The 72,089-nt window shown below is 34.6% G+C and overlaps 1 protein-coding gene and 1 long non-coding RNA gene across 3 annotated transcripts; both read right to left on the bottom strand.

Moving 5' to 3' along the window:
- Window positions 1-2,137: 2,137 nt before the first annotated feature.
- On the bottom strand, window positions 2,138-46,144 carry LOC138706252 (U-scoloptoxin(16)-Er12a-like). Of its 2 annotated transcripts, XM_069835324.1 has the most exons (13): window positions 45,419-46,144; window positions 45,235-45,331; window positions 40,073-40,211; window positions 32,182-38,095; window positions 31,995-32,091; window positions 29,969-30,098; window positions 19,056-25,117; window positions 18,871-18,967; window positions 17,652-17,778; window positions 10,916-14,638; window positions 9,299-9,382; window positions 7,654-7,789; window positions 2,138-2,414 (listed from the first exon to the last, which is right to left on the bottom strand). In XM_069835324.1, the coding sequence occupies exons 2-4, from the start codon at window positions 45,317-45,319 to the stop codon at window positions 37,984-37,986; spliced, it is 336 nt and encodes a 111-aa protein (XP_069691425.1). In that variant the 5' UTR covers window positions 45,320-45,331; window positions 45,419-46,144; the 3' UTR covers window positions 2,138-2,414; window positions 7,654-7,789; window positions 9,299-9,382; window positions 10,916-14,638; window positions 17,652-17,778; window positions 18,871-18,967; window positions 19,056-25,117; window positions 29,969-30,098; window positions 31,995-32,091; window positions 32,182-37,983. The 2 variants fall into 2 exon arrangements, with proteins under 2 accessions (XP_069691425.1, XP_069691426.1); XM_069835325.1 differs by lacking the exons at window positions 40,073-40,211; window positions 45,235-45,331; window positions 45,419-46,144 and having other exon boundaries at window positions 32,182-32,566.
- A 9,415-nt stretch (window positions 46,145-55,559) lies between these two features.
- On the bottom strand, window positions 55,560-64,175 carry LOC138706255 (uncharacterized). Its single transcript, XR_011333934.1, has 4 exons — window positions 63,627-64,175; window positions 63,444-63,540; window positions 60,060-60,198; window positions 55,560-55,954 (listed from the first exon to the last, which is right to left on the bottom strand). It is a non-coding gene; the product is annotated as an uncharacterized lncRNA (long non-coding RNA).
- Window positions 64,176-72,089: the final 7,914 nt, after the last annotated feature.

Genomic DNA, 72,089 nt, shown 5'->3' on the forward strand with positions numbered 1-72,089 from the left:
TTTGAATTTTTCCACCTCTTCAAAGGATAAATTTCCAAATTTTATATTTCCATTTTGTACAATATTCTCGTCACGAGACATAATCATATACTTTGACTTTTCGGGATTTACTTCCAAACCTATCTCTTTACTTGCTTCAAGTAAAATTCCCGTATTTTCCCTAATCGTTTGTGGATTTTCTCCGAACATATTCACGTCATCCGCATAGATAAGCAACTGATGTAACCCATTCAATTCCAAACCCTCTGTATTATCCTGAACTTTCCTAATGGATCGAACAGAAAAAAATATATTGCAATCGTCTAAGAGAATTCTCTCTAGATAGACAGGCGTCATGCGCAGAATCAGTTTTTGTTAACAGGGATTCTGTAAACTTGCATATCTGCGAAAATCTCTAACTCGATCTTGTTTCCTGCAGCACAATACTTCTATTCATATTTCGAATAATTTCGGAAGGTAAGAAATCTCATATTCTCGAGCCACGATTGTTGCTGTAGGCACAGCACATGAAATTTCAACTTTTTTCTTTTTTAGCTTTACATTTATCTTCGCATACATTATACGAACATCTAAGGCGTTCCTTGGAATAACAACTTAACGTACGTTAAGTCGTTTTTCCATCTCTAGCATATACATATGGACTCCTTAATAACACATTTCTCTCATGTTAAAATATAAATTCCCTTCAACAAACATAGCGCCATCTAGAAACATTTGAATGTCGTTCTGTGCAATGCTGTTATACCAGACCTAAAAATAGCGCTGACCTTCTATGCCCAAGGTTGCGGGTTCGATCCCGGACCAGGTCGATGGCATTTAAGTGTGCATAAATGCGACAGCCTCATGTCAGTAGATTTACTGGCATGTAAAAGAACTCCTGCGGGACAAAATTCCGGCACATCCGGCGACGCTGATATAACCTCTGCAGTTGCGAGCGTCGTTAAATAAAACATAACATTTTTTTTTAACCAGACCTAAAATGTTTGATACGATACTCTATATCTCAAATGCAAGATTTTGTAGTTAAGTTCCAGACAACGCCTCAATTGGTATTAAGCACTAAAATTAACTCAAGCGGAAGATGGATGTGGTTACAAATCGAAATCGAAACCTCAGTGATGCCATATGAGGAAATGCAAAATGTTTCAACCGGCAATCCCGCAAATCCGGTAGAGTTTAAAGATGTCCGACGCGATGTAGGATGCGGTTGTGGTAATCTGTTGCTAACAAAATGCATAATGATGTTTAAAAATGAGCACCATAGAAATTTAAGTACGGTACAACAGATTTTAACAGCACTGCCTTTTACTAAACATTTGTAATTATTTTTTTATTGAAGAATGTATTTATTATGTACAAATTCCTGTTATTATGGCTAATGATAAGATTCACTAGCGATCGAGTTGGCTCAGACTGTAACATTTGAGACTTGCATTCGGAAGGTCCCGGGTTCAAGCCCCGTGGCTGTGACGGAGGTTTTCATGGTTCCTCTGTCACAAATGCAAATCCTGGATTGGAAATTTACATACGCCCGGTAACATGATTCACCACCGTCTTAATCACCATTATCATAAACATTACAACAAACTCTAAAAGTCGCCCTGGTTGGCAAGTTGGTATAGCGCTGGCCTTCTATGCCCAAGGTTGCGGGTTCGATCCCGGGCTAGGTCGATGGCATTTAAGTGCGCTTAAATGTGACAGGCTCATGTCAGTAGATTTACTGGCATGTAAAAGAACTCCTGCGGGACAAAATTCCGGCACATCCGGCGACGCTGATATAACCTCTGCAGTTGCGAGCGTCGTTAAATAAAACATAACATAACATTCAAACTCTAAATCGATTGCATGAACACAAGCAGCTATAATACACGACAATAGAAAAAAACTCAACAGGATATTGATATACCCAAAGATCCTACACAAGCGATGTGACTATAGATGTTGAAGCGTGTTTTAACGCATGAATGAATAAATCAATAGATAAATAAATAAATAAATAAATAAATAGACATACAGACAGACACATAAATAAATAAATAAATAAATAAATAATAAGGAATATATTTACATTACGAAGAAAAACAATCAAAGGAAATTTCGAAGACGGGAAATTTTTTAGCACAAATGAAACAAAAGATCACATAATAATTTTTATTTTAACTGGCATTATCAAAAAATGAATCCAAAAAAGTTAAATATCCTGTAAATGCACAACTTCCAATGCAGACATTTGAAAGTGTGAGAATAGTTCTATAACATAATCTAGGAAGACGGGTCCATCGTAATGGCAAGATCCTGGAGAAACGCCATTGATCCACTAGGCGGCAGGACAGATTCTTATTGGGCAGCAGCTGGGATAAGCTCCAGGGTTTCTCTTCAGGTAGCAAGGAGGTATAGCGCTCAAAGTGGCACAGCTGTAAATAGTATAGTTCATTTGAGAATTTTAAGCCATTTTAATTACTTACTGTACTATATATCACAATTATATAATTTATGTATACAATAAGATAGCAAGATACAGAGTTGTTACCGGTTTGGTTTACCGATGTACCGGCGCGCGGGTCCTCGGCGAGGACTGCGGTTGCGGCAGCCAGAATTAGTATCGTAACAGCGCAATTAAACTACACAAGTTGTGTTCTACAATTCACTCGCTAACGTGGATGACCTTCTTTTAGAGCATGGATTAGGGCAGACACGGGCATGGTAGGGGAAGTAGGGAGGGCACACAGAGAGTGGGAAGCTTGAAAACAGGTTTGATGGAAAGAAAGAGAGCATCAGACTGCAAGCAGTGGTGGGTCATAATTTTTTAAAAATCGTTTCTTATTATTATCATAAGGAATGAAAATAGTTTCCGTGTCTTTTTAAATACCTTGATGAGTGCCCCATTATGGATATGAGACTATGAAAAAGCATTTTTAACCATACCTATGACTGGTGTAGCTTAGCAGTCACAGAGAGTCCTAAGTCTCTGAAAACGCGAAGGAAAATGCTGTAGTGCCAACTTAACTTGTGTTTTCCTCCGCGCGCAGTTGACTTGACTCAAAAATTGACCAACGCGAACAGTTGATCTATTTCGAAAAGTGACAGCGCGCGCAGTGGACCACTTCAGAGCAGGTAGATAAATTAATTATATTTCTTAGCTGCTGTCATTCAATATACAATAAAGAGAACGTACTGTCTGCGCGCCAGCTCTTAAACTGTGGCAGGAATGCAGCGTGGAAGCGATAAGCGGGTGATGACGTAAGACTGTACTATACTAGACTAAATATATATAACGCGGCAGGAATGCGGCGCGGCGTGAAACCGATAAGCGAGAAAGTTAATGTTTGTACTACGGAGGGAACATTCATGCACACTCCTTAGCTGGCCTGGCTGAGTCATATGCCCCCTTTCCCCACTTCCTCATACCTCACGCTTTAAGAGCTGGCGCGCACACAGTAAGACTTCTCGACAACAATTTCTGCATTAAATAAATTATTACTCAGTTGCTTTTATGAAATTAACTTGTTAATTGTGATAATGTACACAGTATTAGTATTACGAAAGCAAATTAACATTTGCTCTAAATTATTAAGGCGATTCTTGGGATGAAATTTGATGTCATAAGTGACATAGCCGAATTCAAGTTTGTGTTGCTTATGTTTGATCTTACAGAAGATCTCGTGATGTACATGTGTGACAAGAATTTTTCCTAACATCAAAAGTATGCGTATGTGGGTATTTATCTTTCCGCAACTTTCTGAATAAATCCATTCCTCTAAAACCAATACTTAGTCCTGATGTGCATGTTATGTTTAAGTTCAATAACTTCCATTTGTAACTCGAGACGAATCTCAATATTGCCTACTCCAAAATAAACTACAATAAACAACTTTTATTTTCTGATTGAGGTTCTAGCTGATATGCACATCTATTATCAGGCAGTACATCACACTTGACGGCATGTGTCAGAGGAAGAACAAATTGTTTGTATGCGTCTCAAATCTGACTAGTGTAATATGTAGCTAGTCGGCAATGTAAGCAATAGAGGGGAAAAAGAACTGGCCATCCAACTACATTATCTCCTAGCCTAGTTGTCTCATAGGTGATACTTTCTTGTACTCTGTTCCATACCATTTGAAGCACAAATTAAGCTTTAATTTAATTTTATTCTCAGTGCGGCCCGAAACATGTGCATTTAATCAGAAAATTTACTGGAAAATGTTTTGTGCAAATAAATAAGATAGATAGATAGATAGATAGATAGATAGATAGATAGATAGATAGATAGATAGATAGATAGATAGATAGATAGATAGATAGATAGATAGATGAATAAACGAACAAACGAACGAACAAACAAACAAACGAACGAACGAACAAATGAATGTATGAATGAATGAATGAATGAATGAATGAATAAATAAATAAATAAATAAATAAATAAATAAATAAATAAATAAATAAATAAATAAATAAGTGAATAAGTGAGTCAGTGAGTGAATGCGTGAATGAGTGAATGAATGAATGAATAAATAAATAAATAAATAAATAAATAAATAAATAAATAAATAAATAAATAAATAAATAAATAAATAAATAAATAAATAAATCTTGAAGCAGTAACCATGACGACAAGACTGTCTGTGTATGATCGTACCCGAATGGCTATCTGCTCGAATGGAGGTATTGGAGTCCCCAATTATGGTGCAGTGATAGTGGAGAATGGTGAAGGGAAGAAATGCGAAGTTGGATTACAAAACCATTAATATTTATGAGGGCAGTACAGAACTTTCAGCCACATCTGAAAAAATGTGCATCAAATGCTGGTGCTTCTGTTGAATTTTAAGTAATCCTAAGGAGTGTATTATTGTTTCATTCTAATTTGATCCGATCACGTAATATCATTTATGTGTAATAAATGGATGAAAAATTTGATATAAATATTGGTCGCCCTGTATGCTATAGAGCCCTTCTGGAATCATGAAACTATATTAATTAATCTTAATATTAAGAAAAGATAGTTCAAAATAGTGGAAGGCACGGAATATCATGAAGTGTTAGCGAGCCAAGAATAGACGAAATGCACAACAGGGTACATCGCTACTTGACCAGTATTCCACATAAAATGTACTAATTATACAACCACTGCCACAATTGAAGGGCTCCCTGCAAAAAGGGGGTGGTTCCACTTTTTGGAGCCATCTCCTTTTTGGTCAAATTCATGTTTTGCTTGTTTCATACGCTAAAAAAATGTCCGATCTTTGAGTGCAAGAACGGTTTGATTCCGAGCATTTGGTAGTAAGTTACAGTGGAATTGGAGATGAGCTCCCACTCGTTTCGTTGCAAAAAGGAGGTAGCTCCAGAAGCTATAAACATGGTGAACCGAAAGAAGTGTCATTAATTTTAGGGGGTTATTCTTTGAGATATTTCAAACAAAAAAGTTTAATAACATTTTGCTCGTTTTTACTTACTTTTCGAGATAAAAATTGTTTCATATGAAATATTTCATAGTGTCTTCTGGAAAAGCTATGGATTTAATTCCCTAACTGTACAGTCAATTTATGAGAGCAGTGTATTATGATAATATATGATTGAAAGAATTTTAGTTTTGTCCTTTAAATGTGTAGAAATTTGATACTATTTTTGTTTGAAATATTTCTAAAGGTATCCCTCTTAAATTAATGACATTACTTACGGTTTACTCACTCTCGCTCTCTCCCTGTATGTGTGTGTGTGTTATGTCTTATGTTGTAGTTTATGATATTCGCACAATATGTGTGTGTTCAGTACAAAATGTGGCCAATCAGGGGCGGCTCGTCCATAAGAGCTGCGGAGCTGCAGCACTCCCTGCTTTGACAGGAAAATAATAATAATAATAATATTTGTTTTAATTTGTAGAAGAATTGTTACAGCTTTTATTGGTAAATTGCTTTATATTTCATCTGGCCGGGAACATGTACTATTATCTTATGCATAATCTTTTTGCGCGTCGACTGTATTGGAATTGACACTGCATTCAAAGTCGTCCTGGGATCTGCAGAGTGGGCAGCTCATAGAGAGTGTGTCTTGCATGGTCAGGGGGTAGAGAAGTGAAGGGAAGCAGAGGGAAACTGCCGCTGTTTAAAACCCATATTTTGCTGCAGTGGCTTGCAGAGCCAGGCCATAAGGAAAGGTCTTTCCTCCACTCCCACATCGCTATTGTAATACTACGTCAAATGGATTCTCTATTCCCTTGAAACTTAATGACAACATTTTTATTTTCTCTTCACGTACTTATTGTTGTAGAATCTTATCGAGTTAATATAACGAAATTAATATTCTCTTTTGCCTTATTATTACGTATATATCCAACCTCCAGTAGAACCTAATATTTGCCTTAACTCAAAATGATTGCACGAGTAGAATCCTTTTGATATAGCACATAAAATACGAAAGAGACTTCTTTTCCAGTTTTAGAACATTGTTGACCATCATTATATCTGAGTGTTGCTTTGGTGTGACGTCTTAGTACCGTAACTTAACCAGTGCAAATGTGCAAGCATGAGTGTGTGTGAATTACAGAATATTAATTTTATTTTTCTCAACTTTCCCTCGCGGAGAAGATTGATGTAATGAAGTGAAATTACAGGGTCGTCCGTTACCCAACTTAAATCTTACTCAAGCTTCATCCAGCCGAAATAGTGCATATATGTAAGGAAGTATAACAATGAAATTTACGCTAAGCATTTGTGGTTACGTGAATGTGAACGAAAAAAAATCTGTATTTTGTTTTCCTTGCCTCCTCTTCGCTGGTGATACTGCATAGACTAGGAATGGTGTGACAGATTTAGGACATTTTCCCCTAAAAATTAAAAAGCACGAATCTTCGCAATCTCACCTGAAAAATGTTGTTTCATTGGCTATGTTAGGAAAAACTAATATTGCTGCGCAACTAAGTGAAATGAACAGAACAAACATTCTCAAGCGTAATCAAGAAATGAAAAAAATCGTGAAATTATTTTTAAAAATATTGATTGTATCAAATTTTGTGGCCAATATGAACTTCCCCTTAGGGGACATGATGAAAAAACGATTCGAAGAACTCTGGTGTATTTCGTGAGTAATCTAAACGAGTCTCTCAAAAATAATTTGGAACATACCACTGGAACATTCTAAAACAATTCAGGATGAACTGGTAGATTGCATGTTGAGTGTCTGCCGATTTGAAATTCAGACTGAAATCGATTATATTAGTTTTTTTTTAGCGATTATGGCAAATGATGCCACAGACATCTCCCAACTAAGTCATGAAGTTTTGATTTTTCGATATGTAGTGCATTTATTTTTGTCCTATATTTATTAGTAATGATATCAAGAAGTGAAATTTGTATGTACCAAAATCTACTGCAGCTCCCCAATCCACAAGTTCACGAGCCGCCACTGTGGCCAATTACACCAACTTTTATTGTAAAAAGGGAGAAGTTCCATTATTTGTTTATATTTCATTCCCCTAAATTGCTGATTGTAGTAAATAAGTGAGTGATAAAATGTAACTCCTAGGTAGGCTATCTATGACACATACTAAAAAGGAAAGAAGCCCTGTTAAAATTTGAATTTTTGTAATGTTTCTGTTGTTTTCTAAAACTTAATCTGATTTTGTGTCCGTGTAATTATTCAGTGTAGCAGCCTTACTAATTCCTTGTAAGACGGCCGGTGCCATATCTGCTCCTGTCACAGGAATACTTTTCGCACAGGTTATTGTTGTACCACACGGAGCCGACCCCATACTCTCTTGAGCTGTTTGGATCCTTACATTTGGGAGTACTTGCTGAAAAGAAAATAATCAAGATTTTCAGTCAAATATAATCAATAATTTAAACTGCTATATCCTTGGTCCATGCATTTTGTTTACAAATATTAACTTTTGGAAACAGCGCTCCCCATCCCCTAGCTAAAACATCAGTGAATGGGATAGTACAACTCTAGTTAATGTATGTAAACAAAACGCACGGACTAAGGATGCCTATCCTGATACAGCTACTTTATCCGAACCGTACTGATAACCGATTTCCTTACGGAAGCAGTTAATTTGTGAGTGTGGTGCTAGTTTGACACATATACTGCTGTGTACGTGGTTTATTATGTAATATCGTGAGAATTATATAAAATTTAAAACAAAGAATATTCATTTACGATGATTATGTAAAAAAGTATAGGCCTACTCAAAATTCCTCCAAGAGGAAATTTTGGTGTAATTGTACCGGGATACACGTTTCACCATCGCGAACAATTTTTAAGTTAGTGAAAAAAATGTGATCACACAGTATGTCTATTCCTTGTGAGGTTCATTTGTAGCCAATCCTTAAGGGACACTAGGACTGAATTTTTGGCCAAAATGGTAAAAATAAAATAATATTTTTTTTTTTAACATTAATAATTACCTTATACATTTGCTTAAGATTCTGACCTATATTTAGCCCCCGCCTACTACTTTTAAAGGTCTGGCCACAATTTAAAAATCCCACACCAACTAAAAATTGCGTTTTCTCAAAACTAAGTTTTTGGTTACTAATAAAGTTCCTAGCGGCTTCCAGTTGCTCTGATTTACATGAAACTTTGTAAGAATACTCAGCATAATGCAATACACAAAGCTGTGCATGGAATCAGCTCTTCACTGAAAACTTTTGATGATGTGAACTTTTAATTTCTAAAAATTAAAGAAAATTATCAAACAAAAATTATGATTTATAAGAAAACTTCTTTCTCACGAACCAATTCTCAAATTTACAAATGCATCCGCAGTTTTCTTTATCATGTAAGTCCTTCACAAAAGATTTTTAAAAGCAAAAACAATTCTGAAGCCGTCAGGGATGTTTTGAATTTACGCATAATTTAATATGCCTATCATTAAAATACGTGGAAATTAATATCTAAGGAACTAATTAATGAAACTTAATGAAATTTGGTACTGTTATTCGATGATATAACACTCTGGAGTCAACATGTATGGTAAATGTGACAAGTCTGGAATGAAAGCTGCCAAATAAATATTATTAATTATTATAATATAATAACTAAAGCAATTATTTAAATAATCCAAAATCATAAAGATATAAATTACACAAGAATAAAACACATTAGATAGTCAATACATATATGTAACGGAATGCGTCAAGAATAAAAAAATAAACTGACATTAAAACTAAGAAAGAAAAGTAATAAGTTAAATAGCATTACACCTCATAGTAAATCTTTTGTTACTATTTTAGTATGTAATGCCTGATATACAAAATGAGAACGAGAAAGAGAACAAGTCGGTAGCATTGATGATATTTACCAGCGGAATTTAATTCAGCCTGCAGCAGAATTATAGCAACTACGAGAAAACCAACAAATATCTTCATTATGACTGCGGGATGTTCTGAAAATAGAGACAAACATTGAGATGGGGACAAAAATAAAAGGAATGGAATAAAGATGGAAACAAAAAAGAAGTACGAACAATGAAGAAAACAAACAAATAAATAAAGAAGGAAGAAACAAGGAAAGGAGGAAAGAAATGGGGGAATATTGATGAAAAGACAGAAAGATTTTACAAAAGAGAATGAAAAAATGAAAACAGGAAGGAACGAGAAAGATTAATCAATGGAAAAAGTGAAAAAGAGTAAGTTAGATAGGAACCAGAGATTAAAGAGAGATAGAAAAAGAAAGGAGGAAAAAAATAAATAATCAAAGGAGAACGACAAAAGGAAAATGAAAAGCGAAGCAAAGAGACAATGAAGAATGTTCAATACAAGGAAATTAAAAGAAATGGAAAACATTAAAGAGATATTAGAAAAGAAGGAGAAAACAGGATGAGAGAAAGTAATGACGGAAGAATAGATAAGAGAGATATTTGTAATGATTTTAGGAAAACAATGAAAAAGGAAATAAGAATATATCGCAAAATGAAAATAAATAAATAAATAATGAATGAATAAATAAATAAGTAATGAATAAATAAATAATGAATAAATAAATAAATAAATAAATAATAAGGTAATTAAAGGTGTGAAAATGAAGAACTTGGTTTAAGGAAAGGACAGTAGGCCTACAAGAAAATTTATATAAAGAAGAAGAAGAAGAAGAAGAAAGAGCTTAAAAAAGAATATATTGAAAAATAGCTAACCACATATACAGTATTAAAATTAATAAAATATAAACAAAACAAAATGAAGATAAAAGATAGAATGACATACACAAATAAATAAAATTAAAGACGGTAATAAAACATTTCGTACGAATATTGCAATTCTCCTGTATCACAATCAAGTCAATAATATTTAGGCCTTCCTTAGTTGGGAAACAAACAAATAAAAATAAGTTATTGGTCTACTTAATTGAAATTATGAATATCATGTTAGAGCCTATAGAATTTTCACTACAAATAGTCTTTTGACTTTATATACACACACGTAAAAACAAATTCACTCCAACATAATGAATTAAAAATGAATAAATGAATGAATGGATGTACGTAGATACGTATGGATGTGTGTGTATGTATATGTACTCGCTCGCGTGTTATGTATGTATGTATGTATCTATGTATGTATGTATGTATGTATGTATGTATGTATGTATGTGTGTGTATGTATGTATGTATGTATGTATGTGTGTATGTATGTATGTATGTATGTATGTGTGTGTGTATGTATGTATGTGTTATAAAATCAAATAAAAAGTAATGACTTGTTTAGTGAAATGAATATTGGATTTGATAATACTAATATAATACGCAGATATATTGGGATTTTAGTATTTGAGAGTTGAATGAACAAGGTTAATTTTATTACTCATGTGGACACTACAATTAAGATCGAGAGGGAAGGCTTTGTAATTGACAAAGAAATTTAATATAACTTAGTTTCTATCTTTGAAACCAGCAGACTACAGAGTTCTTTACAATACGCACCTCGAAAGTCAGTTCTTCGACGAGACAGATGACGTCTCAAAACCGTTCACAGTCGTGAAATATTGATCCATTGCCCAGAGGGTTCTATATATGCCACCATTTTTTGTGGTTTTCTTCTAAAACCAGTTCCTGTGTTGCTTGAAATATGTGTGTGGTGGTAGCAGTTCGTTTCCTGTTTGTTTAATACACAAAAATTGGTGTGGTTATATGTGAACGGATGTATGTTTGGTCCAGACTGTAATAATACTAAATGTAATTACTTCACTTCTAATTCACTGAAATTCATTTATTATTTGCATTGGAGTCCATCAACATTTCTGATAGACACGATTTGCCAGTAAGAAATTCCAGGGAGAACAGAATATTATAAAGAAGAAAGGAAGAAACGCTACGAGCATATGCGCCGGCTTCTTTGAAATATTTGAGGGGAGGGGAGAAGATCTGTGTACAAAAGTCCGAGAAAACTTTAATGGCTGTTTCTAAAATATGTTGCAGTTTTGTACGATTGATTGATTTAAAGTTGATGGATTATTACACATCACTGATAAACAGTCAATGATATTTCTTTTTGTAGTTTGTTTTGGTAAATGGTCATTTACAAGTTACACGATATAACAGTATTGTATGGTAAAATAGAGCATAGGGGGGATAGAACGATTTCCTTGGGAGGGGGACACAATAGGACTATAAAATAAGCTAATTCATAGATAGTTACATATTCTTATTGTAAACATGCAAATGCATACTTCTCTTTACGAAAGATGGGCTCGAAGGTTTGCGGTGCAGCCTGATGCTTACCAGTCCTGTTCTGTGAATGAATTTTGTCACCGAACGGTCGCGCTCTTTTACAAATATAGCACACTGTACCATGAATTTGACATAGGCTGTGGTAATGACGACAGTGGCATTTCAATAAATGATGGCGAAATGATGCCGAAGTCCAACGGCGTAAGTTACCCAAAAATTCTTCTTCAATTAGCTGAGGAGAAAGCACAGAACCTGTCCCATCAGAGATTTGAACCCTGGCTTGCTCATTTCACAGACGGAAATGATAATCATTACTCCACAGCAGAGGACAATACATAACATAATGAAAAAATAAACAGTCATTGTGTCCTCTGATATCTATCCATTGCTTAGCTAAGTAGCCTACAGCAACATGTCAGTTATATCAAATATAGGTACATAATATTATCGATATTTGTTAATAAGATCCTAAGATCCTTGTGTTAACAGAGAACTGAGACAACACTTATTCTTTAGGATGGTTCTTATTTGTCCACTGCGCCATTTGTTGCAGGTTGAATGCTATTGCTATTTTTCCTCATTTCAGTGACCATTTTTTGAAGTGTAGAATTATGTTGAACTTTGAAACTAAAACAACAAATGTCTCAGGACTCAGAACAAAATGGAAGTAAACTTATAATGCATAGTTATTTAGCCAACGCCTTAGATACCATTCTTCACTATTCATGGTCTCCTACCTCATAACCTATCTAGACTAGACAGCAGTTCGGAAGGCGGTCGGCTGCTATAAGCGCCGTAGCATTTCTGGTATGTGACGTCACAAGCTTGTACAGCAGAACCAATCGGAATCAGTCTGTAACAAGTACTTCCCGAGTTCGTTTGTTCACGTGTGAGTGTTTCAATACATTCAATAAGTAAAACTAACATTTACTATGTGCGTGAGATAAATAAATGGAAGAAGAGACTGTGAAAAAGACAAGTATTGCACAGGCAGGCGCGAAAAATAGTGTTTAATGTGTATAATTATTTTAAAAACGTTGACGAGCAGAACACTGCCGGCCATCTTGATGCTGGCTGCAACGTTGCCAACGTGCAAGAAACGACTGTAGAAGCATGTGTTGTGGGATTGAGAAACGTGCAAAGAATATTGTTAATGAAGGAAAGAGTTTTTATTTGGTGTCATGCTTACAGTAATCAACGGCTAAGATCATTATTGTCTTTTGATAATTTAAATTCTCTGCTGCGCTATTTGTATTGCACGTGCTCGTGAAGTACCATGTGGCAATGTTGTACGCTGCCTTGCTCTCTCTATCTGTCTCTCTCGACGCAAACGCTAGCAGACTACCGCCTTCCGAATTGCCGTCGACTCTAGTACGCGTATTGATTCTAAAATCCATGCCATGACATCTGATTATATGAGGACTTATTTTCAACATTTTTATAAAACAGAATTTTTTTATGGTCATGGATAAAATTACATGGTAGTTGTGAGTGTGATCTTTATTGCGCTCATGTAAATTAAGCACTCGACTAACGCCTCGTGCTTAAATTTTTCCACTCGAGCAATATAGATACACCTACCTCACAAGTTGGTCTACCATAAATAACTACTAACCACGCTAAATTATAAATACTCCACTTAACTTCCTAACAACTAGCAAAACGATCACCATAGCTTACTACACATCCGAAGGCCGTGAAACCTCTCTGTTTTCATACGAATGTAATAATATTTCGTCTTCAACATCAGAAGTTCGCCATTGCGAGAGAACGAATCAACAATTTTATTCTTTTACAAAATGTATGAAACACATGCGAAATTAGCGTTTTAAGCACTCGCCGTGTTGTTCACCTCTCTTTCGCGTCGTGCTTAAAAAGCTATCATTTCGCAACTTGTTGCACAAATAGCTATTATAAATTAAGTGTATAATACAGTTTCCTAATTTACTCCATGATCTTTTGTTTTAACACGCTAGGTAGTGCATCAGAAGTTCATTAATTTAAGTCTCGTTGTCAACGATGGATTCTTAAGGGCCAAGGAAACTTCTTATGATGGCTGTCTGTGGAAAGATACGAATAGTAGAGGTCTCGTGTTCTAGATTTACCTACTTTATACTTGTTTTTTAATAAATCGCGTACAGTTGTAACTCCAACATCGTATTCTTATGCTAAATGAACCACACTTTCTTTTTCCAAACCACTCGGTTCCGTGCACTTTTTTCGTAGCACAAAAAGTTTTCTTTTGGCACCTGTGCAAGACATTTTGCATAGAAGTTATACAGTACGGCAATCGGTTAATAAGATGACGGATAGTCGGTGTTCTACTGTAGTCTGTTTCGGTGGACAATACGCAGAAAATTAAGCGAAAAATGATAAATATTATTTTTCATTTTAGATGCCATCGACCGGGGTTACTTTACACAAGGGGGCAACTTTACACATTTCTAGAAAAAATGGTTTAGATTGGAGCACATTAGAGACAATGTGTAGCAACTCCATGGAACTGATTCTATGTGACAACAGCACATGTATGTAGTAGTCTGAATTGTGTATCCTTATTAAGGGGATCGTGTAAGCAGAAATTCTTGAAATGTGTAAAGTTACCGCCTTGTGTAAAGTAACCCCAGTCGACGGTGCTTAATAATAATAATAATAATAATAATAATAATAATAGTAATAATAATAATAATAATAATAATAATAATAATAATAGTTTGCATTTATAATTTATTACTGATGACGTGTCATGTTTTATTGATTCATATTTGCATGATTTTTGTATACATTTTATAGTTTCTTCTAAGTATAAAATGAAATTTGAAAACTATTTAGGACTCGCTGAACCGTTTCTGTGAAACGCTGACCTAGGTGTTCTTGCAGAAGACTCTCGGGCAGCAAGCAGGATATGGAGCTCCACGTTTACCGGGCTTCACATAGCAGTCCTTCCTTTCCTCTGGTACGTAGACTAAGGGGCAACTAAAATATATTGCAACCATTAGTAGAAGAGTTCATGATAACAATAACGGTTGTAATGATATGTTCATAATAATAATGATAATAATAATAATAATAATTATTATTATTATTATTATTATTATTACAACGCTAATAATAACACATGATCATAAAAAGATAATAGAATGCTATGAATGCAGGCAAACATGTAAATGATCGACATCCACAACTAACGCTATACCGAAAAATATGGTTTAGAACTTTCAGACAACATAGTAGGAGTTTTTGGACTTTTGCAAAGCGTTGAAGATGCAGAAACATCCAAAGGTTTTGAGCCATGTTTAAGCTGCCATTAGGGAAGATAAAGAAAGCGCCACATATCTGTTGAGTCCATTATCAAGAGTTATTCAATCTTGAGAATAATAAGTTATGGTGGAGCCGATGTCCACTACTGTGGAATAACGGTTAGCACGTCTGACCGTGAAACGAGCGGGCCCGGGTTCAAATCCTGGTTGAGGTTTTTTCCGATGTTTTCTCCTCAACAAATGGAAGCAGAATTGCTGGGTAACTTTCGACGTTGTATCTCGGATTCATTTCGCCATCATAAATACATTTCGCCACTTTCATCATCAACTCCGTGGGCTCTCCACTGGGCTCATAGTAACTGGAGATTGTGGTGAGGCCTACATGGAAAGGTAAAAGGATCATGTGGACAATGTAGACTGTAGGGGAGTTCGGTGGCGGCGCACAAGGGTATCTGTAGAGCGGGGAGCCTTAGGGTAGCGGTCATCAGCACAGTGCACCCTCGGGCTAGCGTCTGTTACCCGCGGATAAGACATTGCACTAGCGTGAATCCGTGGTTGCTGGAGGTATGCTTTCTGCCTCTCCCTTCTGCACGACGGAGCATATTACGATACACTCGTTACCCTTTACCCATTTCAGCGAGTGTTGACGACCACTGCCTTAGGGCATGTACACAATTCCATCTTGGGTAGTACAATGGGCCGACCTGAGCGGGCGTTTCTGCTTCTATGACGTAATCAAAACATTCAAAAGTCTCATACTAAGTTACGTCCAAGAGGTCTAAAATATCAGTTCAGGATTTCCAAGTACACATTACATCGTCAGAGAATAGCTAATCGATTACTTACTTACAAATGGCTTTTAAGGAACCCGGAAGTTCATTGCCGCCCTCACATAAGCCCGCCATAGATCCCTATCCTGAGCAAGATTAATCCAGTCTCTGTCAACATATCCCACCTTCCTCAAATCAATTTTAATATTATCCTCCCATCTACGTCTCGGCCTCCCCAAAGGTCATTTTCCCTCCGACCTCCCAACTAACACTCTATATGCATTTCTGGATTCGCCCATACGTACTACATGCCCTGCCCATCTCAAACTTCTGGATTTAATGTTCCTAATTATGTCAGGTGAAGAATACAATGCGTGCAGTTCTGTGTTGTGTAACTTTCTCCATTCTCCTGTAACTTCATCCCTCTTAGCGCCAAATAGTTTCCTAAGCACCTTATTCTCAAACACCCTTAACCTATGTTCCTCTCTCAAAGTGAGAGTCCAAGTTTCACAACTATAAAGAACAATCGGTAATATAACTGTTTTATAATATCTAACTTTCAGATTTTTTGACAGCAAACTGGATGATAAAAGCTTCTCAACCGAATAATAACAGGCATTTCCCATATTTATTCTATGTTTAATTTCCTCCCGGTTATCATTTATATTTGTTACCAGGTATTTTAATTTTTCCACCTCTTCAAAAGATAAATTTCCATTTTTTATATTTCCATTTCGTACAATATTCTGGTCACGAGACATAATCATATACTTTGACTTTTCGGGATTTACTTCCAAACCTATCTCTTTACTTGCTTCAAGTAAAATTCCCCTGTTTTCCCTAATCGTTTTTGGATTTTCTCCTAACATATTCATGTCATCCGCATAGACAAGCAGCTGATGTAACCCGTTCAATTCCAAACCCTCTCTGTTATCCTGGACTTTCCTAATGGCATACTCTAGAGCAAAGTTAAAAAGTAAAGGTGATAGTGCATCTACTTGCTTCAGCCCACAGTGAATTGGAAACGCATCTGACAGAAATTGACCTATATAGACTTTGCTGTACGTTTCACTGAGACCCATTTTAATTAATCGAACTAGTTTCTTGGGAATACCAAATTCAATAAGAATATCATATAAAACTTCTCTCTTAACCGAGTCATATGCCTTTTTGAAATCTATGAATAACTGATGCACTGTACCCTTATACTCCCATTTTTTCTGCATTATCTGATCAATAGTTCATCTATTACGCCTAAAACCACACTGATGATCCCCAGTAATTTCATCTACATAATTATGGAGTTAATATTCTCAGAAGAATATTGGACAAAATTTTGTATGACGTCAACAAAAGTGATATTCCTCGAAAATTACTACAGTTAGTCTTGTCCCCCTTCTTAAAGATAGGTACGATTATGGACTCCTTCCATTGTTCTGGTACAATTTCCTTTTCCCAAATAGCAAGTAAGTTAATCGATTACGCACCAGAAAATAAGTTCAATTTAGTCATCACAGAATAACTTCCATTATCGTTGAACAGTAATTGGCAACTTTCACTCAATATACTACAAGACATACTGGGCCTTCGCCTGTGGTGCTGTAATTTTCAATAAATTGAATTCTGGAACATAAATGTAAATACAACTTCGAGAGTTGTAGAACATTTTTCAAAAAATCTCACTGCTCTACATCATGTGGTTTCAAAGTCAGTTATGATTGATTGTAATGGTTACAGGGCTTTGGGAACACATTTTATAATGCGCTCAGAAGGTATGAAAAAGAAGAAATAATTTCTTTGCCGACAACGCTGCGGAGGTAATGTAAGGTAGGCAAATACACATTTGTACCAGACTTCAAGAAAGGAGCAGCACAAGTTCAGACTTCTGTTTTGTGGATTGTTGACTACTGAGTGTGAACATTACAGAAGTGGAAATTAAATTTAAAAAGGTCTGCTTACGCTAGGGCTCTGACGATTGTTCCTTCATTGGTCTTTTCACATGTGGATCTAAGACATGAGGTGCTACCCCCATTCCATCTGTCCCCGACTTTGTGGGCATCACAGTTGCCACATTCTTCAGTACAAGCTGGAACACAGGTATAAACAAAATAGCTACCGGTATCAATGCAAAGAGCTGCAACTCATTGGACAACAAAAACACCGTAACAGTACTTCAGCGTAAATCAATTAAGAATGTGTGTGTTTATCTGAAGAAGATAGGGATACACGTACATGCCATGCAATGTATTATGGGATCGCACAATAAATGATTTAATTTGTGTAAACTAATATTTTTTGAAGGACAGTTCAAGGAAAAAAGTGACAAGGGATTTATGTTGCTAAATATTATGTTTTACTTAATATACCTTTGTGATTGAAACGTCGCAGTTTTATGTTGTCCTTTTCTGACTTTTTAAAATATAAATGCCTAATTTACAAAATATATATTTTTTGCCTTTATTTGATTATTTATCTATTATTTATTAATTTATTATTAAAAATTGCCTATAGGTATATTTTAATTTATTTCTATAACCGCTGCAATGAAAGGACTTCACCGAATGTATATTATTGCCTTTCAGTCAGTTCATATTCTCTTTGCAACAATGAGTGCTGCAGTGCAAAAATGTATAACCGTAAGCATTTAATTATCGCTTGTGTTTATTTGACAAGGCAACAATGAGTGCGGGTCTAATGTTATTTTTAACGGTTATTTTTCTTTCAGTTTTCATTGCAACTTTGTTGTAGCTAGCTAAATATTTCATATCACAACATATCAGTATAACCAAACGCAAAAATGCACTTTCCAAGGCTACTGGGAAGAAGATTTCTTTGTTCCAACAGTAATTGCAACATAAAGTCGAAAATATCAATTTGCATTCGACTTTCGTAAAGCTTTTCTTGCTGCCGAAATTCCTTTGTGGAAAGTGCAAGGTTGTGGGTCTAGTACAAGGTTTTTGTAATTGCCTTTTATTGCGTCTTTTAGCTATTTATAATGCCTTTTTGCCTGCCTGTTTTAGCTATTTGTGATGCTGTTTTGCCTGCCTATTTTAATGATTCATAATGCCTAAACTTCCGGTCTCTGATAATTTCTCTCTCCTTGTAGTTAAGTATATAGGCTACGTTTCACGTCAAGAAGACTAGGAGGAGGAATATCTTATGTTTGATATTAACTTACGCAAACTGGCTTTCGATCTTGCTTCTGGCACTGTTAGGGTCGCGTATAGTAGAAAAACGAAGAACAGATGAGGACAGAACTTCATAATTATATCAATCTGCAAAGGAATAGTGAAATGTTAAATTATTTAGTTATTGTACTATATACTGTATTGAAACATTATAGGCAAACGAACTCTTACTCACAGTTCAGAGCAACGATTCTTCGCAATAGCTAAACCTTTGCTTTCCTCTCTTCTACTCTCTCACGCTATGTACAAATGATGTGCTTACCGGTAATGTTACATCAGTGGTTCTTTGTTTTTTCCGTTTGCAACTGATAAGTGCACAACCTGTTCACGGAATTTCCGTAACGTTTTATTTTAACATAAATGAATATATTATAAGAATCTGTAGGGTAGGTAACATCTGTGTCATAGCAAATAATTATTGTGATTTATGTATGTTATTTGAGACTCTGAATGCAGAATAATCTTGTGGGCAAGTAGATACCGTATATACTTGAATAATCCCTGCCCTCGATTAATCCTCACACCCTAATTTTATGAAAAGAAATCTTGAAAAAAAAAATTACTTTTGTGTTTTTTTCCCACTTGTAATTTATTACATTGGTCATGTTGCAACACAATCCAGCATCTGCAATAAAAGAAAAAAATATTTTTAATTTTGCATAAGTAAGAACAGCAAAATATTGATAGAAAAATAACTTACCTCATTCATCATGACTTTCGTCGTCGCTGGCAAAAGAGCTGTTGGCATTGGAATCGTCATCGTCGCCATCTTGTCACAGCATATCCTCTTCTGTTCCATCCAATAAATTAGTAATCATACACTTCTTAAAGCTACACACACTATCGCTTCAAAGTCAGGGTACTAACCTACTGCAAATAATACCCGTACCTCAATTTTCAGCTGCCAATTTTTTTCAAAAAATATGCGGGGATTATTCGAGTACCCCTGACCACATATATAACAGATTGCTCAGCATGATAGGCTTTGATGGCAGTAACTTTGATCAATTTCTCTGTGCTGTCATCTAGTTACTGCATAAGAAGTTACGTTATAACTCTCATTTGAATTGCATAGAACAACTGTACTTCCATTTAGTGGTTGTTCTCAATCGACGGTGGCGATCCTGGTGGTTATTATCTTCCACATGTTACCGATTTTAACATGGGGTTGGCCAATCTGTTATATCTGTGACCAGGGACGGTACTATGAAGACACCGAACAATAATAAATTACTCTTCAAATTATAATACTGATATTGTAGATGCCAGATGCAGGTTGAAATGGAGTAGAAGCATTAAACTCTTCGTGATATAAGGTATTTCGTCATGATATGATATAATAGAAAAATAACGAGATTTAACGTTGTAAATAACACAATTTCATTAATAAATTTGTCTATTGTACGATGATATTGTTCATGTATCAGAAGCGTACACTTGATATAATAAATTTTAAGATATCTTGTGTAATGATAATAAATGTAATATAATTTATTTATCTTCTTTGTGGAGAAAGTTACACAACACAGAAGTCCACGCATTGTATTCTTCACCTAACATAATTAGGAACATTAAATCCAGACGTTTGAGATAGGCAGGGCAAATAGCACGTATGGGTGAATCAAAAAAATTCGTATAGAGTGTTAGCTGGGAGACCTGAGGGGAAGAAGACCTTTGGGAATGCCGAGACGCAGATGGGAAAATAATATTAAAATGACTTTGAGGGAGATGGGATATGATGCTAGGGATTAGATTAATCTTGCTCAGGATAGGACCTATGGCGGGCAATGAACCTCCTGGTTCTTTAAAAGCCATTTGTAAGTAAGTATGTAAGTAAGTAAATAAGTAAGAAAATACATAAAAGCCAGTCACAAACAGGGTGCTGTTATCATTCGCAGTCCAAAACGATCTGCACGTCGACAAGGTGTTTTCCTTAACATATCCAATAGAGCTCTTCGTCGGATATTGCACATAGACTTAAACTACCATCCGTACAGAATTCAAATAATGCAAGAGTTTTCAGATCGTGTCTTCACCTCAAGAATGGAATTTTGCAATAAATTTATTCATTTACTGAACCAAGATACAGGGATTATTCGTCACTTAATAATGTCAGACGAAGCCCTCTTTGAATTGTCTGGTGCAATAGACATACTGCTTGTGACTTTTTTTTGTAGGGTCCAGTAAATTTAAATACCCTGAAGCAGCGAATTACGGAACAAATTGATGAAATTCCTCCAGACATGCTACTGCACGTCATGGAAAATATTATGACTCGGGTGAGAGAGTGCATCTATGTCTATGGACGACACCTGGCGAGCGTTATTTGCATGAATTAAATTCGAATTTATGCTCAGTAAAAATGGCAAACTTGTGGCTCCTAATTGATAGGTCTTTCAATAAATGTTAATGACAGGTTACGGAGTAGTAAAGATTTCCAAATCATGAGTTCATTTTGCCTCACCTTATATATACTATATAATAATGGTTGCAAAGTTCAAAATCATAGTAACAGCAACCGGAGTAGTAGTCGAGGATACTTCTCATGGTAATGTAGGCCTACAGTACATTGTATTACCATTACTGATATAAAAAATTACTAACAGAAATCTGGAAGGTGGTCTTAACACAATTCAAATCTTTGCATGGTGCAAAACAACTACGAGTACTTCAAATGATGATGTGTGGTGACTGATGACAAAACCGTATGGTGGGGGACTATGTCAATTACCTAGGGATTGAAGCTGTGAAGGTGATGTTAGAAAACTTTGAAAAATATAAGAATTGATCAGATAGTGTACAAATAGTGGGTCAGCACGGACAGATCTGTTTTTGTGACGTGTGTGGATACGTGTGACGAATTTATTGAAAAATTAGCTGACAAACTCTGTCACCTCCGTAACACCATTACATTGCGAAACAACAGTCCAGTTTTTATGAGATTTTTCTGAGGGTCTTGCACAACATGCCACCACTTTATATACCCCTGATTAGAACGCTATAATACCGAGTTGAACTCCTGCTTACTGTACGTACACGCGTACAGACAGAATATTTGTGGAGGGAAAAATATAGGGGCGGTGTATACAGTGCCCGCGCTGGAACATTGCGCCCATCACTGTACTAGGTCATTTAGCGTCGATGGGATTGGTGATAGCGAGATGGTATTTGACGAGTTGAGAACTAGGATTCGCCGTAGATTATCTGACATTCGTCTTACGGTTGACGAAAACCTCGGAAGAAATCCAATAAGGTAAACAGTCCAAGTGGAAATCGAACTCGCGTCCGAGCGCAACTTCAGAGCGTCAGGCAAGCGCCTCAGCCGAATGAGCTACACCGGTGGCCGGAAGTAGATATTTACGCGCGAATATAATAAGTTATTTTAAGACGCTTTATAAACATTTCAGGTTATTTAGCGTCTGAATGAGATGGTGATAATGCCGGTGAAATGAGTCCGGGGTCCAGCAGCGAAAATTACCCAGCATTTGCTCATATTGGGTTGAGGGAAAGCACCGGAAAAAACTTCAACCAGGTAACTTGCCCGACCGGGAATCGAACCCGGGCCACCTGGTTTCGCGGCCAGACGTGCTAACCGTTACGTCACAGGTGTGGATACGTGCGAATATATTATACCTGTTGAATTAGATAATTGTATATTTTAATTTGAAAAAACGACAGGTTCTAATATCGAGAGATATTAGATTCGAAAAATGTAGATGGGGAAAGATATAGAATGAATGACATGTTCTGTGCTTAGGTAGGCTATAAGAACATAATATGAAGCTTCCCTCACACCCCAAACTCAGCGGTATTGCCTGTTATAGATATGCCTCGAACAGTTATCGCGTGATCTACGGTAGTAACTTTAGTTTATGAAACCTGTTTAGCGGTAAAATATTTAGAAACAACTTAAAAGTGAGTACAAGTTCATCTTACCTGTGTAGCAGGAGATGTTCAAAGTGTCCTTCTGCTTCAATACATTTCTGACATCTCCGAAGATTGTTCTGAAATACTCGACTAGTATCTTCTTGCGAAATATTCGAAATTAATTTTCGAATATTTTATTTTACCTTTTACGTAATTTAAAACCACGAAAGATCATTGGAATATATTCTACAACATTCTCACACAGAAAAACACAATAGGCTACACTACACTACGCAGAAATGAGTAACATCTTCAGTGTTCTCTAACAATTAGAACACAATGACTTGCACTATATCACGCACGAATGATTAATCTCTTCAGTAGCTCACAACAGACTAAGGTGAACTGCGTGCAGCATGTAATACCCGATATCCCTTCAACGTCGATGTGTGTGATAGGCAAAATGTGGGAGGCAACGATTCTCTACGTACCGTGGCATCATGTACTGAGGGACCTGTGTGAAGTTAATTACTAACTTTCTTATCGGAGTATAAACCACGCTGGCCGTTGAACCAGAGTTATGCAGGTTTATATTCGTCCGAGGATAATTTAATTGATAAGAAATTCTTAGTATGACTTCATTTGGGAAGGAATTCGAGCTGTATAGCTATAATCGTAAATTTATGGTAGTGAAAGAAATTCGTCAACAATTGAGGGCACCAGGTAAAATTTATCGTTAATTTCTAGAGTTTAAAATTGACGCTGAATAACCTCTACGGTTGAAACCGTTGTCGAATAAAATAATAGTAACATACCACTACAAAGTAGAAAAATATTCTCATGCTGCAAAAATCAATTTCAAGATATTTACAAAAAAAATTCATTATCTCAGATTATGGAATAAAATTACTTTTGGAAAACCGTTTATCCATTATTTTGTGTGCAGTAATTTTTCCTAAACTATCGGAAGTATTTGCTCATATTTGGAGTCTAATTCAGTCCTACTAGAAGTAATACACAAACAATATAACTTAATCATTTTTCTCAGACTTCAGGGATTTTTTTGTTAGAACTCAAAACATATTTTGAATTTTACTTCTTGCATAATGTGAAGGGATAAATTAAATTATGTATTCGGTATGTCGCAAGTCGCCCGCCTACCACGGCGCTCCTCTCGACATCTCCTTCCGTAAACTCACTATATCGCGACACTTCACTGGCTTTCCTCTACATTCCCAGCCGTAAAGTTACGGTCTAGTTGCTACCTGTCTGGAAATGTGGGCAGATGAGTCGAGAATCACAATTCATTCAGGGCAATGCAATATTGTGTTGTGTTGTGCAATGGTTAGTTATTCACTGCGTCTTCTTATATACATTTTGGAGACGTACATAAGCCTAAAGATATGTAATAAATCGTTCTGTAGAACAAGGCAAACATTTAGACGTAAACTTTCAAAGAACAAAACAAAATGCCACCGCTAAAATCAATATTAGATTTAGTGAGATGACACTTTCAGTGCCGGCACCTTTTGTGAGAAGAGTACCGAATTGTGTAATTAATACATTTAAAATAAATTTAAAATTATAAGTTTGCATATGAAATTTTATTGGTGTCTGAAACAAGTATACAGAGCAAAATATCTTATTATTCTTCTCTAAAAAAATGTTTACAAAACATATTTCAGCACAAGAAATCCCATCTCACATCCTCCGCTAACGAGAAAGTCCTTGCAGAATAAAGCCTTTTGGTATACCTCTGTTTTTATTTTATTGTTAATCATAAATAAGTTACGGTAACTTTATGTACAATGTGCTGAGAAATTAGATCGATATCTTATCCGAACGTTGAAAGTTCTTCGTGTTCAGATGTTGCCGAAACTGTTTCTAAAATATTAATTACCATCATTCCGTTAAATTCCAGTATGCAGTGAGACAGTTTACAGTTATATTTAAATTGTATAGAAACTAACGTAAGTGACTTTTATTAAGCGCATTTTACGTGTTTATTTATGTTCTAATGTTCCCTACGAAGTAGCTCGAGAATTTATCAGTAATCTCAGAACCTGTCCTAGTATTACCTATGATAAATTAGGCGTGGTCGAGAAATTCTGTTTTTACTTTATTTTTTCTTGGTTTTAATTTCAATTTACTTTTTATTGTTGGCCCGTTTTCTTTGGTCTATATGTTGATTATTTAACCCATGAGATAATTCTTGCAAAGATTTTCTCGTGCAGAGAATACAATTTATGACTGGCAATCTAGTTCTTCTTGCAAACGGGTGTGGGGCAGCAGTCAGGATATGGAGCTCCCACTCTTCCAGGCTTCACGTAGCAGTCCTTCCTGTTCGGCGGTAAAGCAAATGCTCCGCACCTAGAAAAAATTTACATTCATTATCAGAATAACTCAGAAAGACACTGAAGTTTTTAATCTGCTATTTACACCCTTGCATCAAATGTATGGCTACCTAGTCGATGGACTTCGTGATAGCGAGATGATGTAATTGGCAAGGCCAAAGGATTGCTTGACATTCTCCTTACAGTTTGGGAAAACCTTGGGAAGCAATCCAAGCAGGATTCAAACTCACCTTCGGGCTTAGACTTGGATTACGAGTGGAGCTCACAAAGCCCTAAGTCCCTATGCCTGTGATCTAGTATTGATGTTAGTCATTAATAAGTGTTTTGATAATGAGGAAATTATAATAATGTTGATGACAATAATAATGATAATGATAATAACAATAGTAATAATTATAACAATAATAACATGAATATGCCATTAGGAAAGTTCAGGATAACAGATAGGATTTGAAATTGAGCGGGTTACATCACCTTCTTGTCTATGCGGATGACGTGAATATGTTAGGAGAAAATCCACAAACTATTAGGGAAAACACAGAACTTTACTTGAAGCAAGTAAAGCGATAGGTTTGGAAGTAAATCTCGAAAAGATGAAGTATATGATTATGTCTGGTGACCAGAATATTGTACGAAATGGAAACATAAAAATTGGATATTTATCTTTCGTAGAGGTGGAGAAGTTCAAATATCTTGGAGCAACACTAACAAATATAAATGACACTTGGGAGGAAATTAAACGCAGAATAAATATGGGAAACGCCTGTTATTATTCGGCTGAGAAGCTTTTGTCATCTTGTCTACTGTCAAAAATTCTGGAAGTTAGAATTTATAAAACAGTTATATTACCGGTTGTTCTGTATGATTGTGAAACTTGGACTCTCACTTTGAAAGAGGAACAGAGATTAAGGGTATTTGAGAATAAGATTCTTAGAAAATATTTGGGGCTAAGAGGGATGAAGTTACAGGAGAATGGAGAAAGTTACACAACACAGAACTGCATGCATTTTATTCTTCACCTGACATAAATAGGAACATTAAATCCAGACGTTTGAGATGGGCAGGGCAAGTAGCACGTATGGGCGAACCCAGAAATGCATATAGAGTGTTAGTTGGGAGACCGGAGGGAAAAAGACCTTTAGGGAGGCCGAGACGTAGATGGGAGGATAATATTAAAATGGATTTGAGGGAGGTGGGATATGATGATAGAGACTGGATTAATCTTGCATAGGATAGGTACCGATGGCGGGCTTACAGTATTGAGGGCGGCAACGAACCTGCGGGCTCCTTAAAAGCTATTTGTAAGTAAGTAAATGGAAATATATGAGAAAGGCAAATGGTCTGAAGATTTCACGGAGACAGTGTTGCTACAAATACCGAAGGAAGACAATGCAAATACATGTAACAAGTTCGGTACTATCAACCTGATATCGCACTCGGCGAAAATTCTTCTACGAATACTGAATGGACATTTATATTCCAAGATGAAGACAGCGCTAGAAGAAGAGCAATTTGGCATCATAAATGGAAAAAATAGAAGAGATGCAATTGGTCTGATGCAAGCATTAGGCGAAAGATACCTAGAGAAGAACAAAGAATTATATGTAATATCTGTGGACTTGGAAAAGGCTTTTGACAAAGTGGATTTGAATAAACTGATGGAGATCCTGAAGAAAATAGGTGTGGATTGGAAAGGCAGGAGGCTATTAGTAACCTTTGTATGAAGCAACGTGTCAAAGTCAGAATAGGAGAAGAATTTCGGAAGGAAATCGAATATGGAGAGGAATACGAAAATAATGCCCCTTATCACCTGCCCTATTCGACATCTACTTCCTGGAAGATTTAGTGAAGAACTGTTTTCTGAACATAGAATGTGTGGTAGTAGGAGGAAGAAGAATAAAATGCACAAGATTTGCTAATGATATGGCGTTGTGAGCAGAAGAGAAGACGATACTAAGGGATATGGTACTGGAGCTAAATGACAGCTGTGAGCAGTATGGGATGAAGATAAATGCAAATAAGACGAAGACCATGATCATAGGAAGAAAATTAAAGAAGGTAAACTTGCGAATTCTAAATGAAACAGTAGAACAAGTGGAGAGCTTCAAATGCTTGAGGTGTGCTCTGAGCAGTAACACGAACTGCTGCCAGAAAGTCAAAAGAAATGGACAGACAGAATAAAAAATGAAGCTGTGCTAGAAAGAGCGGGTAAGAAAGAATGATACTGTAACTGATCAGGAGGAGAAAAAGGAATAATTGGTTGGGTTACTGACTGAGAAGAAACTGTTTACTGAAGCATGCACTGAAAGGAATTGTGAATGGGAGACATGTTTAGTGCAGAAGAAGATAGCAAGTGATAGATAATATGTGTATCGTATGAGGAGACTAAGAAAAAGCAGACAATAGGAAAGATTGTACAATAATTGGGTTTGCAGTGAAACATCTGCCCTTGGATAGAATACTATTTTGAATGAACGAATGACGAAATTACATGCAGACAATTTTGTCATGGTACATCAAAATGAATTTCGGACGGTCAGATCGTGCATCGACTTATTGTTCAGCATGAAGTTACTAATAGAAAAATTAAGATATTTCCATTTAAAGACTCATCTAGCATTAATCGATTATGTGAAATGTTTTGATAGAGTTAAGAGGTATACTGTTTGGTATATTGCAGAATAGAAATATTCCAAATTTGTTATAAAAGATGTAAAAAAATAATAATATAACACAAATAAATAATTATACAGCTGTGAACAGTATGGTATGAAAATAAATGCAAATAAGACGAAGATCATGGTCACAGGAAGAAAAATAAACAAGGTAAACTTGCTAATTCTAATTGAGGCAGTAGAGCAAGTCAACAGCTTCAAATACTTGGGGTGTACTATATGCAGTAACATGAGCTGCAACCAGGAAGTCAAAAGGAAGTTAGCAATGGGCAAGGAAGCTTTTAATAGAAAAGAAGCATCTTCTGCTGACCTCTGGAAAAAGAACTAAGGAAGAGACTAGTGAACTGCTTTGTATGGAGTCTGGCATTGTATGGGGCAGAAATACGGACATTACGACGAAATAAAGACAAACGAATAGAAGCATTTGAAATGTGGATTTAGAGAAGAATGGAACGTGTGAACTGAACAGACAGAATAAGAATTGAAGCTGTGTTGGAAAGAGTGGGTGAACAAAGAATGATGCCGAAACTAATCAGGAAGAGGAAAAAGAATTCGTTGGATCACTGGCTGAGAAGAAATTGCCTACTGAAGGATGCACTGGAAGGAATGGTGAACGGGAGAAGAGTTCGGGGTAAAAGAGATATCAGATGATAGAGGACATTAAGATATATGGATCGTATGAGGAGACAAAGAGGAAGGCAGAAAATAAGAAATACTTTTGAAAGCTGAGTTTGCAGTGTAAGAGCTGTCCTTGGGCAAAATATTAAATGAATGAATGAATGAATGAATGAATGAATGAATGAATGAATGACTCATTAAAACAAAGAAATAATCATGGTGTTCGACAAAGTCACCATTTATCGCCAACATTATTAAATATACGTCCAAACTAAGTCATTATAAAATGGGACGAAATTAAAAATTCCCCAATTTTTAAAACTGATGATAAGAAGATAAACACTTCTCTCTTCGCTGATGACCAAGTTATAGTCGCAAATTCAAAAGAGAATTTACGAAGACGAATTTTTAAATGACAATCATAATGAAATGTATAGTCAGTAATCATTTACCGGTAGATAAATAAGGTCAAAGAAATGTTTGCAATGCATCACCGTGGATCCGAGGCGAAGCTAAGAGAGTCAAAGTTGGCAAATTAATTGGAAAGTATTATGAATGTTTGTATTCTAAGATCTTATCAAATTCGCATGTTTTTACGAATATGTCTACAGAGATATTGTTCTCAATCTTCAGGATGATCCACTGAAAAATAGTCTCCGATTGCCTCTCAGCAATTTTACCATGTAGTCCTCATAAAAATAAATCTTTGTCGTCACAGCTGAAATGAATGTGAAACGATAGAATGTCCATAGGCACTAGAGGTAAACGACGATCGAGAAAATGAGTCTTCTAACAACGCCCGCAAAGCCGAAAACCCGCACGACAATGTTTTATTACGTCGCGTCCTTGACGTAAAGACTGATTGTGAGACTTCCGAGATTCGATATTGATCATCTCCCGAAGTCCCGAAGTCAGCACTTGTTTACACCTGACTGAACTTTTATCTACTTTGGCAACTGTTATGTACGTATATATATAAACAATCAAGTAGCCTATTTGAAACATCTCTACCCTTCAGTGTATAATAATTCGTTCCCCAGTCTTTATTTAACTACTAGGCCCTTATTAAAAGGCTAGGAATTTTCTTTTCATATGTTTAAGATCAAGTGTGCAATTTCATATAAAAGATATTAATGTCATGTTTTATGTTTCTTAGAAATGCAAATTTATTTGAGAATTGTTTTTTTTTTATTTATATAACCATAGGTAATATCATATAATAGAACCAGAATATTTTGATAACTGAGATACTGTTCTGTTTTGTCTTTTCGTCTCATTTAAAAATTTACGTGATTTATTTCAATGATGTATGTTATTCAAAGTTACGAAATCTTTCCACGCCGACCAAATGCTATTTCGAGAATGACGAGAAAGACTCCAAGCGCAGCGAGAATGACGAACCAAGACTCGAAAGACAAATGCAGCGAACACAGCGAGCGAGAGCGGCAGTTAGTTTTTTCATCTCTAATAGGCACATATACAGACTCAAAGAAAGCAGTACACGTTAACACATCGTGTTTGTTGAATGATGTCCACTGATTGTAGATGAAATAAATGAACGGTGAACTGCTTACCCTACACCGCTGGAGGATATTCCTTGCCTGTTCTTCTTACAGGTAATCCTTGCGCACATGGTGGTACTAGATCCCCTCCATTCGTCTCCGACTTTGTGGACAGAACAATTACCACATTCTTTTGGGCAGTCTGGGAACAAATGAGGATATAAAATATTGTGCGGAACGAAAAATACAAGACGCAAAATGCTCACTGGATAGCAATAATAAAATAACAGTTCACTCTAGCTGGTAATCAACATCTTCATATTTTACTCTATGCACGCATAACAACTTGAACTTAACAGTATTTGAATCCCGGTCGGATTCCAATGGAATTCCTTTTAGGCAAAGACGGTGCATCCACTACATATGCTAGTGGATTACAGTGATTATTTAGCTCCCAAGTTGAATTTTCTTTTACCAACTTCGTTTAGAATTTCGGCTACTGACAAATACTACAACCGACAATTATGTTCTAATTGTTATGCTGGCAGCAATAATTTTGGCTTGCAGTAAAGGAAACTGATGAAAATGCAAGTACCCAAGCTTGTGAATTAATAATAAAGTAATATTGGTATTGATATTAATATACAATTCAGTTCTGTTACGTTGTGATTCCAATTCAACTTAATATTCAGGTGTCATTGAATAAATAATAGCTTACAGACCAGTAGCGGCTGGTGGTCAAAATAATGAGTGTGCTACAATCTCTATATCGGCCTACTGTATACACTTACATGTATTTATCTTAATTTGAGACTCGCCTAGTGACGAAATATGAAGTCCATATGACGTTCCTTCCTACTGCAGAGCTTGTCAATTATCCTGGTGTTAAACGTTAAATCCCTCCATCTTGGACATCATACTCTTTTCTATTGACAGTATTGCAAGAGCAGTGAGACGATCCTGGGACATAGTGTTCCTTAAAAACGCTTTTATACGAGCAAATGCAAGGTAACTTTCGGTGCTGGACCCCGGGCTCATTTCACCGGCATTATCACCTTCATTTCATTCAGACGCTAAATAACCTAAGATGTTGATACAGCGTCGTAAAATAACCCAATTTAAAAAACGCTTTTATGCGTTTCAAGCAAGAAAGTTATCTTTCTGGCTCAGCAATGGTCATTGGTGTTGTAACCAAAATATTTAACAAATTCGTTACTTCACAGAATGGATCCTGTAAATTGTTTGAGACTATGTATTGTAAAAATTGAACAGCCATCTTTCTTTCGGAAGTCCGGTCTTCCGTATAGAACTCCAAGTTGTGTCTTTAACACTCTTTTGTTCAGTACAGTATAGCTGTTGACAGTGACTTCAAGTTCGTATTCAGGAAAATTATGCGAAAAATTGTCAAAAAATTTGCTGTTTAACAATTTTGTTGCGTCTAGGTAGCTTAAAGACTGGAAACAATGAGTAATTTCCTGAATTATACGGTGACATACTTCCTTGGCTTCAATTTTCTGGGATTCCATTTTCCGTCGCTGCTGGCTGATTCAGGAGGAACCTCAAAAAGCAGATAGATGGCAGCAGGAGTCGGACACTTGAATTACCAGATATATTGTACATACTTCAGAGTTCTTCCACAAACAAGCATTCTTTCGTTACGCTTTACTTTTGCAATCTCCAAGCTGTGTCGTGCTGAAGCAGACTACAGCACTTCCCCACGTAAAAATAACCAATCAGAGCAGTGATTTCAGCTTCGCACATGTGCATTAATTTGTCTACATTCTCATGTAGAGTTCTGAGTAGTACAACGTACACCCTGAGGCACCGAAGAGCGAAGACTAAACACACTATAACGCGTCATGAACATAACCACGGGAAATTGCCAAATGACAGATCAAATACTATGGTATTGCAGATACATTATTTCAGAAAAAAAATTATCATTGTGCTGTAGCACTGTAGCACATAAGGACGGACAGCCCCTGGTGTGAATTTAACAATGAAATTGAAAAAACCGTACCAAGAAATGTATTAGTCTGTAATTGTAATATTCCTGTAAGGACACTGTTAAAATTGTTTCTGTTAAGTATAAACTTACTCGTTTTGACTGTTGATCTTGCATCTGCCACTGTTAGAATAACAGACAGCAGAAGAACGAAGAGCAAATGAATCTGCAACTTCATAATGGTAACAATCTGCAAAAGAATTTTAAGTTATGTAATAATCATTACTTGAGTGATATGTGTTGTAGTATTATTATTACAAGCATACAAATTCATACTCACAGTTCAGAAGAGCGACCTCGAGAATTGAAATATCTTGGTTTTCCAATCTTCTGCACTCTGGGATGTCGACAAATGAAGTATTTATTCAAGGATTTGTTTAATGCTAATACTATAGCGATGCATGTTGTTGTTTCCGTTTAGAGCTGATAAATCTGCTAGCGGTTTACAGGGTCTCCGCTTTAATTTCCTTCCCGATGAAATAAATGTTAAGGAAACCGCAACTTCCATGTGGCATTTCAAAGTTCCGTGCATAGAATTTTACAAATGTAAAGCGTTTCCGAATTTAAATGTACATAAAATTGTCTACAGATTCACAATTTGATAATAGACTTCTAATATACGTAGAGAAACATACTTTGGTTAATGTTATAAACCAATTTAAAAAAAAAATTAGGTAGTATTAAGTAACACATATTTTTTGTTCCAGATGACTGACGTAGCAACATTTGAAAATATTTATTTATTTAACCTGATAGAGATAAGGTCATCAGGCCTTCTCTTCCTCTCTACCAGGTGATTACAACTACAATATTAAGAATACAATTACAATAGGGATATCCTGAACTAACACCGACAGACAGCGCGCGTGTGCTTTGAGGGATGCGCTTTGCGTGTGCATTTGTTTTCCGGTATATAAACATTGACGGTCTTACTAATAAAAACTCTACATACAGACGTTTAACTGTCTTATACTTATACAATGAGTAGCTCGTTTATAAGTCGTGTGTAAATTCCATACTAGTAATCACTACATACGTCGTGTACATAGTTTCGTCATTACTTCGTTACGAAAGGTAATAGAATATCTGAGATTCTCTACTGCATCCGGTAGAGCGTTCTAGTGTGCCGTGTTAAGTATCGATAGTAGCCTACAACTGGCTCTGATCGATTACTACACTATATTTTGGTCAAAGAGTACAAGCTACAGCAATATTACTCTAATTATTCTATGCTCTTTGATTCGTTCTTCTGTGGTTACAAGACAGCCATCAACATAAAATAACAGTCGATACGAACAGCTGTTAGAGGGGCAGCCATTTTTTCTCTATATACAACGCTTAAACAAGGGGTTTCGTGTATATAACTACTGCAAAGCAATTCCAATTGTATAGTTACAGTCTGTTTATACATCCATCGCTTATGCATGGTTTATTAGTAACGTTTTCTGTCTCAACTCTGCATAAGTCTCGTATAAAAACTATACACGGTTTATTAGTAAGACTGTGAGAGTTTATGTAGTGTATTAGTACAATAAATACTCTTAAAAACAACTCAAAATGCCAAATTTTTGTTGTGTTTCTATATGTAAAAACCAGGGAAAGCTTTTGTCTTCATTCAGGTCCCGAAATATTCTGAATATACAGGGTGATTCACACCACTCGTAACAGTAATTTATTTCGGAAACTAGTGCATTAAAATTTTCGAGACAAAAATATTTGTAACTAAGCACACGTGAACTTTCACTTGAGCTTGATTTCATCAATCAGCCTTAACAGGAAGTGGGGTCAGTGGCGTATTACTTTAAAATTTCAAATGGAAGTCGGGGTTAAATATGGTACCTTTTGAGAGGCCGCTTCAAAACAAATAACTTTCATAGGAAATGTAAACTGTGTCGTAAACTGTTGCAGGGAATTCTGTAGATATTGTGAATAAAAAGATATTGAGAAAATAATTTTTTCTGAAATTACGTAACTGTTGCGTTTCATTTATGCTGCAAATGGTGTTTGTGGTGGTGCTAATGCTGATAGGGACAATGGATGGAAAAGAAAGTAAAATGCATGCATAGAACACGTAGTACAGTTTGCCGCCTGTTCCGTATGCTTTACCTTCTCTGCAAAAGAAATTGGATTTTCTCCAGAACTATAGCAGACAGACAAACAACATTTTCACTAATCATAAAAATGACCATCATCAGTTCTTTGATACCCATAACAAGTAAGTAGGATTATTTTCTTTCAGTTGACAATAATTAAACAGTGGAATGATAATGTTTGAATTCTTTTCTTTTTTTGTTGGGTACCATTTTCTAAGAAACCAACTTTTGTCATATTGTTCATTAGTAGTTTGACATGGTAGATGAAATCTTTTTTTATCATTTTATTGTTTCGCTATACTGGAGAATTAGCACGGCCACTTTGAACCGTGCCGTTACGTTTACCACCAAATTTAAGTAAATGCACAATGTCACCAACATAAGAACATGACGTTGGTGTGTGGCGTAGTTGGCGGGAGAAATTTTTTCTCTCTCTGTCTACCTCCTTCGTTCTGAACATTATTGAGAGATAGCACCACTGTTAGCGACAATGTGTATTTGCGTAAATATTGCGAGTAAATTATGACGAGTGCCTTAGATGAGAGGCTCGGGACAGAAACAGTTTTGCTGTAGCGCATGCGCGGACCTCTCATGCAGTGGGAGCGTGATCCTTACTTGAATTTATTTTTGCGTGTACTTGCAGATTAAATGATTGAGATCCCTTCTTGCTCCGGTTACAGGCCTTGCATTTACGAAGGTTATGTTATGTTAGCTTAGATTAGGTTAGGTTAGCTTAGGTTAGGTTAGATTAGATTAGCTTTGGTTAGGTTAGATTAGCTTTGGTTAGGTTAGATTAGTTTTGGTTAGGTTAGCTTAGCTTTGGTTAGGTTAGGTTAGCTTTGGTTAGGTTAGGTTAGCTTTGGTTAGGTTAGGTTAGGTTAGGTTAGCTTTGGTTAGGTTAGGTTAGCTTTGGTTAGGTTAGCTTGATTTGATTCGTCCATGTAGTAGTTAAAATTATATAATATGACAGTTTTTGATTCGTAATATTGTTAAAAAATAATAGGCTTATAATGAAAGCGGTGAATAATTTCATGGTCCTTAAATTTTTTTTCGTAAAAGGCTAGGTATTTTTCGATAGGCCAGAAATAAAACAGCAACGCCGTCATAATTACGTACTTTACGCTTTGGCGAACATTAACCGGAAATTTACTTTCCGTCATTTTAATTGTATTCCGTGAAACACACCTTTTTTCCTGTTAATTTCCTTGTGATAACCTAGTTTATTATCTTATTACATCTTCATTTTCTTTTAATGCATTAAAAAAACCGCCGTTGTACTACATAAAACCTTGAACTAGACTAATGGAGTGAATTATTTAAGAATATAGTCGCGAATTTGACTACCACCATTTCGATTGTATTTTGTTTGATACGGCTCGGTACGGCCCGGTGACTAGTGGCCAGCGAGTAGAGTCGACTATCGATATTGGTCTGCCGTGCGTATTATCCAGTTGTTCCTATTGTTTTTCGAATATTAATTAACTTGATAAAAATTATGATTTTGTTAATTATTAAACAAAAAATTGAAACATATAAAAAAAGATTACATCTACCATGTCATACTACTAATAAACATAATGAATAAATATTTGTATTAAGTTCTGAGAAATAGTTTCTGACGAAAAAAATGAAATAAAAATTCTCATTTCAGCGTTTAATTATTGTCAACTGAAAGAAAATAATCCTAGTTATATTGCGGATATAAGTAAACTCAGAAGGGTAACAAATTAAACGAGTCGTTCTAACTTTCTGTGTTTCAGCCAAACAAGAAGTACTGTAAATCAAATTGTAGGTAAAGGAAAAATAAAGAAATATATAGGCCTACAATTACTATGGATCGAATTTCTAGTTCCGTACCTATTTTGTTTGCTACGTCCTAGATGGATGCTATTAAGATTTACGTTTCATGTACTGCATAGGATCCCCGTATTAAAATTCTATAGGACCTGAAAAGCCTTAATGAACCATAAACTCCTATAAAGTCCTAAAAACTACTTTTGTGCCTGAAAAGTGCCTTTTGAGTAACTTTCACATCTATATTAAAAATAAAAATACCGGTACTAAAATGCAAAAATGGCCAAAACACTTCAAAAATGCAATTAAAAAAAATCTTACAGACAGACAGTGGTCTGGCAAGTTCGTCTATAATTGGTCTAAGAAGGGGAGAGAAGATGTTATTTAATTTCCTGGAACTGAAATTCGTTTGGAAAAGTTCATCCCAGCACAAAAGGGATAGTAGGTTTTCTCGGTTAGACGAGAGCTTGTAAATTAGTTTTCGCGTTAATGAACCCACGTTACGTGATATAAAACTGACCAATCAGGAATACGTCCCTTTCAGTTACATAATCTGAGTCCTCAGTTCAGTAGCACTCACTGTCAGCATCAGTTCTTTGTACCTACATTCTACCTAAAATAGAATATTTACTACACTGTTAATTTTATATAAACTCCTGAAAGTCTTATGAAGTCCTAAATGTCTCCTTTTTAGCACCTACATATCAAAATAATTCTATATACATATGTGTATATAAATCTGACAATAATGAAATTCTAGTATATTATAGCAAGATACCGATTAAGAATACGAAAGTCAAACAATTAATGCAAATATAAATTTATTGTTTGTTGTATTTATGTATAATTATGGCATTTTTATTTAAGACCTCTATATTTTTACTTCATCCCTTTGACACGTGCGTTACACTTTCTTTTTTCCTTCGAATTCTGTTGTTTTTATTTCGTGAACATCATTATTAGGCTTACAATTCCAGTGCAATTTTTAATAAATTTTAAAATGTCTTATGATCTAAAATCTTATTAAATAAACAAAATAAACCAGTGGTACGGCAGCCCATGAAGTGCCGAGGAGTCAGCTGCTAGCCTCACGTCCCCATGCCTCAGCAGAGGTGAACGATCATTCAACCAGAACGGAGCCTTCTGAAATCGCCCAATAATTTGTGACCACTGTATAAGGTCAAAGAAAACTTTCGATATATACTGTAATTAGACGGAAATAGTGTCAAACATAGTGTATAGGCTGGAGTTCATTTCGGTAAGTTGATAAGTGACCTAGTCTTATATTGCCTGAAAATATTTTTACATCTGTATTTTGTATCTCGAGATAAATAATTTTGTACATGTACTTTACGTGTACATGGTCTTTCATACATGGTCGAACTGGAACCGACGTTACCAGCTATTTCCAGCATTGTTCCTTTGCGGTCCAATAAATTAGACTGTACCATTTCTTCTCTTGGTCGAACTGGAAGACACCGAATTTTAGATATAAACCAATCATGATCCTCTAAATTAATAACTGTGGATCACACTACATTATCAGTAAGAAATTATTTCCTAGTCCCTATAGAGTAGGTAAAACAAACACGTATGCAGTGAAAAAAAAGCGTTAGATTCAAGTAAAAATATTACGTCTGAAAGATTTGGCGAAGCAACAAAATTGGAAATAAACTAATTTGACAAGCTAAGGCTCTGAGCACCGAAATTAATAGAAACTAGGGCTATACATACATACATACTTACATACATACATACATACATACATACATACATACATACATACATACATACATACATACATGCATGCATACATAGATACATACATACATATATACATACATACATACAAACGTTTTTTGAGAGTGTCTAGTAAACAGAATTAAATTATATATATATATATATACATACACATATTTGGTAAATATATTGATAGCCATAATATTATAGCTGCAGTGACCAGTGTTGTGATGTTAAGATATGTTTTATTGTATCTGAAATCGTAAAATAGTGTTAACAAATATACAGTAAATCGTAATTCTGAACATCTCTAAGTAAATCCTCTCGCTAGTATAGAGGCTAGCCGGCTTAACGGTATTCAAAATCATTCGTAGTATGACACATAATGCATGATCTTTTACATAATTGTATTATTGGATGAATTTCCTCGTGCTGAGGATGGTGCAACTGGCAGTCTAGTCTTTCTCGCAGAAAGGTCTGGGGCAGCAGGCAGGATATATAGCTCCCACTATGCCAGGCTTCATGTAGCAGTTCTTCACTCCTGGTGCAAAGCTTTCTGATGGGCAGCTAGAAAAATTACAATAATCAGAAAAAACTCAGAATCACACTAAAGTTTAAGTCACATACTTTACGATGTTGAATCAACTCAGTGAATACCTAGGGTCGATGGATTTGATGATGGCGAGATGATGTATTTTGAAAGGCCGAAGGATTACCTAACATAATGCTTACTGTTTGGGAAAATCTAAGAAAGGATTCCATCCAGGTAATCAGTCTAAGCGGGATTCGAACCCACGCCCCGCTAGAGTTTCGAGTCACCATTGGGCTCGCAAACATCTAAGTTACGTCTGTTACGCTTAATTCAGAGTTGTTAATGATGATGATGATGATGATGACGACAATAATAATAATAATAATAATAATAATAATAATAATAATAATAATAATAATAAAATTATTTTGAATTAGTTGTGAGATTGGATGTGCACCATCCACAAATTCATTCATTCATTCATTAGTTCATTCATTCATTCATTCATTCATTCATTCATAGTTTTTAATTGTGGGAAAAAGTGACAGGAGATATCAGTAAATCCCTATGATTGTATCTAACGCCTATACAGGAATTAGGGTATTAGAACAAACAAAACAAACAAGTAAATAAATAGAGGGATAGATAGATAGATAGATAGATAGATAGATAGATAGATAGATAGATAGATAGATAGATAGATAGATAGATAGATAGATAGATAGATAGATAGATAGATAGATAGATAGATAGATAGATAGATAGATAGATAGATAGATAGATAGATAGATAGATGGATGGATGGATGGATGGATGGATGGATGGATGGATGGATGGATGGATGGATGGATGGATGGATGGATGGATGGATGGATGGATGGATGGATGGATAGATAGATAGATAGATAGATAGATAGATAGATAGATAGATAGATAGATAGATAGATAGATAGATAGATAGATAGATAGATAGATAGATAGATAGATAGATAGATAGATAGATAGATAGATAGATAGATAGACAGACAGACAGATAGCCAGCCAGCCAGCCAGCCAGACAGACAGACAGACAGACAGACAGACAGACAGACAGACAGACAGACAGACAGATAGATAGATAGATAGATAGATAGATAGATAGATAGATAGATAGATAGATAGATAGATAGATAGATAGATAGATAGATAGATAGATAGATAGATAGATAGATAGACATAGATAAAATATGTTGCGAGATTTGAGTGTGTCTAGTAAACGGAATGAAATAAACTTAGAATAAGCCAGTCCTATAATAATAATACATTGCCACGGAATGAATTATTAAGGGCACAAGTAAAGAACTCTTTTTAGGCTACAGACTATTAACAATTTACTCGTACACTATATGTATTATAGTCACATGATGAGAATAACCCGTGAACATCATTATAGTTATTATCTATCATATGTGAATATTTCCAAATTTAATATGTACTTACACAAAATGGACTATATTTGTCTACTTTACCTCTTTGTAACAGTGCGAGAAATACGATATACAAACAAAACTTGTGCTGAAATATGGGAATGATGATTAGACCCATTTACACTTTGAAGAGAATATGAGAAGCATTTTAAAGCAATAAACTCAACATGCAAATTTTGTGGGTTGGGCCATTTGTACGCTGAGGGCCTCATATGTGACTTCCTTTCTGTATCGGAATAGACTCATGCCATTTTTCAATTCATCAGATATGAAGTAAGCATTTCCATAGAAATCCAAATTAAATTTCCCTTCCACAAAATTCTTTAATTATTTTTCTCTTAGTGTCTTTCAAATATATAAGGGACAGTAAAAAAAAAAATTGTCGTCACTGCTGAAGTGAATACAAAACGATATAAGATAGTTAAATACTAGTTAAAGAACTCAAGAAAAAACAGCACAAATTTACATTTGGAGTCTGTTAAATGACATCCACTGAGTGCGAACATAGGCCTAACAATAGAGGAAGTCATATCAACGGTTTCTTACCCTACACCACCGATGTTCATTGTCATTTCCCTGAACCTCTTACACTTAATACTTCCGCATGAGGTGGCAGACACACTACGCCCCTGCCATTCGTCTCCGACATTGTGCGCAGAACAATTACCACAGGCGCTCGGGCAGTCTGCAACATATGAGGCGTAAAATAATAAGTATGATTCTGCGGAACAAGAAATAAAAGAAGCCAGCGTTTAATGGATAGCAATAACGACATAACAATTCATATAGCTGTTAATCTACAAATTTTACTCTATGCACGTAAGCCTATAATAACTTGAACTTTTTGAATCCGGCGGATCCCAGTGAAATTTCTGGTAGACAAAGACGGGGCTTGGTGATAAGTTTTCGGTAGCTACTCCAGTTTCTTCTACCGATATTCCATCACTACTACATTAATCATCATAAAGATCATGTAATACAGACAATGTAGAGTCGTAGTTCTTTTAAGAGAAACATATTTTATAAGCAAACAACCCTAGAATATATGGTCGCTAGAATAACCTAAATTTGCAGAATAAAGAATCCTGTAAAATGTGTTAAATTAATAAGTTACATATGTGTCATTACAGCCTTTGTCTAGTAATTTATAGTTGTATTTCTTGTATGCATTATTAGCTGTCCTTTCTTGTTTAGTCATTTATATTAATATTATTAATATAGGCCTTAAGCTTTGTTCAATAGTATACAAATTTAAAATGTTTAATGTTTTGCAGAATCTTTTTTTGTTTTGTATTAGTGTAATTGCAAACGTTCTTGTTTTGTGTAAATTGAACGTTAATAATTAGTTTCTTAATAATTAGCTGCTATACAATTTTGTATGTATACAAGTTTATGGTGATGTGGAGGAGAAGATATGATGGCCTTAACACCACCAGAATAAATAAGTTTGTTACTGTTATTATTATTATTATTATTATTATTATTATTATTATTATTATTATTATTATTACTATTATTATTAAATATTGCATTCCTAAGTCACTTTACAAATTTTGGAATCTCTTCTATAATTTCAAGCCATTAGTGCATGCATTAATTTATAAGTAACCTAATAAGGGTTCTGCATAAGACGAAGTATGTTCGCCTGAGTACAGGTTTCGCTCAATGTGGCGCCGTTCGAAAAGTGACACGGGCAAGTAACAGACGACATTAAGATGTATGGATAACACGCGGAGACTAAGAGGAAGGCAGAAAATAGGATAGATTAGAGAATGCTGTGTTTATTTGGCAGAATACTATGTATGTATATATGTATGTATGTATGTATGTATGTATGTATGTATGTATGTATGTATGTATGTATGTATGTATGTATGTACGTACGTACGCACGTACGCACGCATGTACAGTTACCCTTAAAAGGAATGAGACGACTCTTGGTCGTCGGAAGTTAAAGTTCTACAGCGCGGTTCACTCGATATCGACGTAACAATAAATACCATGACATATACAACAAGAATTGTTACAAGGACCACAACAAGGACAAGGACCAGAATAAGAATCACGATGAAGATAGCCATTTAAGGGCACGATTTCACAACATAGCTCGAGTCACAAAATATCGTTGCTTCTCTGTACCGAATGGCAAACGCCTGCTATGGGATCTACATTCTGGACTGCTGCTGTCACTGTCTTGTCTCGGTAGCTCATATAGTAGAGTGTCGGTTTCACTATATAATCGAAACGTCTCTTGTTCGATCCCAGGTAAAGCTTTTTTTTTATTGAGGTGTAATGAATTTGTTCAGAGTTCCTAGACTGTCTAATTTGTCGAAAAATATGGAATAATTTATGCCCAATTTCTGGGTCTTACAAGTGGGCTGAACCTCGTCAAAAAATCTTATTTGGAAGTTAAAAGTATTCTTCCTCAAACAATAATCATAAGAAACAAAAAGAGACCTGTTAACTTAAAATATTGTCCACATGCCATCAGCTTCTATTACATCTCTAAGTCAATCCGGCATGGATGTCACGAGATTGTGGAATAGGTTCTGATCCCCGGCGAGATCTTCCCAGGTGTCAACAACTTGATTCCACATTTCGTCTCGATTTCGAGGGCGTCGGTGGGCATAGGTTGCTATTCTGTAGTGACATAAACATAGATTATCTCTCGGAACTTTTCCGTAAAAGTAAATTAAATTCACTCCTTGAAACTGACAACCTTAGTTGTAGAGTAATTTTCCCACCAGCATACAAGTTGAAGTAGCACAGCTATTGATGAAAGTTTTGTACACAGAATTAGACTAAATTTCTATTCGGGTGATTATTTACATTTATGTCTACAAAATGAATCTTGGAAAAACGTATATGACACTGGTACTACTGATATTAAGGGTAAATGTATTGTATCTTTCACTTAAATTCAGAATCACTTCAGTGGATGTTCTCCACTCAATGTTGTGAAAAAATTCAAAAGTAAAAAAAATGTAGATAACGTAGGGACTTAAAAATCTCATGTATTAAAAGAAGAATCTCTATGCAATGAGCTGCAATGTAATGATCTTCATATTCTTAAATACTACAAGAAGTACAGTGTAATTTATCAAAAATTATGAAAGAGGGAAATAGAATACATTTGAATAGAAAAGTAAAAAATTCAGATAATGCAATTAAAGCTATTCGGAATATTATTAAAGTTAAACTTGTAGATATTCTAAGAAAGAAAATATTTTTTCATTAAAACAAGTGATTATAAAGTAGAGGATTCCAAATCTATTGCAAATTCTTTTAACGTCTTATAGTATATGGCACAGAAATATTATTGACAACTTAAACATTCAAGATTTTGTAAAAGATACTGCAATTGGTTACTTAACAGTTGCATTTAATAATTAGTATTAATATATATATATAATTAGTCAATAACTGCAACATTGCTTTTTCATTCAATTATAACATGAATAAAATTGACTGCACATTAAATTAAACACTAATAGAAACACGTAGATAAAATAGTTAAAATCAACTGAAGGGGTGAGAATGAAATAATCCAAAGCCACACTTTTAACAAAAATTGTTTTGTGCGAGTGTATTTCTTACACATATGGGAAAGCTACTAATAAAATATTGTAATAATTACTCAGCAAATGACATAGTCTAAGGACTCTAAGTTTGTCTTTGTGGCTTAGGAATATTTTTTAATTTCATTTTAATTGTTTGTTTTTAATATATATGCATTTACATTGTACAGTATATATGTGTGTGTGTTTATAAATGCATTCACTAGATTAACGTTTATAATATTATAACTTGTAATTTTGTATTGTCTGTGATAATTAACACTTAATCTCAGGACTTTGTAAAACTCTATTTCAACTTTACTTAGCTATTTCAACATTATTTAAACAAAAAAAAAATCGTTGATGTAGACTAAGAATCGATCTCGCTCTCTTCCACACAACAGGCAGAAGTCCTAGCGTCTGAGCTATTGAAACGACACGAAAGCTTTCCTTTATGTGCGGAGTGTCGATCTAGTCATGAAGGTCCATTGTCGATTTAACTACACGATTTACGTATATATTTATATTTTATTTACGTAATATTATCATATTTTTGGAGTATTTGAAGTGAATTTCGGAACGATGGTAGTAACAAACCAAATAGCCTGCATTTAAGTAACTCAATATTCGTTATCTTGAGTATCAGTGCTCTGGTCTCCGATCATGCGCAGTGTCTTACATCTGAGATTTAGGAATATTCAATCGTCTCATCCTTTTCCAGGAAAACTGTACATGTACGTATGCATGCATGTATGCATATATATATATATATATATATATATATATATATATATATATATATATATATATATACACACACACACATATATGTAAGCTGGATGCGACTGGCGCTATAGTAAGACTAGTTAGCTGTATCATCTGATGTCAGAAAAAAACTTCTCAAGAAAAGTGAAATAACTACCGGTACTGTTTTCTTTAAGAGCAATTGATTGGGTGTGTTTGTACCAAACGGTCATACCAGCAAGGTAATTTTCACTCCGTCCTTCATCGCTGTAGGAGAACAAAGCGTCAATGACCCATCCTTGCATTGGTATTTGTTCCTACTTCACCGTTACTTGTTAAGGGATATACAAACTGTTTGCAAGGCAAAGGGATGTTCATTTTTGACACAATACATTATTATTTCCTATTATTAAATTATTTCCTATTATTAAATTATTTGTACGCATTAGAGACGAGGGGCAAACCTTACAAACAGTTTTCAAACTTGTAACTTGTGAATGAATTCGAGGAAAAATTGGTAAAAAAAATATGTTGGCCTATTCTTTCAAAACATGCCATATCCTTCGAAATATGTGAAATATGTAATAAATGCCTAAATATTAATTATTCATTAAAATATGTGAAATATATGTAACTTAAAACTTCGGAATAATGATCGCTTTGGTTTGATTCGCCAACATTTTAGCTTTTCTTATAGCCACAAATATACAGGAACAGAATATGTAATTACATAATATCCGGGGTCTAGTGATCAGGGATACTAGTCTTAAGTGCATGTTCTAAAATACCACTGTGCACCTGTGTAGTTATATATATGGTAGGCCTACTGTTATTTGGAACCTAGCATTTTGAAGGAGTTTGGGATCCAGAACCGGACGGAGGAACGCCAACAGGCAGATAACCCGATGGATAGCCGAACTCAGGATCTTCGGCAGTAGGTGAACCACGATCGCGTAAGAGAGGAGAGCATGGAACCAACTAGTGCAAACAGCTATCAGGACAACAAATTAGGCTGATCTTTCCCGGACTGTCTAACCGGGACTGCAGAAACTAGCTCCCTTTGAAAGGAAAGAGGTCCTTGCGCAATAGGGATGTACACGGAATAATTATTGTAATTTTCAAGGAACCGAAACAGTTCGAACTGTTACGAGAAAACAACTTCTTTCATCTCTACACGATATGAATTGAATTGGTTTAATTCGCCAAATGACAATGCAGTATAATATGATACTGTCATAATTAAAAAATATATATATACAGTATGCATGTGAAACATCACCACATAATATCATAAAATTCATTCACATTATAAAGGGGGTTTAGATTTAAACTTCTAGTCGTCTGTGATTGTATAATATTAATGTGAAAAAAAAGATAACAATGGTTACATGCAAGATGATAACTTACTTGGTCTTCTTTTAGGTCTTGCATCTGTCATTGTTAAAAGGAAAGACAGCAGAAGAACGAAGACCAGACGAACACGTAACTTCATAATGATACCAATCTGCAAAGGAATTATTTTAAGTTATATAATCATCAACATTTAAAAGATACGCATTATAATTTTATAAGGTAGCATATTCATACTCACCGTTCAGAAGAGCGATTCTAGAGAACTTGAATATCTTATTTTTTCAATCTTCTCCAGTTTCAAGTGTCGACAAATGATGTGTTTAACGTTAATATTGCAGCAGAAATTCCCGGTTCAAGTTGACATGCCTGTTAGCGGTTTAGACGTTCTCGGATGTAACTTGCTTTCCGGTTTAGTAAATGTTAAGTAAGCCACAACTTCCATGTGACATTTAAAAGGTTTGTGAAAGCTATTTAACACATTTAAAATGTTTCGGAATTTAAATGTACATAACATTGGTTTATAAATTCATAATTCAACAATAGTACCTACTCATTATACACGTACTGAAACATACTTTGGTTCATGTTATATATATCAACTAAAAAGCTTTCTTGCAGTATTGAATAATCCACATATTCTGTTGCAGGTGACAATAGCAGCAACATAATATGGAATTGACGTTTACACAGGAAAAAGTACAGTCTGTTGCATTGTTTACTCAAATCAGATCGGCACTCAGTTGCAAAGGAATTTCAGAATACTATTCTGAAAAACGACTTCACCCTCTCGGTTAGTCATAGGGAAATGGTACAACGTTGTATAGACTGAATCTGTTCTCATCTTTAAATTTCTGACATTTGTTTTCTAAGTCCATATTTAATGTTGTACTTCATTATTGGGTATAATTCCTTCATCTGTCATTTAAGTCAGTGGTATTCCTATCTTTTTGCTAGCGTACCCCCAAAATATAAATGTGTATCCTAAACTGCATTGCAATTATGTATATTAATTAACAAAAGGCTATAATTGATGTTGTACTAAAAAGATATTATTATTATTATTATTAGTATAATATTATTATTATTATTATTATTATTATTATTACTATAATATTATTATTGCTATTATTATTACTATTACTATTATTATTATTATTATTATTATTATTATTACACAGTAGTTATTCATACAATAATAATAGTATTGAAACGTAAAATGGTATTCAAGCAAGGAAAAACAAGAGTTGATACTGCAAAATAAACTGTAATACAGTATAATGAAATAATTATCAACAAATGTATTAAAATAAACATGTAAAAAAAATTACGTACATAATCAGTGGAATGCGTACCCCTCGAGACAACCCCACATACCCTGCAGGTAGGTGTACCATAAATTGACTACCACTGATTTAAGTTATTCCAAGCATGTTGTTTAAATTGACACACTAACACAATACAGTGTACAATACAATACAGTTACCAGTACTGCAGTTTGGAGATTTATTATTTTAATAATAATAACAATAATAATAATAATAATAATAATAACAATAATAATAAATATCATCATAATCATAGAATGACGTGATAAATCACAATATTGTCATTGTTAGCAGTGAATGTTATAGGCCTATGTTAGAAATCTGTCTAATAATTTCATAAAGAATTGATGTAATTAATCGCTGTTAAATATGGAAACCTCTACTCATTTAACAGGAAAATCATTTTCCAGTAGTAAGCAATACATTATTTTTGAAGTTTGAATTTAGTATGCCATAGCTTCTATGTCCTGTCTTCAAGACGAACACTATATGTACAGTAGTGGCAAAAAAAAAAAAACCGGACCGACACTTGTAGCTGATTTCATAGCCTTGTTCACTCAAGAGCACGATAGACTGGTAACTAAGACTTTCGTGGTTCGAAATCTGCCTAGGAAGGAGCCTTTTTTTTGTTCCTAATTCAAATTTATTCCCAATACTTTTCGATTGCAGCGATATTTTACTACTTAATTATCTTATTATGCCCAGAACATGAATTTTCTAATGGCTTTCGAAATGGGCTACGTAAGCAGTCGAAACTACAATTTCAATAGATTACTCGATATCTTGTGAATGCGGGCGTGGCATGCGTGGTGGCTCATTTAGGGGACTTTGATTATTCCGTCGGTCCGGTTTCTTTGCCACTACTGTACATACACGTTTCCGTGTATATTATACTTTTACGATAAAAGAAATTATATGTGCAAGACCATAATCTTGCCTCAGATTTCGCATCTGCCGCTGTCAAAATGGTGGTTAACAGTAGAATCTACAAGATGTGAAGGCACATCTTCATGGTGACAACAAGCTGAAAACTATGTAAACGTTATTAATTATTTATCAAAAATATTGCTTAATCGGTGAACTTTTTTGAAATGACAAGTACTCCAGATGAGCGACGCTTCGGAATTAGAATGTCTTAGTTTTCCACTCTTAAATCTTCTGAGGTTAATCTAGAAAAGATGGCTTAAATATTTCATGTTAAAATTGTGGTCCTCCTTTGTTTCCCTTTTAACCTGATAAGGAAATTACTATTGCTAGTACCTTAAAAGTGTATAAACTCACTTTCGGTGCAATAAATACGAAATATCTCCATGTAAGTTTTTATAATCTCACTGCCATAGTGTTCAATATGTTAAAAGATTAATTAATTATGCAACCAAAACGGTAAACTATTAATTGAACAGATGGGGTAACAATTTGAAAACAGTAATCTAACCTAAATGTATGAGATGCACACATTGTGCAAATTTTGTGAAAATAATGTCAATGGTAATGCAAGAAGCAATGTAAAGTAAAACTATTGAATTGAATTGAATTTACAGGAGAGGGACACTATGGCCGACACTGCGACCTGTTACGGTCTATTATGCTAACCCTCAAGCTAGGCGCATTCCCAACCCCACACCGGCTGACTACACTAAGGTTCGCTGCGAGCCCAGGTTTCGAGCAGGCAACCTCACTCGTCCGTAGGCCAGCCCCCTCCGTGTGCCGCTAGTCGGCGATCGGGAAATGCTATGGAGATGACAAAATGAAGAAATGGCGACGGAATGATGTAAATGCCTAATTTGGGAAAAAACGATAGAACCCCGAGAAAAACACCAACTGTGACCTTGTCCGCCACAGGTGTCACTACGGACTTTTCAATGGAAAATCCTAGACCTGACTGGGACTCGAACTCGAGCAGCCTGCATGACAGGTCAGAGGTCTGACCACTCAACCACCGTCAGGGGTTAAAGTTAGACTATCATCAATTATAAATAATTGGGACTTAGTACAGAAAACTTGTTCATATGACAACATGGGCGAATTTGACCACGATGTATGTGAATATTTTTGCTTATATTTACCACTTAAATTTTTCTGTTTAGCCTATATGTATACAGTTTAAGGAGACGTTTGGAAATGAGCTCATTAACAATTCTCTTGTCAGCTCTGACTGAACTGTGATATGTTTTGTTGAGATACTTTAAAAACATTAATACTGCTATTTATTTTGTCTAGAGCCTGTTAAAACTCTATTTCAATTTGAACTTACTGTCACAAAATTATACAGGCAATTGTGTAGATACAATGAATATGAAGATATTGAAGAAATAATATTTTCTCAAATTGCGTAACTGTTGGGTTTCATTTCCGCTGCAAATGGTGGTTGTGGTGGTTGTGGTGGTGGTGGTGGTGGTGGTGGTGGTGATGGTGGTGGTGGTGGTGATAGGGACAATGAATGGAAAAGAAAGTAAATTGCATCCACAGAACACTTGGTAGAATTTGAAAACACTTCCCTATGCTTCACCTTATCTGCTAAAGAAATTGGATCTTCTCCAGAACTATAGCAGACAGACAAACAAAATTTTCACCAATCATAAAAATGACCCTGAGTTGATTGATACATACAACAAGTAACTAGGATTATTTCCTTGCAGTTGCCGATAAATTAAAGAATGAAGTGATAACGTTTGAATTCTTTATTTTTTATCGGTTACCATTTTCTTAGAAACCATCTTTTGTCATACTGTTCATTAGTAGTTTGACATGGTAGATGAAATATTTTTTAACATATGGTATTGATTATTATTGTTTTCAAATCATTAATTAACTTGATAAAAGTTATGTTTTGTTAATTATTAAACAAAAAATTAAAACTTATATCAACAAAGATTTCATCTACCATGTCATACTACTAATAAACATAATGAATAAAAATCTGTATTAAGTTCTGAGAAATAGTTTCTGACGAAAAATGAAATAAAAATTCTCATTTCAGCGTTTAATTATTGTCAACCGAAAGGAAATAATCATAGTTGTATTGTGGATATCAGTCAACACAGCAGGGTAACAAATTAAATTACTCGTTTTAACTTTCTGTGTTTCTGCCAAACAAGTAGTACTGTAATTCAAATTGTAGCTAAAGAAAAAATAAAGAAATATATAGGCCTACAATTACTATGGATCGAATTTCTGGTCCCGTACCTATTTTGTTTGCTACTTCGTAAATGGATGTTATTAAGATATCTTTACGTTTCATGTATTACATAGGATCTCCATATTAAAATTGTATAGACCCTGAAACACCTTAATTAACCATGAAGCCCTATAAAGTCCTAAAAACTAAGTTTCTGCCTGAAAAATGCCTTTTTAGTAATTTTCACATATTAAAAATGAAAATACAGTACTAAAATGCAAAATAATGACAAAAACAGTTCAAAAATGTCATTTAAAATGTAAAAAAATTATCTTACAGACAAACACTGGTCTGGAGAATTCGGCCATAATTGATCCAAGAAGGGTAGGGAAGATGTTATTTAATTTCCTGGAACTAAAATTCGTTTGGAAAAGTCCATCCCAGCACAAAAGGGGTGGTAGGTTTTCTCTGATAGACGAGAGCTTATAAATTAGTTTATGCTCGACCATGCCGAAATGTAGTAATTATACACCTGGTAGCAGTCCTTTAATGGACCTCATTAAAGTACACCTATTCATTAAAGTTCAGGTGTTCCACCAATCAGAAAACACCATTGTAGTAATATGAAAGCTCAAGTATCGATTATTCTCGGATATGCAATCGAAAGACAACTAGCGAAACGTCACGGAGGCTGGAAATCCAATACTGTCGCAGAAGGTTATGTTCTGTTACTATAATAATTAGCGTTAATTGTAAATAATATTCAAATAAATTCAATTTGTCATTTCGTTTTTCAATGTATAAATCAATTTCAAGGTTATATCAAGATTAATCTTGATTTTATTCTCTAGATTATATCAAGGTCAATGACATTTGTTTCTAGGAAAAAATTAATACTTCCGCGTCTGCGCACATCTCACAATTTACGAGATGTTGCACAAGGTCAGTTCCGCTCCCCATCAGATAAGAATAACATGAATACTTATGAATAATTTCAAGTTAGCTATATGGTCGAGCATGAAAAGTCGTATGAAACTTGCCTATAATGGTAATTAAGACGCTCGTATGAAAATTATGAAACGAGCGCTTGTGCTCGTTTCATAAACATATTCACGTCTTAATTACTACCATTATAGGCTCGTTGCATAATGTACTATTTCGCATTAATAAACCCACGTTAAGTGAAATGAAACTGATCAATCAGGAATACGTCTCTTTTATTCATATAATCTGAGTCCTCAGTTCAGTAGCACTCACTGTCAGCATCAGTTCTTTGTACCTACATTCTACCTAAAATAGAATATTTACTAGAATTGAAATTATTAACTGTTAATTTTATATAAACTCCTGGAAGTCCTAAATTGAATGTTATGAAGTCCTAAATGTCTCTTTTAACACCTAAAAATCCGTTTTCTAATAATTACAAATTATTATTTGCAGATGACACAAGTATAGTAATTACAGCCAATAACTCCAACACATTCCAATCCTCAACAGAGGAAATTCTCTTCAAAATATGTGACTGGTTCTCAGTCAATAAATTAATATTAAATTGTAATAAAACTAACATAATTCAATTTAAATCCTGTCCAAATTCAACGTCGCAAATTTCTAGCACAATAATTAATAATAGATCCCTATTAGAAACAACAACAACAACCAAATTTCTTGGCTTAGAAATCGATAATGTGTTAAATTGGAAAAATCATATTAAAGAAATTACCCCCAAACTAAATTCAGCTTGTTTTGCTATTAGATCTATGCAAAAGATAGTAAATATCAATACCTTAAAAACAATATACTTTGCATACTTCCACTCGGTAATGAGTTTTGGAATAATATTCTGGGGAAATTCCACAGATAGTAACAATATATTTCTATTACAAAAAAGAGTAATTAGAATAATAGTAGGTGCCAAATCTAGGGAATCGTGTAGGGATATTTAAAAAAAAAAACTACAAATAATGCCCATGGCTTGTCAGTATATCTTTTCATTAATAATCTTCCTCGTATATAATCGTGAAAACTTTGTAACTAATTCAACAGTTCATAGCATAAATACACGTCAAAAAAATGACTTTCATACTCCATCGGCAAGTCTATCGTGCTATCAAAAAGGAGTGCATTATATGGTAGTAAAAATTTTTAATAGCCTCCCTATCGATATAAAAAATGAAACTCAAAACATAAGATTATTTAGGACGAAATTAAAGATGTACCTAATTTCTTAATTTCTCACGCCTTCTATTCTGTAGGTGAATTCATGACATTCAATAACACTTCATGAAATTGATACTAAAACTTTGTGTTGTACTAGTAGACTATATTGTAAATCTCGTCTATATATATTTCATCTAGACTGTGACTATAAATTAAGATTTTATAATAGTACTAGCCGTACCCGTGCGCTCCGCTGCACCCGTTAGAAATAAATATAAAGTAATTACATAATTAAAATAGGACGTTTGATCCAGGGAACATTCGTGTTTGATAGAAGGATAAATCGTTTAATATGTTACTTAATTTAAATTGTATTTAAAATATTAAAATGCGATCATTTTGATCCAGAGACCACTCATTTGGTGCAATGACAATTTCTTTAACATGTTATTTATTAATTGTTATTACCAATTATTTTTGGAAAAGCGAAAATTAAGAGAAAAATTTTGGCTACAGATTTATTATTATGGTTATATTATATATTATATTATATTATATTATATTATATTATATTATATTATGTAAAAAGTGTGTTGATAACGGATGTACTCGAATTAGAAAGTTTTTTATTTGTTATGGGAGCTCTTGAATCTCAGGAGGAACAGCTTTTACAACAGCGCAACATAATCTGCTTGGTTCATTAAACAATTTTTTTGTATTGCATTTATTGCATATAAATTTAAGTATTTAACACGATTCAATTGAGCATAGTTAAAATTTGAATTATAAAATAATGGATTGCTAAGCTAACGTACTATTACTGCATACTAAATCAATACACTCTCGTTGTTCGTTAATTCTCTGAGATAAAAATGAATATGTTCATAAACATTATTTTAAGAAATACAGGAAATGAATATACAGAATAACCTAACAAATTTTCTGTGCATAAGAAGCTATTTTAATCTTACATATCCTCAATTCACTCACAAGTTACTGTAATAATATTATAGCATTATGTCCATCCAGAGAAACTACACTTTCCGATGATGAAATAATAATTAATTATACAAATCTGTTAATTTAGCTTCCTATATTACTTCATACAAACACAGAAACATTGTCTGTCTACGTTTCATAGCTTTCGATTGTTGTGTCCAAGGCCCCTTATAGACGAAGTCATTTGTTTTTTATTTCAATACACCGCCTTAGATGGCAGTTATTTTAATTTTAAAACTCATTTATCTCATTAAATATCAGTCCTATCAAAATTTTTCAAAGAATAAAACTTATCAGAAATCATTTTTAAAGAAACTTTTGTTATGCAACATTTTCACAAAAATCAATAGTAAGCGAGATATTTCGATTTATTTAATTCAGGACCCCTTATAACCCCCCTTTTAAATAATGTATTTTGAATTCCATATAGCCTAAAATCTAAGTTACAACGAACTTAATTTATATTCCAATTTTCATCGAAATCCGTTCAGCCATTATCGCGTGAAAAGGTAACAAACATACATACAGACAGACAGACAGACAGACAAACAAAAATTAAAAAAAGCGATTTTCGGTTTCAGGATGGTTAATTATACATGTTAACACCAATTATTTTTAGAAAATGGAAAATTACCAGAAAAATTTCGGCTACAGATTTATTATTAGTATAGATTAAGTTTTTTGACTTGTTCCATATTCTAGCTGTAAGCATGTATGAATACCATGGAATGTTAATAAATACAATACAATACATATAAAAATAATAAATTATATATCGGCCCTATGTGTATATAAATCTGATAATAATGAAATTCTAGTATATTATAGCAAGGTACCGATTAAGAATACGGAAATCAAATAAATAATGCAAATATAAATTTATTGCTTATTGTATTTATGTACAATTATAGCATTTTTATTTAAGACATAGGCAAAACACGGGAATTTTACTGGAAGCAAGTAAAGAGATAGGTTTGCAAGTAAATCCCGAAAAGACAAAGTATATGATTATGTCTCGTGACGAGAATATTGTACGAAATGGAAATATAAAAATTGGAAATTTATCTTTTGAAGAGGTGGAGAAGTTCAAATATCTGGGAGCAACAGTAACAAATATAAATGATACTTGGGATGAAATTAAACACAGAATAAATATGGGAAATGCGTGGTATTATTCGGATGAGAAACTTTTATCATCCAGTCTACTGTCAAAAAATTTGAAAGTTAGAATTTATGAAACAATTATATTACCGGTTGTTCTTTATGGTTGTGAAACTTGTACTCTCACTTTGAGAGAGGAACATAGGTTAAGGGTGTTTGAGAATAAGGTGCTTAGGAAAATATTTGGGGCTAAGAGGGATGAAGTTACAGGAGAATGGAGAAAGTTACACAACACAGAACTGCACTCATTGTATTCTTCACCTGACATAATTAGGAACATTAAATCCAGACGTTTGAGATGGGCAGGGCATGTAGCACGTATGGGCGAATCCAGAAATGCATATAGAGTGTTAGTTGGGAGGCCGAAGGGAAAAAGACCTTTAGGGAGACCGAGACGTAGGTGGGAGGATAACTTTAAAATGGATTTGAGGGAGGTGGGATATGATGATAGAGAATTGATTAATCTTGCTCAGGATAGGGACCAATGACGGGCTTATGTGAGGGCGGCAATGAACCTCCGGGTTCCTTAAAAGCCAGTAAGTAAGTAAGAACGTCTATATTTTTAGTTCGTCCCTTTGACACGTGCGTTATATTTTCTTTTTTTCCTTTGAATTCTGTTGTTTCTATACCCTGAATATCATCATTAGGCCTACAATTTCAGTGCAATTTTTAACAAATTTTAAATTGCCTTATGATTTGAAATCTTATTAAATAAACAAAATGAACCAGTGGCACGGCAGCCCATGAAGGGCCGAGGAGTCAGCTGCTAGCCTCACGTCCCCACGCCTCAGCAGAGATGAACGACCATTCAACAAGAACGGAGCCTTCTGAAATCGAGGAATAATTTGTAACAACTGTGTAAGGTCAAAGAAAACTTTCGATATATACTGTAATTAGATGGAAATAGTGTCAAAATATAGTGTAAAGGCTGGAGTTTATTTCGGTAAGTTGATAAGTGACCTATTCTTATATTGCTGAGAATGTTTTTACATCTGTATTTTTTTTTATCTCGAGATAAATAATTTTGTACATCTATTTTATGTGTACATGGTCTTTCATACATGGTCGAACTGGAACCGACGTTACCAGCTATTTCCAGCATTGTTTCTTTGCGGACCAATAAATTAGACTGTACCATTTCTCCTCTTGGTCGAACTGGAAGACTCCGAATTTTAGATGTAAACCAATCATGATCCTCTAAATTGACAACTGTGGATCACACTCATTATCATAAGAAATTATTTCATATTCCCTACAGAGCAGGTAAAACAAACACGTATGCAATGAAAAAAAAGCATTAGATTCAAGTAAAAATATGACGTCTGAAAGATTTGGCGAAGCAACAAAATTGGAAATAAACTAATTTGACAAGCTAAGGCTCTGAGCACCGAAATTAATAGAAAGTAGGGCTATACATACATACATACATACATACATACATACATACATACATACATACATACATACATACATACATACATACATACATACATACATACATACATACATACATACATACATACATACATATATACATACATACATACATACATACATACATGCATAGGTTTTTGAGTGTATCTAGTAAACGGAATTAAATTATATATAAGTACATATTTTGTAAATATGTTGACCGCCATAATATTATAGCTGCAGTGACCAGTGTTGTGATGTTAAGATACCTTTTATTGTAAGTATCTGAAATCGTGAAATAATGTTAACAAATACATTATAACTGATAATTCTGAACATCTCTAAGTAAATCCTCTCGCCAGTATAGAGGCTAGCCGGCTTAACGGTATTCAAAATCATTCGTAGTATGACACATAATGCATGATCTTTTACATAATTTTATTATTGGTTGAATTTCCTCGTGCTGAGGATGGTGCAACTGGCAGTCTAGTCTTTCTCGCAGAAAGGTCTGGGGCAGCAGGCAGGATATATAGCTCCCACTATGCCAGGCTTCATATAGCAGTTTTTCACGTGCGGCGGAAAGCTTACTGATGAGCAGCTAGAAAAATTACAATAATCAGAAAAAAACTCAGAATCACACTAAAGTTTAAGTCACATACTTTACGATGTTGAATCAACTGAGTGAATACCTAGGGTCGATGGATTTGGTGATGGCGAGATGATGTATTTCGAAAGGCCGAAGGATTACCTAAGATAATGCTTACTGTTTGGGAAAACCTAAGAAAGGATTCCATCCAGGTAATCAGTCTAAGCGGGATTCGAACCTACGCCCCTCCAGAGCTTCGAGTCACCGCTCGCGAACTCCTAATTTACGTCTGTTGTACTAAATTTGAGATTATCGATGATGATGATAATAATAATAATAATAATAATAATAATAATAATAATAATAATAAAGGAATTGTTTTGAATTAGGAGCTGGAGAGGGCTCCACACAAATTCATTCATTCATTCATTCATTCATTCATTCATTCATTGTTTTCAGCAATAATACATCCACACAATTCTACAAATTCTTGTACCAGTTGTTGACAAACAACTAATGAACTATCTAACCGAACATACCTTATTGGACGAATACCAATCCGGGTTGAGAAATGGACATAGTACGACTACAGCACTATTAAAAGAGTATGAGGATATACGTGAAGCCACGGATGAACGTAAATTAACATTACTGAAATTACTTGACTTCAGTAAGGCATTTGATATAGTAGACACAGACCTTCTATTATGCAAATTAAGACTTCTGAATCTTTCTGAAAGTTCTGTTACTTGGTTTGAATCCTACCTTCGCAAACGTCAACAATGTGCCATTGCAAGCGATTATTCTTCAAAATGGTATGTCGTGAAATCTAGAATTCAACAAGGATCAGTTCTCGGATCTTTACTCTTCATGATCTATATTAATGACGTGACTAAAATGATAAAACACTGCAGATATCATATGTATGCTGACGACTTGCAAATTTATTTGCATTTCCACCCTGACGAGACTAGTGAGGCAGTAAATAAAATAAACGAAGACTTGAATTCGATTTCACTGTGGGCACACAAATTTGGATTAAGGTTAAATCCAGAGAAATCGCAAGCAATCGTAATGGGACATAATCGTCTACGAAGCACTCTTGATAGTAGTACTACACCACATATAATATTGAATGGGATTATTGTTAAGTACAGTGAAACAGTTAAAATTCTTGGCATTTTTATGGATAACGATCTAAATTGGAACACTCAAATAACTACTTGCAAAAAAAAATTCTCAACTTCACTCCTTGTTTCATATGAAAGAATTTCTGCCACTTAGTCTAAAAAAAGAATCTTATTCAGACGCTTGTAATGCCCCATTTTGATTATTGCGATTTCTTGCTAACTAATGTAAGTTCACTCTTAGCTGAGAGACTACAACGTGTTCATAATGTGTGCATACGATTCATCTGCAATACTCGTAAATTTGACCATATAACGCCTACTCTCCAGTTACTTTCATGGGTGCGTCGCAATGAACGAAGAACAATACATTCACTGTCTCTTCTATTTAGAATCATGCATACTTCTACTCCGAATTATCTGTTATCGCGCTTTCAATTTCTTAAAACTCTTCGAAACCGGTATCAAGCACTTCTTTCTATCCCTCATCATAGAACATCTTTATACTCATCCTCCTATACTGTAGAAATACCTCGCCTGGAATTCGTTACCTCATGACGTCAGGGACTGCCGGACTTTATCACAATTCAAAATTAAATTGGAAAATTTTGTCTTATTTAATGCTTTTTAGGTATTGCTAGAAGTATTGATTTGTGTTTTTTTTACCCTAAATTAAAATGGCAAGTTTCTTGTTTAGGCCTATGTTAGTTAATTAGTTAGGTTACAATTAGTTATGATACTTAATCACTCATGTAAAGTTTGTGTGACTGCAACCTGTGTATATTTTTGTGTGGCATTACTTTGTTAATAGTGTATTTTTTCCTTTTTATTTCTATTATTGTATTTGTATTTCTGGTGGTGTTGAAGAGAAGGTCTGATGGCCTTAACTACACCAGAATGAATGAATGAATGAATGAATGAATGAATGAATGAATGAATGAATGAATAAATAAATAAATAAATAAATAAATAAATAAATAAATAAATAAATAAATAAATAAAGCTTCAAAATGCTCAACTGAAGAACCGTCTGTGATTGCATCTCCCAATTTTTCGCATATAGGTCTAGTTTTCAATTGTGGAAAAAAGTGACAGGAGATATGAGTAGGCCAGGGCTGGGCAGCAAGAGCGGATTCTACTCTCTCACGGGGAGCTATATGATTTCTCTTCATCCCCTTTCTTCCCCGCCGAACACCGCGCAGCGTTGATTCCGTAACTGATGAATATTAAGTGTCCTCGTTTAGAGTCTAGATGTGCTCCCGATGCCCAGCCCTGGAGTAGGCTAATCCCTATGACTGCATCTAACATCTATACAGGTATTAGGGTATTAGAATGAATAAATAAATAAATAAATAAATAAATAAATAAATAAATATATACATAAATGAATAAATAAATACATAAATGAATAAATGAATAAATAAATAATTAGTAAGTAAATACATAGTAAGTAAATAAATAAATAAATATGTTGCAAGACTGAGTATGTCTAGTAAACGGAATGAAATAAGCTTAGAATAACAGTCATATAATATAATAATACATTACCACTGAATGCATTATTAAGAGAACATGTAAAGAACTCTTTTTGGGCTACAGACTATTAACAGTTCACTCGTACACTATATGTATTAATAATCACATGATGAGAAGAATCCGTAAACACCATTATAGTTATTATCTATCGGTATGTGAATATTTCTAAGCCTGTTTTAATTTGCTGTATTGTGCAGCAGTCTGTTTCGCCTCCATGTCAAAGCATCACTATAACATTTGGGTTGCATCCTAGATCATATATGTAACAGATATGTCGGGCTTATAGGCTTTGATGTTAACAAATTTTGTCAGGTTTACTACGCTGCCATCTAGTTTTTACATAAGGAGTCACGTCACAATTCCCATTTGAATTGCATTAGCGACTGTGCTGCCATCTCGTGTTCGTTTACGGCGGACGGGTGGCGATCCTGGCGGTTGTTCTCTTCAAACTGCTGCCGATTTTAACGTAGCGAGGAGTTATCTGTTACATATATGATTTAGAGTTGCATTAAAATAGTATTGATTATTCAATCTATATTGAATAAAAACCAAATAATTGCAATATTTTTAAAATTATAATGCAACATTCCCACTCAATGCATTATAATTTATAATAAACTCTTCCAAGTAGGACAAATTTAATATGTACTTATACAAAATATATTTGTTTACATTATCTCCTTGTAACAGTGCGAAGCCAACGGTGTGGCTCAGTCGGTTAAGGCGCTTGCCTGCCGGTCTGAAGTTGCGTTCGGGCGCGGGTTCGATCGCCGCGTGGGCTGATTACCTGGTTGGTTTTTTTCCGTGGTTTTCCCCAACCGTAATGTGAATGAAAGATAATCTATGGCGAATCCTCGGCTTCATCTCGCTATCACCAATCTCACCGACGCTAAATAACCTAGTAGTTGATACAGCGTCGTTAAATAACCAACTAAAATAATAAAAAAAAAAATAACAGTGCGAGAAATACAATACAGACGCGAAACTTGTGCTGAAGTTTGGGAGTGATCATTAGCCTCATTTACACTTTGAAGAGAATATGAGAAGCATTTTAAAGCAATAAACTCAATATACAAATTTTGTGGGTTGAGCCATTTGTACGCTGAGCGCCTCATATATGGACTTACTTTGTGTATCGGAATAGACTCATGCCATTTTTCAATTTGTCAGATATGAAGTAAGCATTTCCGCGGAAAGCCAAGTTAAATTTCCCTTCCACAAAATCCTCTAAGTCTTTTTTGTCTTAGTATCTGTCAAATATATAAGGGACAGTAAAAAAAGAAAAAAATTGACGTCACTGCTGAAGTCAATACAAAACGATATAAGATAGGTAATAATGGTAAAAGAACTCAAGAAAAGCAGCACAAATTTACATTTTGCGTCTGTTAAATGACATCCACTGAGTGCTGAACATAGGCCTAACAGTAGAGGAAGTCATATCAACGGTTTCTTACCCCACACCACCGATATTCCTCGTCATTTCCCTGAACTTCTTACACCTAATACTTCCGCATGTGGTGGTAGACACACTACGCCCCTGCCATTCGTCTCCGACATTGTGGGCAGAACAATTACCACAGGCGCTCGGGCAGTCTGCAACATATGAGGCGTAAAATAATAAATATTATTCTGCGGAACAAGAAATAAAAGAAGCCAGCGTTTAATGGATAGCAATAACGACATAACAATTCATATAGCTGTTAATCTACAAATTTTACTCTATACACGTAAGCCTATAACAACTGGAACTTTTTGAATCCGGCGGATCCCAGTGAAATTTCTGGTGGACAAAGACGGTGCTTGGTGATAAGTTTTCGGTAGCTACTCCAGTTTCTTCTACCGACATTCCATCACTACATCATTAATCATCATAATGATCATGTAATTCAGACAATGTAGAGTCGTAGTTCCTATATGAGAAACATATTTTATAAGCAAACAACACTGGAATATCTGGTCGCTAGAAAAACCTAACATACTGCAAATTTACAGAATAAAGAATCCTGTGAAACGCGTTAAATTAATTTGTTACAGATGTGTCATTACAGCCTTTGTCTAGTCATTTATAGTTGTATTTCTTGTTTGCATTATTAGCTGTCTTTTCTTGTTTAGTAATTTAGATTAATAGTATTAATATAGGTCTTAAGCTTTGTTGAATAATATACAAATTTAAAATGTTTAATGTTTTGCAGAATCTTTTTTTGTTTTGTATTAGTGTAATTGTAAACGTTCTTGTTTTGTGTAAATTGAACGTTAATAATAATTAGTTTCTTCTGCTGTTATACAATTTTGTATGTATACAAAATTTCAGGTGGTGTGGAAGAAGAAGATAATATGATGTCCTTAACACTACCAGAATAAATAAGTTTTTGGTTATTATTATTATTATTATTATTATTATTATTATTACTATTATTAAATATTGCATTCCTAAGCTTCTTTACAAATATCGGAATCTTTTCCATCATTTCAAGCCATTAGTGCTTGTACTAATTTATAAGTAACCTAATAACGGTTCTGAATAAGACGAAATATGTTCGTCTGATTACAGGTTTCGCTCAGTGTGCGCCGTTCGAAAAATGATATGGGCCAGTGACAGCTAGCTGAACAGTAGTTCAGTGCGTGAGCAAATTTTACATCATATCACAGATTTAATTCATTGGTTATTTCATAATAAGTGCCGGAGCTATTGACATCTACTCCAATGCACAATTCATATAGACCAGTGGTCGTCAGCACTCGCTGAAATCTGCAAAGGATAAGAGGTGCCGTCCCGTGTGCACAGTCGTACAGCAGGAAGAGATAGACAGCATACCCGCTAGTAGCTATGGTGCACTGCGTTTTCCGCGGGTAAGAGACGCTAGCCCCAGGGTGCTCCGTGCTGACGACCCCTGATATAGACCATTAAAAAAAAGTTTTTCTAACACGCTCTATTTCGTGTCTATCGATAGAAATGAATCCCGGACGGCCTGCTTCCTTTAATTTAGGCATGACTTTTGTCTTATAAAGCTTTAGTTTTAACAATTTCATCGCTTTCCAAACTGATGTCTTGCATACAACAAACTGATGAGCTAACTTTCTTACGGATTCAGTGAGAGACTTTTCTAGATCTAGGATACAGCCTGCAATTATGTCATCGAGTTTTTCTTCAGTTTGAACGGTTTCTCAATATCTTTCTTTAGGATTGTTGAATCAGATGGGTGATGAACACGAGGATATTTACGTAGAAAATCAAGTCCAAAAGTTTGTGAACTGTTCATAATATAAGTATAATATAATACACGTAACGGAATCATAAATGAAGATTCACTGTTCTAATGTGTACGCCTGTTGCATTGCCACGAAATAAACTGAACCGCAGTGATTGGTAATCAACTGTATACCAATGCTCTTACCTTGACGTTTCATCAGTCTGTTATCTGTGCACATTACCTAGCATAAAACCTTCAAATGCTCAATCGAGGGGAAATACATATCTACACTATTTCTTCAACAGTCGTATTCAATTCGTAACAGCAAATGGCCAACAGGATTTATCTGAACGAAACTTACTTCGTGTCGAACGTTCTGTAGTAACCTAAACTCGTTGTATATAGGGCTGCTTCTGGCATAGAATACCCCTTTCTCTGCACCTAGTATAGACACCCGTTCTGGACTCCATAGCGTAATAAAAAATGATACAATTTCAAATGCACGGTTCTAAGTATAAAGCTCAATAACTATAGAACTAATCTGTTGTATCGAGTTGATTTACGAAACAACTTAGGAAAAGTAGTGAACTCACAATAGTACAGATAAAACTATAGCAACAATATTGAGTTTGAAAATAGAAAGCGGTCAAAATGACCGATCGGCGGTTCTATTGTCAAATATGGGTTTTTGAAAATGTAAAAATGGAACTGTTACGAGAAAACAATTTTTTCATCTCCACAAGAAATGAATTATTGAATTGAATTGGTTTAAATCGCCAAATGACAGTACAGTATAATTCGTTAATCATAATAAAATATTACATTATGCAACGAGCCTATAATGGTAGTAATTAAGACGCGAGTAAGTTTGTTTATGAAACGAGCGCAAGCGAGTTACATAATTTTCATACGAGCGTCTTAATTACCATTATAGGCAAGTTTCATACGACTTTTTATGCTCGACTATATTTTTAACTTGAACTTGAAATTATTCATAAGTATTCATGTTATGGTTATCGAAGTGAGGAGCGGAACTGACCTTCTAAAGTGTGAGATGTGCGCAGACGCGAAAGTATTGATTTTTTCCGAGGAACGAATGTCATTGACCTTGATATAATCTAGAGAATAACATGAACATTAATCTTGATATAAGCTGGAAATTGATTTAGAATTGAAAAACGAGATGACAAATTGAATTTATTTGAATATTATTTACAATTAACGCTAATTATTATATTAACAGAACATAACCTTCTACGACAGTATTGGATTTCCAGCCTCCGTGACGTTTTGCTAGTTGTCTTTCGATTGCATATCCGAGAATAATCGATACTTGCGCTTCTATAATGATACAATGGTGATTTCTCATTGGCTGAACAACTGAACTATAATGAATAGGTGTGCTTTAATGAGGTGCATTAAAGGGCTACTACCTGATGTATAATTACTACATTTCGGCATGGTCGAGCATAAAGAATATATACGGTATATATAGGAAACATCACCACATAATACAGCATATTAAAATTAAATCTCATTATAAAGAAGATTTAATTTAAGTTTAGATTTTAACGTCCAGTCGTCTGTGATTGTAATATTCATGTGAAAGTACTGATAACAATGGTTATATGCAAGATGATAACTTACATGGTCTTCTTTTAGGTCTTGCATCTGTCATTGTTAAAAGGAAAAACAGCAGAAGAACGAAGAGCAGACGGACACGTAACTTCATAATGATACCAATCTGCAAAGGAATTATTTTAAGTTATATATTCATCACCATTAAAACCTACGCATTATAATTTTATAAGGTAGCATATTCATACTTACAGTTCAGAAGAGCTACTCAAGAGAATTTGAATATCTTGTTTTTGCAATCTTGTGCAGTTTCAAGTGTCGACAAATGATGTGTTTAACGTTAATATTGTAGCAGAAATTCCCAGTTCAAGTTGACAGGCCTGTTAGCGGTTCAGAGCTTCTCTGCTGTAACTTGCCTTCCGGTTTAGTAAATGTTAAGTAAGCCACAACTTCCATGTGACATTTAAAAGGTTTGTGAAAGCTATTTAACACATTTAAAATGTTTCGGAATTTAAATGTACATAATTTAACAATAGTACCTTCTCTTTATTCACGTATTGAAACATACTTCGGTTCATTTTATATATCAACTAAAAAGCATTCTGGCATTACTGAATAATCCATATATTCTGTCCCAGGTGACAATAGCAGCAACATATGGAAATGACGTTTACACAGGAAAAAGTACAGTCTGTTGCATGGTTTAATGAAACCAGATCGGCAATCAGTTGCAAAGGAATTTCAGAATGCGATTCAGAAAAACGACTCCACCCTCTCGGTTAGTCATAAGGAAATGGTACAACGTTGTATAGACTGCATCTGTTTAAATTTCTGAAATTTGTTTTCTATGTCCCTATTTAATGTTGTATTTCACTATTGGGTGTAAGTCCTTCGTGTGTCATTTAAGTCAGTGGCATTCCAATTTTTTTGCTAGCGTACCCCCAAAATAAATGTGTATCCCTAAACTGCATTGCAATTATATATTAATTAACAAAATACTATGATTGATGTTGTACTAAAATATATTGTTGTTATATTATTATTATTATTATTATTATTATTATTATTATTATTATTATTACACATTAATTATTCATACAGTTGTAATAGTAATGAAATGTAAAATGTTATTCAAGCAAGGAAAAACAAGAATTGGTATTACAAAAGAAAGTATAACACAGTATAATGAAATAATTATCAACAAGTGTAATAAAATAAATATGTCAAAAATTTTACATATGTAATCAGTGGAATGTGTACCCCTTGATACAACCCCGCATACACTGCAAGTAGGTGTACCATAAATTGACTACCACTGATTTAAGTTATTCCAAGGATGTTGTTTAAATTGTTACACTAACATAATACAGTATACAAAACAGTTACCGGTACTGCAATTTGGAGATTTATTATTTTAATAATAATAATAATAATAATAATAATAATAATAATAATAATAATAATAATAATAATAATAATAAACATCACCATTATAGAATGACGTGATAAACACAATGTTGTCCTTGTTAGCAGTAAATGTTGTAGGCCTATGTTAGAAATCTGTTCAAAAATTTCAAAAAGAATGAATGTAATTAATCGTTGTTAAATGTGGAAACCTCTATTCATTTACAAGAAAATCATTCTCCAGTAGTAAGCAATACACTATTTTTGAAGTTTGAATTTAGTATGTCATAACTTCTATGTCCTATCTTGAAGACGAACACTATCTGAAAATAATTCTATATAACATACACGTATCCGTGTATGTCATACTCTTACGACAATAAAAATTATACGTGCAAGACTTTAACTTACATACTCTTGCCTCAGATCTTGCATCTGCCGCTGTTAGAATGATGGTTAACAGAAGAATCTACAAGATGTGAAGGCACAACTTCATGGTAACAATAAGCTGAAAAATATGTAAACGCTATTAATTATTTATCATAAAGATTGCTTAATCGGTGAACTTCTTGAAAAGAGAAATATTTACTTACAGTCCAGATGAGCGACGCTTCGGAATTGGACTGTCTTGGTTTTCCACTCCTCAGTCTTCTCTGGTTAATCTAGAAATGCTCGCTTAAACATTTAAAATTGTTAAAATTGTGGTCCTCCTTTGTTTCCTTTTAATCTTGATAAGGAAATATGCTATTGATAGCACCTTAAAAGTGTATAAACTCACTTCCGGTGCAATAAATACGAAATATCTCTATGCAACTTGTTAAAAATCTCACTGCCATAGTGTTTAATATGTCGAAAGATTAATTAATTATGCAACCAAAACGGTAAACAATTAATTGAACAGATGGTGGAACAATAATAAAACTCGCAACCTAAAGGTGTGAGATGCACACTTTGTACAACATTTGCGTAAATAATGTCAATGGCAATGCAAGAAGCAATGTAAAGTTAAACTATTGAATTGAATTGGATTTACGGGAGGGAGGCACTATGGCCGGCACTGCGACCTGTTACGGTCTATTGCGCTAACTCTCAAGCTAGGCGCATTCCCAACTCCACACCGGCTGACAACGCTAAGGTTCGTCGCGTACACAGGTTTCGAGCAGGCAACCTCACTCGTCCCTAGGCCAGCCCCCTCCGTGCGTCGCCAGCCGGCGATCGGGGAATGCTATGGAATGATGACGAAATGGAGAAATGGCGACGGAATGATGCAAATGCCTAATATGGAAAAAAAAAGAAGAACCCCGAGATGAACCCCAACTGCGACCTTATCCGCCACAAGTGTCACTATGTATTTTTCAATAAAAAATCCCAGACCTGACTGGGACTCGAACTCAGGCCGCCTGCGCGTTAGGTTACAGGCCTGACCACTCAACCACCGCAGGGGTTAAAGTTAGACTAACATCAATTATAAATAATTGGGACTTATTACAGAAAACTTGAGCTTATGATCTCAACAAAGGCGAATTTTACCACAGTGTATGTGAATATTTTTGCTTATGCCACTTCACCACTTAAAGTTTTCTGTTAGGTTTATATGTATACAGTTTAAGGAGAGGTTTGGAAATGAGCTCATTAACAATTCTCTTGTCAGCTCTGACTGAACTGTATTATGCATTGATGAGACACTGTAAAAACATTAATACTGCTATTTATTTTGTCTAGAGCAAGTTAAAACTCTATTTCAATTTGAACTTACTGCAGTAAACTGATGCAGGTAATTCTGTAGATATTATGAATATGAAGATATTAAGTACCTAAGTAATATTTTCTCAAATTGTGTAATTATTGCGTTTCATTTATGCTGCAAATGGTGTTTGTGATGATAATGATGATGATGATGATGATAGGGACAATGAATGGAAAAGAAAGTAAAATGCATCCACAGAACACTTGGTACTGTTCCTTATGCTTTACCTTACCTGCAAAAGAAACTGGATCTTCCCCAGAACTATAGCAGACAGACAAACAACATTTTCACCAGTCGTAAAAATTACACTGCTGAGTTGATTGATACCCATAACAAGTAAGTAGGATTATTTTCTTGCAGTTGACAATAATTGAACAATGAAGTAATAATGTTTGAATTTTTATCAGGTACCATTTTCTTAGAAACCATCTTTTGTCATACTGTTCATTAGTAGTTTGACATGGTAGATGAAAAATTCTTTTGAGACAAGATCTTAATTATTATTGTTTTTAAAATTATTAATTTACTTGATAAATGTTATAATTTTGTTAATTATTAAACAAAAAATTAAAACTTACGTAAAAAGCTTTCATTTACCCTGTCATACTACTAATAAATAATTTGTATAAAAATTTTTATTAAATTGTGAAAAATAGTTTCTGAAGAAAAAAAGAAATAAAAATTCTCATTTCAGTGTTTAATTATTGTCAACTGAAAGAAAATAGTCCTAGTTGTATTGCGGAAATCAGTCAACTCAGCAGGGTAACAAATTAAATAACTCGTTCTAATTTTCTGTGTTCCAGCCAAACAAGAAGTACAATAAAACAAATTGTAGCTAAAGGTAAAGTAAAGGAAAACATATATAATTACTAGACAACAGATTTCTAGTTCCGTACCTATTTTGCTTACTATGTCCTACAGGGTTGTTTCCGATCTCTGATAACGAATTTGAATGACGTCATGTGCGTCAGGAATCACACCGACAGCTGAATTGCGGCGAGAGGTGGCAGGCCGGTAGTGAGTGATTTCATAATTAGAGTGCACGGTGTATCACAGTAGCAATGCCCAAGAAAATCGAACCTTTTTGGGAGGGGTACATAACAACTCTTTCCGATGCCAAGTACACATACGTAAAAATCATAGGAGCCTGCAAAACACGTGGTTTAGTTATTTCCAAGAAAGGCATTTTGTGTGTACCTAATAAGACTGACAAAGCTCAGATCGGATTAATTCCAGAGTGGAAAAAGCAATCAAATCCACCCCCCCCCTTCACAAGTCGCCGCACCCCACGAGATGATACAAATTAATTCCAATTGAGCTTTACCAATCTCATTAAGTGCACAGAAGATGTCTTTCTTGGAAATAACGAACCCTCGTTTATTGCAAGCATCTTTTATTTTCACTTAACTGTACTTGGTATTGGATAGGGTCGTAATGTACCCCTCCAAAAAAGGCTCGATTTTCTTGGGAATTTCTGCTGTGAGTCGCCGTGCACTCTGACTACGAGATCACTCACTACTGGTCTGTCACCTCGCGCCACAGTTCAGTTATCGGGTGACTCCTGTTATACAGTCCTGAATCTCTCTTTATATCACCTATAAATCAGTATTCTAATAATTAGATATCAATATAATAAAATTATATCTGACAAATATGAAATTCTAGTAAATTATAACTAGGCACCGATTAAGAATACAAAAGGCAAAAAGTTAATGCTAGTTATTGTTTATTGTATTTATGTATAATTATAACATTTTTATTTAAGACATCTATATTTTTAGTTCATCTGTTTGACATTTGGGTTACACTTCTTTTTTTCCCTTGTAATTCTGTTGCTTCTATGCCCTGAACATCATCATTACAATTCCAGCGCAATTTTTTTTACAACTTTTAAAATGTCTTATGTTCCCAAATCTTATTAAAAAACAAAATGAATCCGTAGCGTGGCAGCCATGAAGGGCCGAGGAGTCGGCTGCTGGCCTCACGTACCCATGTCTCAACAGAGGTGAACGATCATCCAACCAGAACGGAGGCATCTTATGGTCAGCACGATGATCCCATCAGCCGTTATAATTGGTTTCCGTAACCGAATTTCGGTACCTATTGTAGCTCCCCAATTTCATCACAATGTTGGTTGGCACAGGTCCCATACACTAGCCAGAATTTCCTTCTACATGAAGACTTGAACCAGCGTGGATTCCGTAACGCAAGTCGGGGCATGATGCCTTAGACCGCGACGCTACTGGGCGGGACCCTGAATCTGATAGATTACCAAAATTTAATTTCTAGTTCAGAAACGTGTAACTGATTCTGAACTGGAAATGTAAGCCAAACCGGCATTTAATGTGCATTATGTCAAATTAATGGGTTAGGTACAGCTTTCAGCAGTAAAATTTTGGAAATATTCAACATTTTTTCCCTCCATTACGTATCTTTACAATAATGAAAATTAGTATGTGTAAACCACTGTCCTTCTGCTATATGATAAAAATATTTTATGATTAAAAAAATTATATATAGTCTATCTTTTTTCAAAGTTAAAATGGTGGCAGTTCACTGTGCAGTGATGAAGCGTTTCCCTCATAAATCAAAAACTATGCAACATTCTGTGATGAAATTTTTTGTGTATATTTATGCATGTCATATAAACAGTATGATGCAAAATTACTTCTCTACCTTTTATAGAATGCCTGATAAAAAATAAAATTATTTTAAAAATAATCAAATATCGATATTTTCTTTTAACACAAAATAAAATAAAATATTACTTATTAAAGAATATAGTTGAAAGAGCAGGATATTGTAAACATGAGTTTCAGCAATAAAATAAAAGAGAGAGAACGTGACAAAATTAACAAGTTTAGGAGTTATGAGGGAAACGCTTCATTACTGCACAGTGAACTGCCACTGTGTTGAATAATCACCGTTCTGCATGGATTTTGTTGTTTTGAAATAAATTAGCGTTTCTGATTCACAATTTCACACTGATTGCAAAAATGAAATCCGTTTTCGCGTACCACGTCAGAATTTTTTACAATTCAAAATTTTATGTTTTCAATATTTTTCGTAATATAGTAATATTACAGTGTGCTTTTCATTTGTTAGAAAGGCACGACAGCTTATAATTTAAACTTTATTACTTAAAATGTATCATAATATATTTTATTATGTTTGTATTTGATATTTATTAAAATCTACTGACTGTATCCGCCCTTAGGGGATGTACAAAATTGTACCCTTCTCCTTCAAAAGAACCGATTTTAAGACATCCGTTATTTATTCTTGGAGATTTTTACCTGTCTGCACCCAACGTTATCTATAAACAGGAAGTTGAAATGTTTAGTGTCTCAGGTCATAAAAAATTATGAAGGAAATATTTACTCTTAGAGATTGCTATTAAAACTAACAATGAATTAGAGAAATGACATAGGGTCCCCGTATATATATTTATTTATGGAAGTGCAATCCAGCTTATGAGCTACAGATTTCCTTACTGAGATAATAAACCTATCCCCTTTTAAAAGTTGTTTTAAAATTAGAGGTCCAGTTTTGTGTTGTTGGTTGTCGTGTAAAAGTGAAGTGTGTAAGTTCTCATTTTTCTGCGAGAGTACATCATCATAGTGTTGTTTCATAGAAATGTCGAAACATGGTTGTGTAAATGATCCAAATTTGTTTTGCTATATGTGTGGATCATATACGTTAGTAAAACAGAGACAGAATATAACAACTTTTGTAAAGAATACTTACTTTCAATATTTTGGCATTAAGTTAGGAGACCAGGACAAATCCTGGTGCCCCCATAAAGTATGTCGTCGTTGTGTTGAAGAGCTGAGAAGTTGGAAAAATGGAAAAAGGAAGTCATTGCCCTTTGGTATCCCTATGATTTGGAGGGAACCTACAAATCATGTAGACAATTGTTATTTTTGTACAGTTAAGGTAGCTGGATATACTGCTAACAACAAGAAAGATATTCTATATCCTAACATTCCCTCTGCCATTCGGCCCATACCTCATGATCCTTATATTCCCGTTCCGCTACCCCCTGAATCAGACACATTGTCATCTGGATCCAGAAGCACTGAAATTGAATCTCCAATGGATCATATTTATGAACCAGGCAATACTGGTGATGATAGATGTTTTAATCAAAGTAAGCTTAATGATCTAGTGAGAGATTTAAATTTGCCTAAAGAATCAGCAGAACTATTAGGTTCTAGGTTAAAAGAAAAGAAAGTATTGGCTGAAGGTACACATTTTTCATGGTACTGGCATCGTCAGAAGGAACTTGTCCCTTTTTTTGCTGAAGAAGAAAATTTAGTGTATTGCCAAGACATCCTTGCCGTCTTAAAATTTTATACCATAAACTATAATTTCAAAGAGTGGAGGTTCTTCGTAGATTCTTCTCAGAAAAGTCTTAAACGTGTTCTGCTTCATAATGGAAACATTGCGGACTATTGCTGGATGTGAAAAAGGGACTACTCTGAACAACATGCGAGGAGGTCAAAGAGGAGAAAATTTGAAGTGCAAAATTGAGGTAAGGTTAGGAAAGTGCTTATAATTATTCATTAATATTAATTAATGATTAATTAGTGACAAATAGCAAATTGTGGCCTAGTTTTTCTCACAAAATTGTTGTTGAAAATAATTTTATGACGTTTCACAAAGCTATAGTTTCATTTCTAGTTATTCATGAATTGTCTGAAAACCTGACGTGATGGGGAAAAATGGAGATTATTTTCGAATTCAGCACAAAAAATCCGTTTAGAATCGCTTATCAGATTGAAAACAACAGAAAATAAGTTCTGAAATGCAGAACAGTGAATAATAAAAACTAAATAAATACTTTTTTCTAAATCATAAAAATTTATTTTTTTTTTCATGTTGCAGAAGGACAGTATTTTACACATACCAATTTTCATTATTGTACAAGATACAGTAATGGAGGAAAAAAATGCTGAACATTTTCAAAAATTTTACAGCTGTAAGCTGTACTTAACCCCTTCATGCCAAATATAATAATTGTGAGAGAACCTTACAAAAATGACAGTTTTGAAGAATTTTTTTTCCAAAACATAATAGTAGGCCTACTTATAAATAAAATTAAACCATCGAAATGTGAACAATATGAGTGGTTTTTGAAAATATGACGACAAGAAAACCTCTGTTTAATAATATATAGATCGTGGTATTGTAGGAGGTCTTCATTATATCCTCATTCGCACCTGCAACAAAGATAATGAGACAAAATAACAAAATGGCACGTAATAACATTGCATTCCCCTTCTCTGAATTACTGGTTTATATTGTATTGATTTAATATCAAAGAAACTTATTTTAATGTCACTCAGACTAGAATGCTTTTTCTTCTGAATTACCGGACGGAGAAAAATGGACAGACAAAATGACAAAATGAGAAATGAAGTTGTGCTAGAAAAGTGGGCGAAGAAAGAATAATGCTGACACTGATCAGGAAGAGAGAAAGAAATTGTCTGGGTCACTGGCTAAGAAAGTACTGCCTACTGAAGGATGTACAGGAAGGAATGGTGAACGGGAGATAAGTTTGG

This window comes from Periplaneta americana, chromosome 9 (assembly GCF_040183065.1).
Source record: "Periplaneta americana isolate PAMFEO1 chromosome 9, P.americana_PAMFEO1_priV1, whole genome shotgun sequence".
Taxonomy (NCBI): domain Eukaryota; kingdom Metazoa; phylum Arthropoda; class Insecta; order Blattodea; family Blattidae; genus Periplaneta; species Periplaneta americana.

Excerpts from the sequence above, each read along its gene's own strand:
- LOC138706252 (XM_069835324.1), bottom strand. The coding sequence starts at position 45,319 with ATGAAGTTACGTGTTCGTCTGGTCTTCGTTCTTCTGCTGTCTTTCCTT. Across the intron at positions 40,212-45,234 it reads AAGACCTAAAAGAAGACCAA|ACTGCCCGAGCGCCTGTGGT; the intron begins GTAAGTTATCAT and ends CATATGTTGCAG. Across the intron at positions 38,096-40,072 it reads ATGAACATCGGTGGTGTAGG|CTGCCCATCAGAAAGCTTTG; the intron begins GTAAGAAACCGT and ends TAATTTTTCTAG.